The 72,089-nt window shown below is 38.9% G+C and overlaps 3 protein-coding genes across 3 annotated transcripts; 2 read left to right on the top strand and 1 right to left on the bottom strand.

Annotated features, from left to right (window-relative positions):
* Window positions 1-45,266: 45,266 nt before the first annotated feature.
* ptrh1 (peptidyl-tRNA hydrolase 1 homolog) lies at window positions 45,267-52,147 on the bottom strand. Its single transcript, XM_038275497.1, has 5 exons — window positions 51,708-52,147; window positions 48,877-49,096; window positions 48,323-48,422; window positions 45,952-45,997; window positions 45,267-45,781 (listed from the first exon to the last, which is right to left on the bottom strand). Exons 1-5 carry the CDS (start codon window positions 51,894-51,896, stop codon window positions 45,524-45,526), a joined length of 813 nt encoding a protein of 270 aa, XP_038131425.1. The 5' UTR covers window positions 51,897-52,147; the 3' UTR covers window positions 45,267-45,523.
* A 3,541-nt stretch (window positions 52,148-55,688) lies between these two features.
* On the top strand, window positions 55,689-58,024 carry LOC119776863 (natterin-3-like). The gene is made up of 2 exons (XM_038275488.1): window positions 55,689-55,823; window positions 56,838-58,024. The coding sequence occupies exons 1-2, from the start codon at window positions 55,727-55,729 to the stop codon at window positions 57,923-57,925; spliced, it is 1,185 nt and encodes a 394-aa protein (XP_038131416.1). The 5' UTR covers window positions 55,689-55,726; the 3' UTR covers window positions 57,926-58,024.
* Window positions 58,025-61,996: 3,972 nt separating this feature from the next.
* LOC119776872 (natterin-3-like) lies at window positions 61,997-65,508 on the top strand. Its single transcript, XM_038275500.1, has 3 exons — window positions 61,997-62,106; window positions 62,780-62,897; window positions 64,357-65,508. Exons 2-3 carry the CDS (start codon window positions 62,780-62,782, stop codon window positions 65,442-65,444), a joined length of 1,206 nt encoding a protein of 401 aa, XP_038131428.1. The 5' UTR covers window positions 61,997-62,106; the 3' UTR covers window positions 65,445-65,508.
* Window positions 65,509-72,089: the final 6,581 nt, after the last annotated feature.

Here is a 72,089-nt window from a genome sequence, read left to right as displayed (position 1 = left end):
AAGAACCCCTTCCTCCTCAGCCACCGTCCCCATCTTTAGGATGGCTGTGCTGTCTGTACTATCTACAACCTCAAATCCTATGCCCTGCATGTTATCTTGCTTAAATATGTTGATACATATTACACCTTGCCTATTTAGACAGTGTATGCCCAGTCCCAGAATCTTCTAAAACGCTGGCATATGCTGAACTTTCTATGTATCTTTTCAATTTTGGGCGTATTCATAGAGTATTCATAACCTGTCGAGAGCATATGTCCAATGACAGCCTAACTTATGCATAACGCACGGCAGCATAATGCCAATGAAATGATGCACAAGCTAGTGTTCTGAGTGGGGCAGTGATGTGCACAGAGGTGCCCAGCCTGTTTAAAAAGATATCTCTGATCGCGATATTAACCAAGCTACTGTTTACCGCTTGCCAAAAAAAAAAAAACAGAATAATAAAAAAGAAAGAAGGTTTGCAGTTGCAGTAGATTCAGCTTAATGTCTGCTAGAAGGTTTGTTGGTCGTGGGCGTGAACGCAGGGAGGATCCATCACATTCACCTTCTTGCTCACTCTATGATGCAGATGAAGTCTGGAGGAGAAAAGATGTGTCCTCCTGTGAACCCCCTTTCATACCAAAACACTGCCAATATGGTTGCTAACATTGGAAAAACATTGAACACTGAAGGGCTCGGGCCCTGCCTCAGGGGACTGGCCCCATAAAGGGCTCTGGCTTGGGGACAGGCCCGTTGAAGGGCTCTGCCTCGGGGGCTGTCTGACAGGGAGCTGATGGAGGTTGGCAGGAAACGTAAAAGGTCTTTACTTTCCCCATAGAAATATTTAAAAAAATTCAGATCCTTTAAGCTTGGGGGGGGGGGGGGGTCTAAAAGGATGGTTTGAGAATGGCTGGGGCAAATCAAATGTCTAATAGTCCTGAGAGGTGGTGACAGCTGGGAGTCGTGAAGGTGACAGCTAAGAATACGATATAAATAAGGGAACTGACCTGACTTAGCAGAGTAGCAAGGTTAGAATCAGGGTGACTGAGACAGGTAGTGATGGCATTAGACTGACCTGCCAGGCAGGAAGTGGTGGCATCAGGCTGACCCGTCTGCCCACTGCAGAAAACTAAAATCTAAGTAATTTTTTCTTAAACTAACTGCAGTTTTTCCTGAGGTGAGAGAGACCCTTGCCGATGGAACAAGACAATTTACATTTAAAGAAAAAAACAAAACAAAAAAACATTTACATTATCATATTTCACGCATCATCCCATATCATCCCATTGGCAACCCATCTTTTTTACCTACTCAAATCAATTGTTAATACACTTAATTTAAGAAATGCTTACTTATTTCTAGATTGTTTTTGCAGTGGGAGACTGCACCCTTCCTCCAGCAGTGGCACCTCCTCTTGGAGGGGGCAGACAGCGTCCAAGAAACATCAGCAGGAGTAGCAGCAGTAGCAGAAACAGATGGGACTGGGATGACAGGAGGTGTTCCAGAAGGATCGGTTGTGGTCGGAGTTATGGAGCTTTTCTAGAGGAGTTGAGCATAAACATCCTGTATATTACACTAAGCTTTAGCAATACAACTAGTTTAAAGAAAGAAATATAATTCGTAATCTGCTCTGCGGCAGCAGTCCCCACTTCCAATGGGGATTGATGAAGGGTAGATTACCCAGTGTGGATCTAATGAGTTAACCTCTTTCTATGTTGGTGTGCTGCACGGGATCCAATGATTGCTGTATTCTACTGTCACGGTTAGCGGATATTTGTAGTGATGTTAGCTCCAACAAAGAGGCTTTGATGCACACTTCAAATTCGTGCAACTCAGAGCTAACCCTCAGGATGATGTTAATGGTAAAGCAGTGGGTCAGAGCTTTCTTCACATGATGTTACTGAGGATGTTCGACACCTTTACTGCTTCATTCAACATTGGTCAGTGTTGGTCATTCAGACCAACTCAGCTGACTGCAGTGTTGTTTTCGTCATTGAAATTATTTTGTCGCTGTTCCTTTTTGACGATGACGGTGAGCGAACTGACGAGCTAAACATGGATCTTTGATGACGAAAACATGACAAGTTATGGGTGTTGACTGGACGAGACTAAATAAAAACATTAGTGGGTGGTCTGTCAGACTTTTAAGTTGCATCATTGTGCTGTAATCTATTAAGCAGTATCAGCCATGTTGCTGCGCTCTGTTTGGTGTGCAGCTGCACACATTCTGCATGACCACAGATGGGCCATGCCAGCAGGGGTGAAGATAATCCGTAATGGTCTGGTACTTCGTGCTTAACTCTGACAAACTCTGCTCTTCCAGCATGAGGAATGGATAAAGACTCAGATAAAAAGGTACATAGATCTTTGAATAATAAACTCTCATAGTTCTTGTTTCTATTTATTTAAAATTTTCAAGATTTTAGTTAGCATACTCTTGAAATTTAGGTCTGGATTGCCATGGCATTATAAGGTAATTATGTATATTCTCTGTGTATTTTTTTTATATCAAGCCCTATTGAATGTAAATCTATTTTGACCCCTGAGCAGCGGTAAGCAAGGGGAAAATTCTTAGAAATAAAGCCAAAATTGGCAAATTACAAAGAAGATGAATTTTGTTACTTGCTTTCTTGTAGTAATGAAGATTGACTGATCTGTACGGTGGCCCTGAAGTGCAAACTACAACTACAAATCTAAAAGCGCAACTACATTAAGGAAATCGCAACTACATAAAGCAAAGCACAACTACATTAAGAAAAACAAAACTACATAAAGCAAAGCGCAACTACATTAAGAAAAACAAAACTACATAAAGCAAAGCACAACTACATAAAGCAAAGCGCAACTACGTTAAGAAAAACAAAACTACATAAAGCAAAGCGCAACTACATTAAGAAAAACAAAACTACATAAAGCAAAGCACAACTACATAAAGCAAAGCGCAACTACATTAAGAAAAACAAAACTACATAAAGCAAAGCGCAACTACATTAAGAAAAATGGCGCCGTCATCCAATCAGCGATGTCTCATGTTTCCCACTGTTACCTACCTTTTCCAGCAGGTTAATGTAATTGTGTTTTCCTTAATGTAGTTGCGCATTGCTTTATGTAGTTTTGTTTTCTTTAATGTAGTTGCGCTTTGCTTTATGTAGTTTTGTTTTCCTTAATGTAGTTGCGCTTTGCTTTATGTAGTTTTGTTTTTCTTAATGTAGTTGCGCTTTGCTTTATGTAGTTTTGTTTTTCTTGATGTAGTTGCGCTTTGCTTTATGTAGTTTTGTTTTTCTTAATGTAGTTGCGCTTTGTTTTATGTAGTTTTGTTTTTCTTAATGTAGTTTTGTTTTTCTTAATGTAGCTGCGCTTTGCTTTATGTAGTTTTGTTTTTCTTAATGTAGTTGCACTTTGCTTTATGTAGTTGCGATTTCCTTAATGTAGTTGCGCTCTGCTTTATGTAGTTTTGTTTTTCTTAATGTAGTTGCGCTTTGTTTTATGTAGTTTTGTTTTTCTTAATGTAGTTTTGTTTTTCTTAATGTAGTTGCGCTTTGCTTTATGTAGTTTTGTTTTTCTTAATGTAGTTGCGCTTTGCTTTATGTAGTTGCGATTTCCTTAATGTAGTTGCGCTTTGCTTTATGTAGTTGCGATTTCCTTAATGTAGTTGCGCTTTTAGATTTGTACTTGCAGTTTGCACTTCAGGGCCACCGTAGTACGGTGGCCTGTGTGCAATGCATAATTCATAGTAAGTCAAGAAGTTTTTGCTTTTGCATGAAAACCTTGTATGTCTAAAACCATTCCTTTAATGTAAATTTTATTTGCTTGTATGTGTGCTATTAACCAATTATGACCAAATTGACGTCAATTCGGCTTTTAAAGCTACAGTGTGTAATAATTACAGGCATATAAAGTCAGAAATTGAATATATTATACATAACTATGTTATTTATCATCACCTATGAGCTCAGCCTTTTAACCATAATATTTGCGTTGCCTTAGAATTCGTTATTTATAATTACATAGGAGCGGGTCTCGCAGCCATGGAGGCAGACATCTTTGCGCTACGGCAGCGCAGAGGCAACAAACTAGCGATTGCGAGATCTCCCATTACGCTCGAAAGTAACTACGGCAAGTTGAGAGAGATTAACTGAGACGGTACTGAACAGTAGATGGCAGTATTATGCCTGAGAAGCGTTTAGTCTGCCTGAAACCAAAGAAGAAGAAGAAGCAGGTATACTGCGCCTCAGTAACAAGAAAGGTGAACAAGGCGGCAGGCGTGAGTGACTTTGCAAACTGTTTGGCACTGTGTGGCCAAACATCAGACGAATGGAGGATCATGCCTACTCTGTATCACAACGAAAAGCGGCAGGACACCGAACCCCCGTCATCTAAGAAGCGGAAACACGACGAGAATAAACGCAAGCGTGACAAGAAACCACAAAAAACACGGATCAACATTGGCACGGCATTTACACGATGGAAGTCACTGATGGAGGAAAAAGGTTTTCAAAGTGACGCTCAAGTTGCCAGTTTTCTCTTGGACAGGTAATTAATCCTACACACACAATTGTCTAATATCACTGCAGTTTTTGGAGTACAGGATGCTCAGACCTGTCTAAAACAATAACATGCTGCGTGATGATGCTGTTACTCTCCAGTATATTTATTCAGCAACGTCCCTGACGTTTCACAGGTAATGATTCAGTAATTTTCTGTAAAATAATTTTCTGGATATATACCTCGGTTACTTCTCTCCGGCTCCTTTGGAGATCTTCAAGCCTTTCCTCCTCTGCTCTAGTCACCCCGCTGGCACCCCTCCCTCGCCTGGCCCTAGCTGCATGGCCTCCCTGCCCTCGCCCTTCTTCCTCGCCTTGTAACCCCCGTGCCACAAACATGACTTGGACTCTGTAAACGGGGAATATATATTCTTCCAGCGAACACAATCTCGCCGTTAAACTAATGACTACAATTACTTCGTCTGTTTATATCACCATGCAAAGCAGCTCACCAAAACGTCACAACGACGTAGAAAAAATAACGGGTATATTTATTATCTTAAGTCTACATGAAATCTATACCCTACACAGACTAATGAAATACTATCTGTAAAATTATCTATGTAAACAAACCTCATCACTTGAGAAGGAAGGTGATTCCGACGTCGTGGAAGACATTTTGTCCCGTAACGCTCGCCGTACTGTTGGGGGGGAGAAGCGTTGGGGGGGAGACGTTCATGTTGCTGCAGTCTGCAGTCTGACCGCTAGATGTCGCTGAAAATTACACACTGTAGCTTTACTAGGCTTGCATTAGGGCTCAGAGAACAGCAAATGTGCCATTTTCAGCCCAACCAATGTTACACACCCTATTCAGAGACCTTAAGGACCAGCACCAAATACCCTATGTAATCATTCTATGACCCCTTTAATTCACAAAAAAAGTTTATTTGAATTCTATAAATCAAAATTTTCTGCCCAACAGCAATGATGAACTGCACAGCAGCATTGTATATCCAACAATTGTTGTATCTAGACAAGAGCTGTGAGTCTGGTAAATAATCTTGTTGATAATCAAAATTATAAAGGTTAGCTGTTTGTTGAAGTGGAACATACAAGACTAAAACTAGACTAAAACATTTTTTTAGTTTTCTTCAACTAAAACTGGACTAAAACTATCACATATAGTAATGACTATATCAAAAACAACACTGGCTAACTGAGGTGAGAGGTGGAGCTTTGAACATTTGGCGCCGGTTAAGAAGAGCTTTTGTTTTTTGATATTCAGAGTATATGGATCATCATTTCATGGAACAAAGAGAACATTACCTTAAGTGGCTTAAAATGTTACTTAAAACATAAGTAACATTAAAAGTGTTTGTTAGAAAGTGTATCCAGTAGTATAACATTCATAGTACCATCTTATGCAAGTGATTCAGTTCTTACTAATACCAAATACATAACAGGTAAGATGACCTATCTAATAATAGGCTGTCATCTTGGTTTAACAGGTCTTAGAGGTTCTATAGTGGAGGTGCAGCACAAAACTCTATCCTACAGTACCTTATCACAGCAGCCCCCTCTGTCCCCAGTGAAAGAGTATTTTTCAAAGTTGGGGAAATAGTGTAAAAAAAAAAGTTTGAGCCCTTCTACTGTGCAAAAACACTTTATTGAAAAAAAATACCTGAAGTAACCCAAGCACTCTCTTTTTCATACCAAGCACAATGTCCGAAATTGTCCACAAAACATAAATGACAAACCAAACTTGTTCATGTTTTTATGAATTATTTCATGGGTAAGTTACCCAAAATCTTTAATTTGGTACTAAAAACATATACAACACTTACGTAAGAGTTATTATATGCAGAAGAGATGCCACCCAAGGGAACTGAATCAAGCTTTGGGTAGTGATCCACTTCATGACACAATGGTTAAAATTATTTAATGCTTTAAACAGAAAATAAAAATTAAAAAAAATCCCTTTACTGTCCCACAATGGGGAAATTAAGGTGCTACAACAGCAGCAAATGGTTATAGCAGAGGTGATCACACAATGTGGAGGACCTTAGTATAAAACCTTAGTATAACCTTAGTTGAAAAGTAACAGACTAAGTGGTAACAGGGTTAAGAAAACAAAAAAATAAAATACTGTACAGCAGAGGTCACGGGTTAGTGGGCCACAGTTCGCATCCACCTGCTGGCTAATCTGGACCCAACTTGATTTAAAACATTTATAAATTACTTCATGCTGTCTGACGACTTCACTTGTGCTGCTTTTCCTGTTACTATGGTAAAGCCTTTGGAGCGTCCAGCACAAGGCTACACGTGATACAAATTAGCCATTGAGCTGTCAGTCTGGGTTGCTGCTACTTTTAGACACAGCAGGCAAACCTGTGGCTGACTGAAGGAGCTTTCCAATACAGCAACAGCTTCATGCATGGGGTGGGAGACATCCAAGAGAGATCATGATAAACTCTAGTGGATTGAATGAAGTCCTTACCATGCAGCATAGATGGCGTCCAACCATTATAGGGTCTTCATCATGTGTGAAATCAGCGCTACCAGCCTGTAGCTGCTGAGTTCCTTCTGATGTTTTGTCTTTGGCCACACAAAAGGTCTACTGCTGTGGAACTTTTGCCAGCCTCCGCCTTAACTTGAACATGTAGCACAAGACGTCACACAGATCATCAAAAATCCTTGTTTTGCCATCATTAGATATTTGTTAGGACCCAAATGAAGACACGGAAGGCAAAGTTTTACTGGCGAGGTAGATGGTAACAGAAACATAAATGCAGAAATAATGGGCAGGGAACTGGGGAACCAAAGCTAGGAGATGCTCGTGAGAAACATACAATAAGAAGTTAAGAGAATCCAGCAATGAGGAACTAAAAAGGAGGAGTATATATGGGAGACAGAAGAATGAGTAGAGTAACCGGCAAATTGGGAGTAGGTGTGGAGAGAAGCAAGGAGAGGGGCGAAAAAGAGTAAGTAGGGCTTAACTAAAAACAGAAAATAATTTAAATGAAGGAAAATAAGGCCAATGAATAGAAAATAAAAAAAATTACCAAAAGGAAAACTAGAGGGTAGGGGAATGGTTTGAAAACCAAAGTGTAAACTAAACGGCAGATTATAACGGGACAGTTTTTCACACTCCTTTTAAACTTTTTTTTTAATTTTTGTAATGCCATTGACTCTTTTTTATATATATATACACACATATACATATATATATTTATATTTCAAACCATCTTTACCTGTTTCTCCTCCGGCATATGCTGCTTGCCAAGTCCTCTGCTTTGTAGGCCTCTGAGCCATGTGCTCGAAGCAGTCCAAAGCTACTTAAACGATTGAGAGTAGTTGTATTTATGAGACATAACAGAAATATGACAAACCAGAAATACGAGAAACCAGAAATTACACTTGATGACCGTAGCTCCAGCATTTCCTAGCAGTCATAAACTAACCTACTGGATCGATGCATAGGTCGTAGTGTGCTAGGCGGCATATTTGGTATAAAATGCTCATAGGCTGTCATGGCTGTCACCAGCCACTGCCATCACGGCACCACCATCTTGAACTAATCTTTCCATCAAAGAGATACATACTAACAGCTCAACATTTGCAGATGCTGACATATTAAATTAAATTAAGTTTATTTATATTGGCCAATTCACAACACATGTCATCTCAAGGCACTTTACAGTTCACCTGATCATACATATATTCTAAGGAAAACCAGTTGATTGCATCGACTCATTGACTCAAAGGAAATTCCTCACCAAGCATATATATAGCGACAGTGGAGAGGAAAACTCCACCCAAGCAAAACCAGACTCAGTGTGAGTGGCCATCTGCTGAGGCCGACTGGTGTTCAAGGCAACTTTCAACCAGCTCCGCAAGCGGCCCCATCCACGAAACACACAGCCAGGCAGAAGAGAGAAAGAGCACATACAGTTTATCACAGTCAGAGAACTACAGTGAAAAACAGGCCAAGCTCCGGAAACTAGTCAGGATTAGGAAATCAGAAACACAACTGGGTACGCTACAGAACTTTCACCCACGGCTCAAGTAATCTGGCACTGATAACTGAAAAAAACAGCTTAAATAGAAACTGGAACAGGTGAATCAGATAAGAGAAAATGAAAAACTGCAGGTGGAATAATTAACCAATAATCCAGTCATCAGTGCCAAGATCTAGAGATATAGACATAGAGATTGAACTAACAGAGAAATAGTGAAACAGGAGAGATAGGTCTACACTTTAAAACTGACCAAGCTCCAAAATCTATAAACACAGGTGTTGATGGCAGCAGAACAGCTGATATTTTTCTCCAGGATGGTGTCAGAGTGGAACAGGAACAGACCAGATAAAGCTACTATGGGAAAAAGCAGAAAGAGCATAAAGTTAGAGGTTGAAGTAACAGATACTGCAGAGTGGGAGAATAGCGATAGAATTAATGATTAAATAGGGGTCCCTATGTCCTCCAGCAGTCTAAGCCTATAGCAGCATATCTATAGAGATAGCTCAGGATAACCTGAGCCACTCTAACTATAAGCTTTATCAAATAGGAAAGTTTTAAGCGTAGTTTTAAAAGTAGACAGGGTGTCTGCCTCACGGACTAAAACTGGTAGTTGGTTCCACAGGAGAGGAGCCTGATAACTGAAAGATCTGCCTCCCATTCTACTTTTAGAAATTCTAGGAACCACTAGTAAACCTGCAGATTGAGAGCAAAGTGCTCTGTTAGAAACATAAGGAACAATCATATCTCTGATGTAAGATGTAGCTTGGCCATTTAAGGCTTTTTATGTGAGAAGGAGGATTTTAATTTATATTCTGGATTTAACAGGAAGCCAACGAAGAGAAGCTAGAATACGAAAGATATTATCTCTCTTTCAATTTTCGTCAGAACTCTGGCTGCAGCATTTTGGATCAACTGAAGGCTTTTTACTACAGTTTGTGGACTTCCTGATAGTAAAGAATTACAATAGTCCAGCCTTGAAGTAACAAATGCATGGACTAGTTTCTCAGCATCACCCCTGGATAGGATATTTCTAATTTTTGCAATATTCCGCAGATCAAAGAAGACAATTCTAGAGACCACTTTGATATGGGATTTAAATGACAGCTCCTGATCAAAAACAACACCAAGATTTTTTACTTTATTATCTGAAATCAGTTTAATCCCATCCAAATGAAGTGACTGACTAATCAGCTTCTTTTTCAAAGACTCTGGTCCAAAGACTATAACTTCTGTTTTGTCTGCATTCAGAAGGAGAAAGTTAAGAGTCATCCAGGTTTTTTTATGTCTTCAAGACATGCCTGTAATCTATGCAATGGGTTATTTTCATCTGGATTTATAGACAGAGTATCATCAGCATAAGAGTGGAAATAAATCCCATGCTGTCTAATAATTCTAGCGATTTGGAGCATATATATATATACTAAAGAGACTTGGTCCTAGTACTGATCCATGTGGTACTCAATAGGTAACCTTGCAGCATGAGGAAGATTTTTCATCAACATGAACAAACTGAAATCGTCATATATATATGATTTAAACCAGTCTAGCGCTGTTCTTTTTATTCCTAAAAAATATTCAAGTCTCTCTAAAAAAAAAAAAACACGATGAACTGTATCAAATGCAGCACTGAGATCTAACAGGACAAGTAGAGATACAAGTCCATTATCTATGGCCATAAGAATATCATTAGTGACTTTCACCAGAGCTGTTTCAGTGCTATAATGAGCTCTAAAGCCAGACTGAAAGTTCATTGTGGTCTAAGTGGTCGCACACTTGCTTGGCAACTACTTTCTCAAGAATTTTAGATAAGAAAGGCAGATTGGATATAGGTCTATATTTGACCAAGTCATTTGGGTCAAGAGACAGTATCTTAAGTAAAGGTTTAATTACAGCCACCTTAAAAGCCTTCGGTACATATTCCTGTAACAGAGATAGATTAATCACATCTAAAATAGATGCAATGCTGGGAAAAAAGTACTTTCCCTCTTCTAAGTTAATATTTTTTGCCATGTTGGTCACATTTATGTGGTTAAGGGCATCAAACAAATGTAAACATTCTTCAATGAGAAAAGTAACCCCCCCTAAAAAAATACTTAAACGTTTTCATTCCTTAGGTGAAAAAGAAAATTCTAAACCCACATGTGTAAAATACTGTGAGAATCTAGCTTGCAGGCAAACTTAAGCTTCATATCCTTCTTCAGTGAACACAAATGTTCATATTGTACTTGTGTCTTATTCCCCCTGGCTCTGATATACTTTGCACTTGATCTTTCTTCTGTCATTCCACACTTCCAGTAGGGAAATTACTTCCTTATTTGCTTAAGCTGCTCATGTGGAATATAATACCTCCAGCCTTGTGGCCTCGTCATGGTAAATACTGAAAACACCCAAGCTTAATAAAAAATGGAACAAAAAATAGTGAAAAATACAAAGATAAAATATTATCTAAAAGGGTGCCATAATTTAACCAGAACGCCATTCTATGTATCAAGAGTAAGTTACTGGTGTAGAAAACTGTAAAGTTAATAATGGAACTAGGCTGAAAATTAAGTACACCAAAAGGTCAATGAAGGCAAGACATCATGCTAAGAAATAAAAAAGAAAATTCAGGAAGAAATGAGAAAGGATGTAGTTGAGATTGATAATTTTTGAAAGCGTTACAAAGCTTTATGACTCTGTGAGAGCCATTATCTTCAAACAGTTAAAGTATGGAACAGTGATGAAACTTCTCAGAAGAGACGGTCAACCAAACTTACTCCAAAAGCAGAACCCCTAATCCAAGAGGTCACAAAAGACCCTGCAACATCCAAACAACTGCAGACCTCACTTGCCTCAGTTAATGTCATAGTTCATGGTTCCACCCAGTGGCGGCTGGTGAAAAATATTTTTGGTGGGGCTGATATAGCCTAGTGTATGTCTCAACTAATCCGGAAAAAGAATTCAAATAAACAATTGGACAATACATACAATTTAACAGTAATTATTTAATTTACTATATAATAACAGTAACAGTGATGATTTGGGTCACTGTGACGGGGTTCTTTGGCCTCCAAGAATCCAGGCTCAGTCGGGTTACCGGTGTTGGTGATTTATTGTGCTCAAAAGCTCAAAACAGGGTGCAAAAGAAACTAAACATGTACAAGATACTCTGGGCCTCAGCCTCCCTCCAGTTACCAGCAATGTAACAAAGAAATAGAAAACAGAAATGGCCGCTTTTCTTCCCACAGCCCTCATTAAATAGTTTAAGCCCCTACAGGCTCTCTTATTTCTGATTTCTTCTCATTAATCAGTTTTGTCCATATATTACCTCCACAAACAATTGATGTACAAAAACAAATAATTTTTACAACTTAATTATTTTACACAGATTCATTGACTTATTCAATTACACCAAACTGGGTTTGAACTCAGCAAAGACGCAGCCAGACTGAAGATGACAAGTCCCCATAGCATAAACACGTACACACCCACACCCCCCACACACCCACACACACACACACACACACACACACACACACACACACACACACGGCTAACCCCACTGAAATATTAAGTGTGCACCCTCAATACGCCAGCAGGTAACCAGGAACAGCTTGTGTGTTTTAAGTTAATGGAGCTACTGGGCTCAGCGCGAGTGTATTGGTCCTCACAAACACAGTATAACAGGAATGTGTGTGTGGCACGCAAAGTTAGAGGATGTGGATTCGTCACAATAACCATGACATGAAATGTTCCTACCCTACAACAGGGATGTTCTTCTGGCAAACGGGTAGATAAATAAGGATCTCACCGAATTTGGTGGAAGCTGCATCTCGTTTGTTACATTCGCCATCATCCCTCTAATTGTCTGCACCTGCACATGGGTGCAGAAGCCTGTTAAAGCGCAGTATTTTCAGCGCCCCAAGACCATTAAGTTCTGAGACGCTGATTGGCCATTAAATTCACCTAGCAATAGTACATGATTGACAGATTCTCTGCAAATGTGGGGCTGTCTGATCACAGCCCACAGAACAGAGACGGTAGGAGTCTGTCTGTGGAAATCCACAAATGAATGACAGTAGATAGGGAAATGTAGTTTATATAATTTGTTTTGCTTATAGGTACACACTCTAGAGAGTAAAACTGACATTTATGAGTTAATTTCTAAAAATATATTTTACGTTTCTCTCTTCCTTTCAGGGAGGGCGGTGCCCCAGCGCCCCCTATGGGCCGGCCGCCACTGGTTCCTCCGTAAGAAAGAGACTAGACTGAAACAGCCTGCATGTTAGAGATACAAGATGAAAACCACTAGCAAATAAAAATCACTATGGCTTGTATTCATTTTTCTAGAGTACATATTGATGATCCCAAAGACTTCTGGAATGATATCTGTAAATGCTATTGTTTTGCTTGTACAATAATTCTGAAATCCAGTAGGTGGCACTGTTGCACCTCATATAAGTTTGTACTTATCGGCACTGTTGCACCTCATAAGTTTGTACTTATCGGTGCTGTTGCACCTTATATAAGTTTGTATTTATTTTTTACTCTATATGGTTCTATATTTGTGTAATATACCTTATAATCATCGTTTGTTTTGAATGTTAGTGACAGTATTTTATTTTATTAAGATTAAGATGGATGCACGTATTTTGAAAAATGACATTTCTGTTTCCTGTCAACATTGTAAGCTATCGGCACCACACTTTTTCTTCGGCGTGGACTGTACGAGCTCACAAAGACTAAGAACTGCATTTGCTAGTTAAAACAGAAGAATAAACCCAGCCTTAGTCACAAGCAGGCCAAAGTGGTATGTTTGTTTGCTACATTTACTGTATGTTAAGTTATGCTGTGAGGCTAATTATTTCTGTTGTATTTTTCTGCTTATTTTGTCAGTTCTATGGTGTTTAAGAGCATTAAACATCAGTAAAAGGAACTCTTGTCTTCGCGTTGTAACTGAGGCCGGCATAGTAGAACACTGCACTGCCCCGGTGAAGACGAAGGGACCGAAGCTGCTAACGAGGTGACGTGTGAATGTTTGGAGAAGGACTGCATCGTGTGGATCGACGTGACGCATTGAACAAGTACCGAAGCAAGTTGGCAAGTGAACTCTAAGCAAGCAAGCACTCAAGCTGGTGTCTGAGAAGTAGTATAAGCACTTGTCAACTGTTTCTAAAGCCTCAATAGCGTTTATGACCTCAACACAATAAAGCAGTAACCGGACATCACAGCACATTTAACTATAGGAAGTTAAGACTGCAAGCAAATACCAGCAAATGTATAGTTATCAAAGGCACACCAAGTATTAAAGTTAAGTACTTTAATTTAATTTGTTATTATTGCAAAAATATTTGGAGTATTGCAATTTTCTAAAAGTATTACTCTTAAGTTTATTTGTTATAAGTGAACCCCTTTTTGTATATTTTGGTTCTTTTTACAAGTATTGGGCAATATTTCCTTCTAATACTTGCACACAAAAAAAGGGGTTCAGTATTTATACACGACTATAAGCTAAATTGATAATACAGGCATCACATATTTAATATATCAGACAAAGCTCAAATAACAAAACAGTCCACAAAAGAAGTCAGCTGTGCACAAGAAGACAGTAATGAAGAACAAGTCATACAAGAGCAGGGCACAGAAGAGGATGTCCAACAACTCCAAGCAGCAAGAGATGATAGTTCACATAAAGATGTTCGCAGAAGTCAACGCACACGTACTCTAACTGAAAAGGGAAAATCATTACAAGATGCAAAGCTAAAGGATCACAAAAAAGACTTTGAGTGAACATATAGGAAATGGAAATATCACATAAACTGCTTTAAAAATTTTATGAAAAGTAAAGACACTGAGTTGATTGCTGAAGCTGTGACTGTCATTGATGTTCTTCAAAAGGATATAAACTATTTTTTTGAAGAAATAAGAGACGTTGAAGCCCCTGAACCTGAGTTACGGAGAAAATGTGATGTATGTTGGGCTATCACTAAAACAGCCAAGGAAAAGGCTCAGTGTCTTCTTGAAGGAAATGGTGATCCAAGTGATATTCCCTGGCCCGACTCAGAGTCAGTATTTCAGGATACATTGTCCAATACCTCATCTAGATCCTCACGCAAGTCAAAGACTAATTCTAGACTCTCTAAAAGATCATATCCTGATTCAATACAACAAAGGCAGCAAGCAGTAGCTGAGATGGCAGCAACAGAAGAGGTGATTAAAATACTGAAAACACAACATCAATGCGAAGAGGAAATCAGAGAGCTGGAAGTAATGGATGCGAGGAAAAGAGCACAGTTTCTAACTGAAAGCACTACAATAAAGACAAAGTTAGAAGAAAAGAGAAAGGAAGTAGAACTATTAAAAGAGCTACAAAAGCATAACATAGCACAAGCAAGGCTAAAGGTTTATGCTGAAAGTACTCACAGTGAAAATGACAATAAGCCTCATGTCTCTTTAACTACACCAAAGCAAGATAGTTCTCCCAGACAACCAGATCTTCCTGTTCACCTTGCTCAGCCATTCATTCCCTCTCAAGTTAAAGCTCCAACCCCCCCATCCTTGCACTCTCTTCCAATCCCAAGACCCCAAGCTCCTCTGCCTTGGTCAGCTCCCATTGCATCTCAAATACCCTCAGTAACATCTCAGGCAGCCTCCATTGACCTTGTGCAAACACTTGCTGAAGCTATAGCTGCAAATAGAATTCCAATACCAGAACCAGCAGTCTTCCTGGGAGATCCCCTGCAGTATAATGATTGGAAGCTGTCTTTTCAAACATTAGTAGACCGCAAAAACCTCCCAATACAAGAGAAGCTCTTCTATTTGAGAAAGTACATTGGTGGTTCAGCCAGAAGAGCTATTGAAGGTCACTTCTTAGTCGGGACAGACACGGCTTACTATACTGCCTGGGAAACACTTGAGAATAGATTTGGAGATCCCTTTGTCATAGGCAAGGCATATCGAGACAAGATTCAATCATGGCCTAAGATCATCAAAGACAGTCGAGATCTACAAGAATTTGCAGATTTTCTGAGTAGTGTCGAATCAGCCATCCCCTATGTGCAAGGATTACAAGTTTTGAACGTCTGTGTTGAAAACCAAAGGATAGCTGCTAAGCTACCAGATTGGCTAAGTTCCCGCTGGAATAGGACAGTAACTGAGTACCAAGACGAGCACAGAATGTTCCCAAGTTTCAGCCATTTTGTTAAGTTCCTCAACAAAGAAGCCAGAATTGCCTGTAATCCCATCACATCCCTCCAAGCAATAAAGCCAACTGAAACAGATAACAGGCAAGCTATGAAAGACAAGTCAAGAAGAAATTACACCTTACATGCTAAAGCACTCATCACAAATTCCAAAGACAAACTTCACATGCATCTTCTGTAAGAAATCTGGCCACTCACTCCACAAATGTAGAAGGATGATGGAAAAGCCAGTTGAAGAAAGAGTAAAGTTTGTGCAAGCTCAGAATTTGTGTTTCGGCTGCCTTAAGACTGGACATAACTCTAAAAGCTGTACTTCAAGAAGCATATGTGACAAGTGTCAAAAGTCTCACCCTACATGTTTGCATCAAGATAGAGACAAAAACCAAAGACCTAAAGAAAATCAAGAAAAGTTAAAAGTGAATCAAGAAACAGAGAGAAAGCAAGATCCACAAGATATCGAGTCTAAGCAGGTAACGTCCAATAGAGTTGTACAGCATAAGTCTAAAGGTTGTACTTCTTCTGTCGTTCCAGTTTATTTATCAACTGTGGATGAACCAGACCAAGAGAAACTGGTGTATGCTTTGCTTGACACCCAAAGTGACACTACTTTTATTCTGAAAGACACAGCCGAGATGCTGAATGTAAAGAAAGAGTCAGTTAAACTCAAGATTTCTACAATAACATCCCAAACAAAGACTGTATCCAGCCAAAAGTTAAGCAATCTACAAGTAAGAGGCATTAATTCTGAAACGAGAATCAAATTGCCACCAGTCTACACCAGAGACTACATACCTGCCAACAGATCCCATATTCCCACAAGCAAGACGGCAGAGGACTGGTCTCACCTGAAACATCTAGCGAAAGAGATGGCGCCTGAACTTGACTGTGAAGTTGCATTACTAATTGGCTATAATTGCCCACAGGCTTTACTGCCCATTGAAGTGGTTAGCGGAGAAAGAGACCAGCCTTTTGGACAGAAATCTGCTCTAGGATGGAGCATTATTGGCTATAACCACTCTGAAGGCGAGTTTGAAGAGGAAATTGGTGTCAGTCATCACATAATCGTAAAACAAGTCTTGCCAGCTGTTGAAGAGTTTCACCAACTAAAGGATGAAGTCCACTTTGTAAGCAGAAACAAAGTTTCAGAAGTAATCTCTCCAGCTGAAATTATCAAAGTGCTTGAAATGGACTTTATTGAAAAGACCACTGAGGAAGATTCCTTGTCACAAGAAGACTTAAAGTTTTTGGAAAAGGTCAAGGAAGGCATAAAGCAAAAGGAAAATGGACATTTTGAAATGCCATTACCCTTTAAGGAAGAAAGGCCTAACCTACCAAACAATAGACTTTGGGCAGAATATAGGTTTGTTGGGATCTGGAGCTGTACCACCTTTCTCCAGCAGAGTGCGCCGTGGATCCTCTGAGCTGAGCCCTCAACACACCTGTGGCGCATCTCGTCATCAGAGGATCCTCCAGCATATAACCTGCCTTCAGACCTTGCCTCAATGCCGCAGTGTTGATCCAGTTTGGTTAGCACCTGAGCCTAGCATCTCCTGGGAATCTTTGTGATCTCAGATTACATTGGATTCTAATACCTCCTTGTCTCTGCTTTTAGGAATCCTGTTTTCCCTTGTAAGCTCTGGATGAGCTTAACCTGCCGAGCCTGCCCTCTGAGCCAAACCTGAAGACTCTTCTCTGGATTCCCATGCAGCTCTTGGCTTAGAGCTGGAAACCAAAACCCAAGGTCTGCCCTCAAGTCAGAAGTAAGACGCTGAAGCGGTTATTGAACTCTGCTGAACTAAACAGTCTCTGGACCCAACAGTTCCTCTCTCAAAGCAAAACCCGGATTAATCAAGGTATTCATCTGAAACTCTCAAACTCTAGATCCTCAGTCCTTAAACTAACTGAACTGTCATCCTCACAGACTCCAGTGAACCTGCCCCCTGGCCAGAACCCGTTCCTGTGTTTATTCCATGTGCTTACAACCAATAAACATTGTTAAACTTTAAATCTGTCTCCGTGGTGTTCTGCATACTGGGCTTTTCTGAAACCCATCATGACAAGGTTAAAGTGTCTGGAGTAGCGTTTGAGAAAGGATGACAGCTACTTCAAAGACTATGTGGCATTCATGCAGGACATAATAAAGAGGGGTGATGCAGAAAGGGTGCCAGAGATGGAGATAAACAAAGAACCAGCCTGGTATATTCCTCATCATGGCATTTACCATCCTCAAAAACCAGGAAGGATCCGTGTAGTCTTTGATTGCTCAGCGAAATTCCAGAATACATCTCTTAACGAACATCTTCTGAGCGGACCTGACCTCACAAATACTCTTGTTGGAGTTCTGTGTCGCTTCAGAAAAGGACAAGTGGCTTTTAAGTGCGACGTGGAATGTATGTTCCACCAATTTCAAGTTGTCGCCGAAGATCGGGATTACCTCAGATTCCTATGGTGGGAGGAAGGTAATATGGACAAGCCACCATCGGTGTTTCGTATGACAGTCCACCTATTCGGAGCTGCGTCTCTGTGTAACCCTGGAAAGCTACACCTGCACAAATTCATCAGCAACAGCACGGAAGTGCTTGCCTCTATTCCTGAAGTAGAATGTGCAGAAGGAGCTACTGATTTGGACCTGGCTTTGGGAGAGCCAAAAATCCAAAGGGCTTTAGGAGTCCAGTGGTGTGTGACATCTGACACATTTCACTTCAGAATCATGGTGAAAGAAAATCCATGCACTAGAAGAGGAGTACTATCTACAGTACCCTCAATTTTCGATCCTCTGGGATTTCTCGCTCCTTACATTCTCGTTGGGAAGAGAATCCTTCAAAGGATGTGTCAAGACAAGTTGGACTGGGACGAACCGCTTCCAGATGACCTCAAGCCGCATTGGGAGGCCTGGCTACGAGACCTCCTCAACCTGTCTTCAATCAAGATATCATGTTGTTATGTGCCAAAATCGTTTATGGACATTCAGCAATATGAGCTACACAGTTTTTCTGATGCCAGCATTTCCGGTTACGGAGTATGCTCATACCTTAGAGCTGTAACTAAGTCTGGAGAAGTGCACTGTACCCTGGTAATGGGCAAATCAAGAGTCGCTCCAACCAAGGTGACAACTATTCCAAGACTCGAGCTTTCTGCTGCGGTTGTAGCTACAAGAACTGCTTGCTTCCTAAAGAGAGAGTTAGAGATTGAAGGTCTTCAAGAATACTTTAGGACTGACTCCAAGGTTGTTCTTGGTTACATCTACAACGATGCAAGACGATTTCATGTATTCGTGGCAAATCGCATTCAGCGAATCAGATCAAGCACTGAACCAAGTCAATGGCGTTATGTTTCTTCTGAACAAAATCCTGCCAACCATGCATCTCGCGGAGTTATGACAAAAGAACTGGTCAAATCAAACTGGTTCTCTGGACCAAGTTTCTTATGGCAGAAGGAACTTCCTAAGGAGGAGGACAAAGTCATAGAGATCGACAATAAAGATCCGGAACTAAAAAGTTTACACAATCAAAACAAAGGAAGTGAAATCTCTTTCAAGTCGAATGCAAAATTTCTCAGATTGGAAGAGATTGATAAAGGCTATAGCAAGACTAAAACGCTTGGCAAAGCATATAAAGAACAAAACAAAAGTGTCCAATGAAAAACTACTCTAGAAGAGAGAAAGAATGCCGAAGAATTCATAATTCAAACTGTTCAAATTGAAGCTTTCAGTGAAGAAATCCAATCCCTAAAACACAAAGGAGAAGTTAAAACAACAAAATCAAAGCTTCATAAGTTAAGTCCTTTCATCGATAACTGCAATGTCCTGAGAGTAGGAGGGCGACTGACTGGAGCATCACTACATCCAAATGTCAAACACCCAGCTATCCTGCCAAAAAATCATCATGTGTCAAACTTACTCATCAAACATTTTCACGAAAAGATCCATCACCAAGGTCGTGGGATGACGGTCAACGAAATACGTGCTAATGGAGTGTGGATCATTGGCTGCAGCAGTAGTGTGTCATCATTAATTTACAAATGCGTCAAATGCAGAAAATTTAGGAGATGCAATCAGGAACAAAAGATGGGCAACCTACGACCGGAAAGGATGGAAGCTACCGCTCCATTTACGTACAGCGGTATGGATTGCTTCGGACCATTCTATGTACGAGAAAGAAGGAAAGAAATAAAGAGAAATGGACTCTTATTCACTTGCATGTGCTCAAGAGCTATCCATATAGAAGTCCTGGATGACCTCAGTACCGATTGTTTCATCAATGCTCTCCGTTGCTTTATAGCAATTCGTGGCAACGTAAGTCAACTGCATTGCGACCAAGGCACTAATTTCATGGGTGCAAGGAATGAGTTTCAAAAGCTGATTGAGTCAAGTCAAGAAAAGCTGAAAGATCTAGGCTGCAAATTTGTTCTCAACCAACCTGCTTCCAGTCACATGGGCGGCGTTTGGGAGAGGCAAATTAGGACCATAAGAAATGTTTTGAAATCCATATTGGACCAATGTGCTCAAAGGCTTGACACTTCATCTCTAAGAACCTTTCTGTATGAAGCCATGGCCGTTGTGAATAGCCGACCACTAAGTGCAGAGTGTATCAACGATCCTGTAGGACCTGAACCATTGACACCGAACCACATATTGACAATGAAATCTACGGTCATTACGACACCCCCTGGAGAATTCGTTCGAGAAGACCTCTATCTGCAGAAAAGATGGAAAAGAGTTCAATACTTGGCGAACATATTCTGGACCAGGTGGAGGAAGGAATATCTGTTGAATCTGCAGCAGAGAAGAAAATGGCACAAGACTCGAAGAGACACTAAAATAAATGACATTGTATTACTACAAGATGAAGGTCTACCAAGAAACCAATGGAAACTTGCTAAAGTGGTAAATGTTTTCCCAGGAGCTGACAACAGAGTCAGAAAAGTTAAACTTCTCATCAGTGACACAACAATAGACAAAAAAGGAACACACACGACTAAAACATTTTTAGAAAGACCAATACATAAGACAATACTTTTACTTGAAGCTGAATAACAAAAGAAACACGTAGTTGGTTATCTTGTATCCTTAACCAGTTTGTTATTCATCATCTGTTCTGTACAATCACACATAGTGTGATGGTGAGAGTGTAAATGCTATTGTTTTGCTTGTACAATAATTCTGAAATCCAGTAGGTGGCACTGTTGCACCTCATATAAGTTTGTACTTATCGGCACTGTTGCACCTCATAAGTTTGTACTTATCGGTGCTGTTGCACCTTATATAAGTTTGTATTTATTTTTTACTCTATGTGGTTCTATATTTGTGTAATATACCTTATAATCATCGTTTGTTTTGAATGTTAGTGACAGTATTTTATTAAGATTAAGATGGATGCACGTATTTTGAAAAATGACATTTCTGTTTCCTGTCAACATTGTAAGCTATCGGCACCACACTTTTTCTTCGGCGTGGACTGTACGAGCTCACAAAGACTAAGAACTGCATTTGCTAGTTAAAACAGAAGAATAAACCCAGCCTTAGTCACAAGCAGGCCAAAGTGGTATGTTTGTTTGCTACATTTATTGTATGTTAAGTTATGTTGTGAGGCTAATTATTTCTGTTGTATTTTTCTGCTTATTTAGTCAGTTCTACGGTGTTTAAGAGCATTAAACATCAGTAAAAGGAACTCTTGTCTTCGCGTTGTAACTGAGGCCAGCATAATATCTTTAGGACTAATTAGGCAGAAGTGAAACATTTTGAAGAAGTGTGTCTCATTTCATCAGGTTTAAAAGTAATACTGCATTCTCTAACGTTCTGCTCTCTCTGCTTTTTCTCATAGTAGCTTCGACTCGTCTGTTCCTGTTTGGCTGTGACTGCATCCTGGAGAGAAATATCAGCTTAGCTGCTGCCATCAACACATTTGTTTATAGATGTTCGAGATCTGCCTGTTTTTCAGTGTAGCCCTGTTTCTCTGACTGCGACTGGCTGGATGTGTTCTCTTCATCCTTTGACATGTGAGCTGGCTTAGAGCTCGTCTGCCTGGCTTTGTGTTTCCTGGATGGGGCCGCCTTTTACAGTTGCCTTTTGTATCTCTGCTTCTTTCTGTATCTCTGCTTCTATCTCCTTGAACCTCAGTCGGCCTCGGCTCACACTGACCCTGGTTCTGCTGGAGGTTTCTTCCTGTTAAAAGGGAGTTTTTCTTCTCCACTGTCACTACAGGCATGCTTAGTGTGAGGGATTATGTTCGAGTCAATGCAGTCTTTTAAAGTGCCTTGAGATGACATGTGTTGTGAATTGGTGTTATAAAAATAACCTGAATTGAATTGAATTTCATGAACAGAACATGTACAGTTTATTATGGTGGTGGTGGCGTGATGGTTTTGGACAGTGATAAATGGAACTACAAATTCTTCTGTCTATCAAGAAATACTGAAGGAAGGAGGACTTTGGATTGGATTGAGCTGAATACTGTGTATTCAGCTGTGTAATAATAACCGTAAACCTTTATTTAAAAGTTGCATTTTCTTTATTTTTGTCTGGCTGAGATTTGATCCCAGAGCATTCTTTCTGCAAAGCAGCAGTGCTATCAGCTGCACAAACTAAACCATGGCTATAGCATCCAAATGCTAAATATTGAACAAAGGAAGTCAGAAAAAAAAAATGACTTAAAGGGTTTTGTGAAGATAAATAGCTTAAAGAAGTCATTTAAAATCAGTCCTATGTTGTTTTTTATGTGTTGACATGACAACAAGTTCAATTTGAAATTTACGAGAAATGTGACTGAAAGTGGCATAAAGATCAGCCAAAGTCCAGAGGCCCACATACAGTATATATAGGCCCATATATCTATATATATAGATATATAGATATATCTATATATCTAGTCTAAAGACTATCCTCCATGGTGTTATGATCATGCTAAAGTTTTATTGTCTTATCTGTTATTTTAGCCTCACTGCTGACCTTGTTACACATAATCACACAGCAGAAGGGTGGTGGCAGGAACAGTCAGGTCTCCAGGACAACAGGTGAACAATGGAGACTCATGCTGAGGGGTGCAAAGAGCTTGACCTTGGCCTCAGAGCAATGGTCAGATGTGGTTCGAAAGCCACCGGCCGTGAAGATAGAGGAAAAGAATGAAGCGTGGAGGGATAAAGGCTGTGACGCCTCTCGCTCTCTTCAAATCTGCTTGATTAATGGCAAAATCCTCTCAATCCTCACACACACACACACGCACACACACACACAGGGAAGGCTGACCCCAGCGAGGCCGCTGCTCAAACATCGCGACTCGGCTCTTTGACGTGGTCATTTTCCCAACCCTTCTGATTTATGAGCGATTCCTTTCCCACCGCAACTTATGGTAATAATGCTGAACGAGGAGAGAAGCTGTGAGCCTGCAGCTGCTCCCTGATCGCAAAGTAAAGAGTTTACTCTTCACAGCAGATGGGACTTTGTTCCCACTTCTTAGATTCCTCTAAAGGACTCAACTCGTGTAAAGATATTTGGTACAAGATAAAATAAAACATCTCTAACTAAATGTATGAAAAGCTGTTAAACCTTTATTTTTACTGTGGAATTCACATTTGACAAACTGGAACAATAAGGAAAATACAAGCCTAAAAAAGAAAACAATCGAAACAAAAAGTCCAATCTAAATAAGAAATCAAGATCAAGAGGTAATTAAGAAAATAGGTGTAAGAGATAAATCAGCATAAGAAGAAATTACAAAAAAAGCTTTGTAGTTTGGGTCGTCTGATGCTATAGGGTTGTTTTATAGTATGTGATTATATCTGGATATGGAGTTGTTTCATGTTGGAACTGTGTCATGGGTTGAGACTGTGTCATGTTTTAAGGTTTAATCATAGTATGGGTTGTATCATGGTGTGAGCCTTTATCATTGTATGGGTTTATCATGGTATGGGGTTGTTTCATAGTATGGGCTGTATCATATATAGGTTTATCATGGTATAAAGGTTGTATCATGGAGAATTTTTCTTGGTATGGAGTATTTTCATGCTTTGACATTGTATCAAGTAACTAGGATTTTTTTATATGGTACTGTTTTTTATTATGGTGTGATTTTTTATCATGATATCAAGTTTTATGGAGTTGTTTCATGCATAGCACTATGTCATGGTTTATTGTTTCAATAATGCATGTAGCTGTTGGGTTGTATTATGGTATTAGGCTATTTCATGGTATGGGGTTGTATAATGGTTGGTTGTTTATATTATGGAATGTGGTTTTATAATACTATAAGGTTATATGATATGATTGTTTAAGTCACTTGCCTGCAGTTATGGCTCTTAACCAGTAAGGAATTCAGCAATGACCCTGCACTGCTGGAAGAATCTATTCTTAGAAGAAGGAATGGGAATTATATTGGGCTAAAACAGTGTTTTTGCCATTCAAAACCATAAAAATTACTTTGGGTGTTTTCTATTTTTTCCCGTCCTGAAAAGAGTATCTTTGGTTCTTTGACTGTTCATACCCGTTTCATAATGGAAATGATTTGAGGTAATAAATGGCCAGAAGAGATGTTACTACTTTGTTTGACGGAGAGAATGCAGCATGATTATGTTAGTGAGCTTCATTTATGGTTCTGAGAGAAAATGACCCGACTGACAGCCGAGCTTTGAACCAAGCAGGAAAACCCTAAAAAGGATTTATTTTCATTTCATTAACAGCTTGCCAGTAAAAATCCCAACATGTCTTCCTGCAATCATCCAACAGATGTTGCCTAAAATAAAAGCAGCATAGGATTGGCTGTGAGGACGCAATGATGTCAGGGCGCCTTTGCAACTGTGCGTCCACAGCTGGGGTGGGGGGGACAGTGGCGCAGTTTGTTTCTCTGTGGGGGTGGTCGGGGGCCGGTGGTGATGGCGGCGGTTTGGTCTTATACGGTTGAAAAGCACAAAAGCAACTCCAGCAAAAATGGAGGAGCTAGAATAAGAACATATCCAAATTTATGTGCATGTAAAACTTGAACTATAACAGAGTTATATGTGTGTTAGCAAGACGGAAGTGAGTGGCAAACAGTTTGGGCCCCAATATGATGGCGGTGTTTCATACCAACCTTCTCTGAGTGATGTGTCGCAGAAGTTGATGGATCGCTGATGTTGATGGTGATGATGTCAGTGCTGGCATGTTCAGGAATGTGTGTGTTGGTGTGTGTGGGGGGGTGGCGGTCAAAATGATGGTGCTTATGGGGTCCCCTCACACCCCCAAAATGCAAATATATCAACCTCTCAGGTTCTCTGCGGTGACTTTCTTTGAAAATGACCATGGAGATGGTGATACGTCACACACACTCACACACACTGTGAGCTGATGTTTGTGTGTATATAAATGTGTGTGTGTGTGTTATGGGAAGGACCAAGGCAGAGAGGGATGCTGGGAAGGAGGTCGTGATGTGACGTCACCCTGTGATGTTCCTCCGCCCACATCCGCTCCCCTCCCCTCATCTCCATCGCTTCTACTCTACAGCTTGATGTCTGCGTGTGTGTGCACGTTCACTGATGACACAACCGAGGTCACGTGACTGTGGAGGTGGTGCTGATGTTGGGGAAAAAGAGGAGGAGAAAGTGACCCGGAGCAGAAATCACCTGCTAAACGACATCCAACATGGAGGCCCAAACCCGGAAGCAAGAATATTTTTCAAACAATTCTAAAAGCAACATCAATGTTGACCGAGATTTTAATCCCCGGTTACATACCACCCAACATATATGCAGCACCTGATGACTTCACTCAGAAACTCATAAGAAATGTTTTTCTTTCACTCTTTCTGAAGTGATATTTCCCACCTAAATATGACATCTTTAGTTTAAACTGCTGGCATCAGAGGGCTGAATTGCACCACTAATAAGTCTATAGCTCATTAGCAGATGACAGAGAGGTTAAATAGCTCCAGTGATTTCTCTCTCTGGTCTACTAATTGTTTCTTCAGGATATCTTTCCCATCAATAAAGCCATCGATTGGGATCAATTCCTCATTTCAGGTGATGTAACACTCACAGGCGGAACAAGCAAAGTTCCAACAACACTTCCGAGGGTTCTTAGAATGGGAAATTTGTTTCATAAAAGATAAGAGCTAAATCCTGCCTGATCATTCAGGATGAGACACGGAGCTAACCCTTCTCTCATGGATCAAACCTTTCATGTAAACTATCAGGCAGATTATGCTGTGGATCTGAGCCAAGAGAACTCTGCAGCTAGTTTTTAAGGTTTTACAGAGAATAAATAAATAAGAGAATAAACTAGAAGGTATCCTTTAAATTGCCTATTTTCAAGGCTGATCATTAAAGTCTGCAAAGGAAAGCCAGGATGCAATATTTTTAAGCTTCTAGGAGCCCAGTAGCTACTTGAAAGGGATTTTTTACAGATTAATAAAGTAAAGTTCCTCAGTTGTACCTATAGATTCAATCACTGGGACATTTAGAACATTTTTGTTGTTGTTGGAAGTTTTTTGCTAAAGTGATTAGATTAACTTCAGCAGCTTAGATTTGTATTTATTAGCTTATGTATTTTTTCTCATTGTTTTTCCTTTTCTTCTGCAGCTGCAGAAACAATATCCGAACTTTAAACCTATTCCCCTTTTTTTCAAACTTCTGTTTGGGTGGTGCAACAATCTCTTCCCTGAGGTTTTTAATCCGAGCAATTCAGCTCCTTGGAGAGGATTACAGCAGTACATTAGTCTGAGCAGACAGGATCCAAACCAGCTGAGCAGACAGAGGAGGAAAAGTGAAACAGACCCTCATCAAAACACTATATCAGACCAAAACTAAAAGGAAATGTTGGTTTATTCCAATGATGAAGACTTCTGCTCTATAGCAGCTTTTTAAATTTTTTTTATTTGCATTCAAAACTAAAAACATTGTAAGAATTTTTGAACATGTTTACTGCAATTTACAAATGATTTCTGTATATTATTTAGCACATTTTTTGGAACTTTCTTTTTCAACATAATTCAGTTTCCATTAAAATATACATTGATTACAAAAATGGAAAAAATTGTTTTTTTATTCCTACATTTGTCAACTGGATACACATCATTTGCTTCAGTTTCTTTATAAATTGAATTACAATCATAATTTCAAATCTTTTTTAAAAATCAGAGATACTGGAGAAAAAAAAGGCTTTGTCTGATTTATTTTTTGTTTTACACATGTTTGATTTATTTTCCGGTTTTATCCAATCTTTACCTTCAAATATTTGAATTCACAAGATGCAACGAAAAAAGTATATTAAAAAATTACAGAAACAAAAGAATAAAACCTGCAAAAAAAATCATTTGGTTGATAAATCTTTATTATTCATTAAGAGCAGAATGTGGACAAACGAGTTCCGTCTTTATTGGCTTGTAATGGCGCCTTTTATCAAAAAGGACAAAAGGCTTAGATAAAAAAGGTCACGGTTTGTTAAAGAAAATTAAAATGATACATTCCTGCAGAATTATGCTAATTATAATCCCCAAAACGGCAACAAAAGGCGGCAACAAAAGGTTCACCAGCGGAGCGACAATAAACCTTTTCCATGAGCTGGGCCCGGCCTGCATGCTTCACAAATCCCACTTTCACTCCAGCAAGTTGGAAAAAAAATCTCCCACTTTCTTACATACTTCATTACTGCTCTTCAAACTGATTAGTCTGGCTTCCTTCTGATCCTCCTGCAGGGAAATCTCACACAAATATTAAAAATAACGCAGAAAAAGGGAAACAATTATTGAGATTACAGAAATTAAAATCTGTTCCCCCAAAGGCCCTGAAACAGAAAGTTCTTTAAATGCGCAATTCAGATTCAAACGAAATTCGAGGAAAAAACTTTATTTATTTCCTCTCGTGCATGAGGAAAAAAAACAAACAAACAAATAAACCAATAATAATCGTAAGGATCGAATGAGCAGCATGCAGAAAACAGGAGCTGATGATCCCACTGGGAACAAACACCAGGAGAGCAGGAGCTTCCAGCAACAGATGTCCAGGCACAATTCTCGGCTTGGATTTGGGAAATTTACAAGAATTGCGTTTGGACAATCAGCAGCTAGAGCTCAAAAAAACATATAAATACATAAAAGGCGAAATTCCTCAGAGAAATAAAAGGGGTTAAAAGTTAGAGCATGATCTCTAGTTGAAAGTGAGACCTTGAACAGCAGCAGCAACGGCTCATCCACTTCCATCCGCCAATTAAAGGCGCTTTCTGGTTGATCAGGAATAATCCTGGAAAGCTGTAGAAACGGGACCAGACCAACCGTCTGAACACCCCCCACCCCCCCGTAGAGTGGAGACAAACTCCTCACCGCCATATCTGCACCTGTTACGACGCATTTCTCTCATCCATCCATCCATCCACCCATCCATCCATCCCCTCCTCTCTCTGAAAGAAAACCTCCAAAAAAGATGCGTCCGCCGCGCAGCTGCGCTTCTTTTTCCAACTGCGCCTTTCCTCACCGCCTCCCCTCCCTCACCAAAAAAAAAAAAAAAAAAACCGCTAAAAGAACTACTGCCCCGCTCCTCTGCGCCCTGCTCCTCCTCGTTCCAGCAGAGGAGCAGTGGGAGCGGTGAGCTCCTGTAGCGGTGAGGAGGAGCCGGAGAGGCGGGCAGAGAGGCATGGTGCTCCCCGCTTTGCGCGCACGGAGGACGGGGTGCGAGCGGAAGGCTCGCCGCTCTTGTCCCTCCTCCTACCCCTGCTGCTCCTCCTCCCCTGCAGCCCGATGTGATGGCCCTTTTCTGGGGGCTCCTCTGACAATAAGCGCCGGTGCGTCCGTGTCACCAAGAGAGAAAGCTCCAGAGTGGGGCCGCTCCGCTCTTGGTACTAAGATTTGAATAAACACATACACACGCACCGCAGGGGTGATGATAAATGCCCATTGTACCCGGAGGAGGAGGAGGAGGAGGAGGAGGAGAACTGATGAATCTGCACTGAGGGAGAGAGGAGCGGGGCTCTTAAAGGAACAAGACGCACAGTTTCTTCTTTTCTTCATTTCTGATCACAACTGAAGCGCTGTTAACCCGCTGCTCACACGCTCCACACCACTACTGTATACTGTAACACACGCACAGCTGGGAGGATGACGTGGTTCTTACTCAGCTGGAGCTCCTCGAGACTTCCCTCACCTCACTGATGATGGGATGCAAAAAAACAAAAAACAATAACAGCAACAATAAACAACTCGCTCCATAGCTGGGCTCCACTGTAAGAGAAAAGCTACTCTTTAATGTTTCATGTTTTTTTTTTTTTTTTTTTTTTGGCGTTTTTATTCAGATTTTAAAAATGTACTTTTTAAAAATAATAAGATTAATTACCTTTTTTTAATTGAAATCTGTAAAGGTAGATATGGCAAATAAATATTTATTAAAAGACCAAACAAGCAGGAATTTTTCGTTTGTAATAATTTAGTAAAAGCATGCATAAATTAGAAAAATAGTTAAGACAGTTTATTTATTTTTATTAGTAATACTTTAATTTGAAAATGTCCCTTAGAAATGTGATAAGGGGATTTATGAAAGGTTTAATGAAAGAAAAATACATCCAAATCAGTTCAAATTAATTAAGGAGATAATCTAAATCAAATTACTTAAATATGGTTTAATTCGTTCGTTCTAAGTGTAATTAAATCCAATATTGTATAATTTTAATTGATAAAAATGTCCTCTTTTTTCATCCAAATTTCAGAGAGTTCCCATTTAAATGCATATAAAATTCTAGTCTGCTTTCACCCAGTTCAATTCAGTACTGGGAAAGTCCATTTTTAATTCAACACAATGCAGTCAATTTTTATTTCTGATTATTATAATTCTGATTCAGATCAATTACATATAGCTACATTCAGTACAGATCTATGCATTTGGTTTGTTTACATTCAGAGCAACAAAGCACATAAAAAAACTGTCCCTTTTGTTCTGTTCGTTACAGTAATATGCAACAGAAAACGTTTTTTTTATAAAGTGGATTTGAATTGAACTGGACTATACCTTGTAGTTCAAAGTTAAATCTATATTGTAATTCATTCGGTTATGATCATTTTAACATCATAAGTACAGACTTTCGTCTTATCTTGTCCTGTTAGATCTTAGTGCATAATTCTATACAATCGATCATTATCGATATATTTAAAAAAAAAAAAAGGCTTGACTGTTTTGTAACAATCAAGGGTTCTGAACTAGGCTGATTTAAAACTGTTTTTCTGACAATTGCAGTTTTTTCATGTTAATAATAATCACTTTTTCAAACTCCAGGGTTACATGTAAAGTACCGCAGGGATGAGGGACAATTCTAGTTTCAACTATATGCTGATGATACTCGGCTATATTTATGTACACCTTCTGATTAAACTAACTACATAAACAGGAATGTACTAAATACTTAGGTGACTTTGGATTTTCTGCTTTTGAATTCAGAAAGGACGGAAGACAAAATGTCATATTCAGGAGGAAAATATATTGTTTAGTTCAATAGAGGGCTTCAAATCGGCTTGTGATGATAATGTAAAACCTTGCTGTTATTTAGTTTTTTCAGATTCCCTTTTAAATCTCATTTAAAAAATTGACTTATAGAATTTCCATATTTCATCTCTGGAATATTTCAAAAATGAGAAATATCCTGTGCAAGAGTGATGCCGAGAAACTTTCAACATCCTGGCTGTTGTCATCAACAACTAATACTATATATGATAGAGCAGGGCCTGTTTTTCAGTGCTTAGTCCTGTTTCTCTCCTGGACATTGATATGGACTCAGCTTTTTCTTGGAATAACTATTTCATCTTTTTAAAAATTTAAAGAGGAGAGCTCAACACTGTGGCTATGTACTCACCCAGATCCTACAAAGTCAATGAATCAATGCAAACGGCTGGGTTTCCTTTGATAGAAAACTTAAATCGGTCTGTTTGTATGATTTGATTGAATTGTAAAATATTTCAAAATTACATATATTGGAAATTTACATTTTATAAATAAACTTAATCAGATTAAATAAAGTAACACTTTAAGGTAAGGTTTATATATTCAACAAATATATAAATCTTAAAGTTACTTTAGTAACCACATACCGCATCAGCATGAGGCTTTTTATGGTCATTTTTTGAGCATTTTCTGTTTTTTTTACCCTCAAAACTGACTCTTCTCCTGGGTAAAGTTGGATAGTTCATCGACAAGCCGGATGAGATTTGAATAAATTGTTCTCACATAAGACAGCTGTGTGGTGATCAACACCAAAGGTTGGCTGGATAGCAACATATCTGCATGTCAGATAACCTAACAGTAATGGTTTTAGACTGTGGGAGGAAGCCAGCATACCAGCAGAGAACCCACGCATGCATGGTAAGAGCATGCAAACTCCATGCAGAAAGACCTTTGACTAGAAATTGAACCCAGGACCTTATTACTGTAACAAAGCAGTGCTACGAACTGCACCACTGTGCAGCTCCAAAATATAAAATTTTCTTTTGAATTGATTTGAATTTCAGTTACAGAGAGGAGGTCCTCAATCTGACACGGTGCAGCTCCAGGAAAAAACCTTATTCTGGACAAGAGCAAGGAGGTCATTGTGAACTAGAGGAGGTCCAGGAAGACTGAACATCCTCGTCTTTTGCATCTATAAGGAGGGGATGGAGGGTGTGGACAGTATACAGTTCCTGAGTATTCATCTCCTCTGACCTCTCCTGGACTAAAAACTCATCTCACTGATGTCCTTAGAAAAGGCCCATCAGCAGCTCTTCTTTCTTAGGAAGTTAAAATGGACTGGTCTCTCTACTTCGATCTTTACATTCCTTTATAGGATTAAAACCATCCTGTGTCTTAGCGTAACAGTGTGGAACCGTATGTCATAGGAGAGAAAGAACTTAGTAGTGGTGGTAAAGGAAGAACAGGGGATTCTGGGATGCCAATCTAACACAGGGTTTCTTAACCCTGCTCTTCAGGGTCCATTATGTTTTAGGTGTTTTCCTGCCTGCACACACCTGACCTAAATAAAAAGGGATCAACAGGCTTTTGCAGCATTTGATGGCTACCAAGTATGTAATGTGATCATTTGAATCAAGTGTGCTTGAATAAAGATTCTTCTAAAACATAAAGGACACTGAGGACCAGAGTTAAGAAACCCTATTAATACAGATCTGGACATGGTTTCTGGTCCACAAGTCCAGAAAGTTTCAAGACATATATTTACAGATCTCACTGAATGAGATGATGCACTGTCTGTCCTGGTTCCATCAGAAAAATGACACAGAAAGATAAAATCCAATATAAAACAATGGAAAAAATTGAAACCTAGATCAATCATTTTTTCTTAAAATAAGTGCATTTGTTCTTGGATTTAAGAAGATAAAAGAAACATTTTGCCAACGGAACAAGACAATTTACAGTTAAAAAAAAAAAAACCACAATTACATTGTGTTATTTTAACTGCATATTATCTAATAAACATACTCATTAAATTGGCAAAGAATCTCATTTACCTACTCAAATTAAGGATAAATACACATAATTTAAAAAATTTGTACTTAGTTTTAGATTGTTTTTCCAGTGTAGACTTAAAAACAGTAACAGTACAAAAAAAAATTTATTTCTACAATCTAATCAAAAAAACTGAATCACAATTCAAGTTCAAAAGTAAATCCATTCCACCCTAATCAGTTAAGATACAACCTGTTTGGCTTCCTTGCATTTAATACTGGATTCCAGCAGCCATGTTTTAGCTGCATGGCTCCTTGTCCTTTAACTCAATATGATGCCTGGTAATGTGAACTCATGCATTTGTGTGCAATTGTCTGAGATTAAGTGCTTAATCTCACATAATCGTGAAGTTCATGTCTAACGTATTGTTCGTGCATTTGGTGAAAACACAAAATTATTCCAAAACTTTACCACCAGCTAAGACTGGCATTAAAAAAAATAAATAAATAAAAAAAAAAAAAAAAAAAAAAAGTTTGTTCCAGAAACATTTGCAAGGTAACATTAGGACATCAATATGAAGAACAATCGCCACCAAAATAACTTGATTTTGTAAAATTGAGTGTGGAACCTTTATATATCAATTCTGAATAAAACCTTATTTTTTTTGCCAAACTTCTGACATTTACAAACATTCAGATTCACTGCACAATTCCCATTTTTTTGCATCTGCCTTTGTATTCTGGCTTTAATTAGTTTAGCTATTGCTGATGAGTATGACCTGTTGCTGAATCTGTTTGCCCTTGCCTAAAATTATCTCTAATAGCAGTCATTTAGGGTGTTATTTTGCAAGTACCAAGTTGGATCCCCACAGCCTCCACTCTGGGTTCCTGACCAAAACCCTTATCCCCTAATTGCTCCCCGGGCGCCACACAATGGCAGCCCACTGCTCTCCAGGGGAATGGATAAAAATGCAGAGAACGAATTCCCCCACTGTGTTACAATAAAGGGATTTCCATTTACACTGTGTTTATCATCAAATCTTCATTTATGCAGGTAGCCTGAGTGAGGAACAGTTCTCATTCACAATGGAGAACAGCTATAAAATATGTAAAAACTTGCGTGCTTTCTGTAGACAGCAAGAATGGTGTTTTTGAAGTGTGGGAAAAGGGCAGCCAAAGATCTTGTGGTCCATAATGATGGATGACCCTCTTGAGCCCTTTCCTCTCAGCCACTGTACAGCTGCTGCCTCACAGATGAAGTAGCTCAGTGTGCTTTTAACAAACGCTGAGATGGAAAATAATAATTTGGATTACTTAAAATTTTCGTTCTTTAAATGCAATAAAATCTCTATAATGTCTGCAGTTATCTCCAGTTTGCAGTAAGAATTTCACCCTGATTCCCCAACTGAGATTACTATTCTTTATACTACAGGTAAGGTAGTGATTCTTCAGAGCTACTCCACACAACTCCCTTCACTGAAGCAGGGTATTCCTTCAAACATAAGAATATAACAGGTAAAATCTTTGAAGAATTTATATCTAATCCCTTTTAAAATTTTAACCTAACTATGATTAGCTCTGACGTTCATACGCTTGCAGCCAAGTGTAAAAACCGTTGGAGAAGTTGGTGGATAAATCCCCCAATGGGCTCCTTCTGAAGACACCAATATCTCACCCAGCTCCCCTTTTGTACAGTGAGATAACATTTCCGTTGCTGGGGACGTTTCTATGTGCGTTGGACGCTCATTTGTCTCCTACAGGGTCCTGCTGCTGTCTTTTCATGTCCCTGTAAGAATAATTTAGTGCTTGAGGCCTGAGATCACCGGAGATTACTGCTTTGAAAGGGAAGAAAACGAGTCATTAATGCTTTCTAGCTGGAAAGAAGAATGAAAGACGCCTCCTTAAGGGGACCAGATTCACTGGAACTGACCACAGTACCATGAGAAACTAGAACCACTCCTGTTCATTCACAGATGCCCATGTGTCAACTAAAAATTGGGAATAAAAGAAAAAGGATATTTCTAAATGAAAAATATGCTTTTTATCTGTAAACGGTTCACCAGAGCGTCTTAGCTCCACAACCAGACTTTGTTAGCTATTGTATGACCGTAATGGAGGCTGGGAAAAAGCTGGGAACATTCAATAATGCATAGAACATATCTGATCTGGCCTTTTGCATAATTTTATCTTAAAAAAAGACTTTTAATCAATATTACTTAGAATATCCCATCCATTTTTTTCTGACAAACTTTATCCCAAGCAGGGATGTGAGGGGTGCTGGTGCCGATCTCCAGCTGTCTACAGGCAAGAGGCAGGGTACATCCTGGACAGGTTGCCAGTCCACCGCAGGGCAACACAGAGAAAGACAACCATTCACAGCTAAGGAGAATTTAGAGAAGCCTATTAAGCTAACAATAAATTAACTGGACTGTGGGAGGAAGCCAGAGTACCCAGGGTGAGTGCTCAGGGAGAACAGGCAAACCCCATGCTCCGGGAATCAAACCAGCAACCTTCTTGCTGCAAGGCAGCACTGCTATTCACTGCTCCACTGAAAAGCCCATTTTTCCTGTTGAACAAATTCTGTCTGAAGTCAGTATTCTTGTTCTAGAACCTTTTAAACCTTACTAAGCAAACACTTATTAGCTTTTTTTAGGTACTGAATAACTAATTAAACTCAGAATGTAAGCTGTCCCATTATTACTTAAGTTTAAATACAGCTCCCGTCATAAGGCTGCTTAATCTGTTTCTTTAAACTTTCCTTGAGATAAAGAATTTATCCTATTGGCTACATGAGACAACATGGCTTTATATTACTCAAAGTCGACCTCTGACTGGCTGATTAGGGTCTTTGGATTAACTTTTTATTGCTGGTTCCCAATGTATAGTAGATGAGCTCTGAAAAAGAAGAAAGCTGAACCACCAGGAAGACTTGTTCAGTGGACCTGATTAATGTTATTTATTTTAATTTTATGTGTCTTGATTTTATGCTTTATCTGCATAAAATCAAGACACATAAAAACATTGTTGCTGTGATTATTACTTTCCCATTTTAAGCACCTTCAGGTATAGTAGTTCTTTATATCAGAGGGTATTTGAAATCTACTCTTTGGAACTGATACTTTTCAACAGAAAACATTTTCTAAAATAAAAGTGGTCATTTTGATATTGTAGCGCTCTTCCAAGATTTATTGTTTTTTTCCACCTTAAACAGGGCTCACATCACCCAGTTCCCGATGCAAAGTAAGAGGTCCCCAAACTGAACTCCAACCATAAGTGAGGCTTGGTTAGCAGGATGTCTGATATCTGAAATACATTTCTTCATAGTAGAAATAATACAAATGCTGACCAGTAACAATAGGAATATGGAAATCTGTAATTAATTTCTAGAAATCTACAATGTTTATTATAAATGGGAAGAATGATATTTAGTTTGAAATAATTATTTTTTTTTTACTGTGAAAAAGTGTATATAAGATATCATAAATACATATCAAGCTGATATATGTCAAACGGCCACTTAAAATGTGTAAACATTTCTAGGTATATAACAATTAATTCTTACTGGTACAACTTTGATATTTTGCTTTCTAAAAATTCAGTTTCTGCTGCAAAAATGTAATTTGGAAAATCTATTATCACAGCTCAATCAAGGAGTGTGATTTTGACCAGGAAAAATCTTACTTTAGTGATCTACAAATAAAAAAAAAATGAGAGGAGTGTGTTTTTAATAAATGTAAATTGGCCTGCCATAGCTCACTTCATATAAATGTAGTCATCTTCTCCTTCGCCATCTTCCTCTCCGTTGTACCTGTAGTGCAGTTTCTCTATCTTTTAAACAGATTATATATTTATTTTAGTTCTTCATTAAAATCTCTAGTTCCAGTGGGGTGACATAGTTACTTCCTGTTGCCTGTGGTGACTCGTTGAATTGGGGCTCCACTGATAGTGGCTTTTCATACTCGTTACACACGTGCTAAACTCTGAGTGGACCTACTTAGAGTTGATTACACTAATTCAAAGCAGCCGTTTGAAACTGAAAATACAGAGTTCCTGACCTTAGTCTGGATCAATTTAGAGTTGCAGATTTGAATCTGAGTTTTTTTTAAATCTGCTTCTTGAAACGGACTGCAGGACTACCTTAAAATATTAATGTAAATTTATACAGGAAAAACAAAGCTTAACAGACGACAGGCCACACTGCAACTGATGGTATCTGAAGGTTGCCTGCAGATGTCTTTAATAATACTCTTAAAATAGATTTGAAAAAACAGTAATAGGCAAAACATATTAGACCACCCTTGATTTCTTCAAATTATTGTTCTTATGGAATATTACCTGAAGAAAACAATGAGCACAAAAAAACAACATACATAAAAACAAAAAATGTGGACTAATTTATACCTGACTGAATGTGTGTTTATCATCAGTTGAGCTTTCAGTGTTTAGTCCTGTTTCTCTCCTACATAGAGCTATTGGCGCAGCTTTTATTACAAATAACTGAATATACTCTCTTAAGTCCTTTTGACTTAAAAAGCTGCTCAGAGTTCATCTGATTAGCTGTTTATTTCCACCCCATCTTACAATAGACGAGGAACTATAAAAAGTTAAAAGCCAATGTTAAACTTTAAACTGCCTTCAGAAAATTTGGAAACCGATTGATGAAGACTAGTAGAAAATACAGAGAAAAGAGAGATACCTTAACACTTTAGCTCAGTAGTGTAAACAAAGGTCAGTGCAGATGCTGCAGGAATCAGAGAGGGGGTAGTTTTGTCACTCTGCAGAGACCCCCCAACAGGCAGCCACTCTTGGCTGTAGAGCAGAGGGGCAGGTTACCCATCTCTGAATACATTTAGGGACTTCTCCAAAGGCCCTGGTGTCCAGCCTGCTGCTGACCTCTGACCCCTGTAGAAGAAAAGTTATTGAGGCCTCCTGAAGCGGAGGAGAGGCTGGGAAAGTGGCCTGATGGAGGCAAAGGGTGGCTCATTGGGGTCATTGCAGAGAAAGATGGGAGTTTTTCGAAGGGTGAGGGGTGTTCAGAGTGCATATATGTGTGTGCTGCCCCGCCACCCTCCGATCCATGAGTGTGTCCCTGCAGCTATTGTGACTCTGAGCTACAGCAGGACAGAAGGCCTCACACAAACAATGTTTTCTCCCTTTTGTTTCTCACCAGCCTTTCTTCTTTAGCCCTCCATCGCAATCTACTGGCTTCCTTTGTATCGATTCCCCTCATTCAGCAGCTCGTCAGCCTCTTTCCGCTGGTTTATATGCTCTTTTTCCGTGAAACACCTCCCCCGCTGCAGCACCGGTCCCTCTGCTGGCATCCACCACAGTGTGAGAACGCAGAGCACCTCTTGGAGTGATGCTGCTCGTTAAAGACAGCTAATTGATTGAGAATGTAATTAGTGCGACAATCGGAAAGGGGAAATCAATATGTTCGAAGTCAGAGGAACCACATCAGGCAGGACAAAACAGAGAGGAGCAGAGAGACAGTTGGTGGACATACTGTCACCTACAAAAGAAAAGAAACCAAGCTTTGAGCCACTAGCTTTTTTGTTGTGAGTCAGATGTTAGTTCATTAACACTTTGATGATAAACTAAATTAAGTGGCTTAAGAGGTCAAAGATCTTTGTCTGAAAATGTAAACGTTGCTGACTGGAAAAAAATGAAAATGCAACAGAAACATCAAACTAAAAAGCTTCAATATTACAGAGTAGCCTGAGTTTTGAAAAAAACAGTGCTTTGTTTTTACGTCCTCCAGTTAAACAGTTTGAATGGCCTAACAACAAACATAACATGACATCTAGTCTACTCCCTCATGGACACCCTGGTTGGATCTTAATATGGAGGCACATTAATCTGGCTTCAGCTAAAAAAATATCTCAAATAAACAGTTTGCCTTTAAGTTCAAAAGATACAAAATATGATCTGCCTTGGGATTTAGTATTTCTGCCCTTCACTTGAAATAAGACAGCAGAGCTGAGTTTTTTCTTATTTTAAACATGAGTCTTATTATTACACAGGCAAATGGTCTGACTAAGCTGATCAAACCAAGACCTAATTAATTCATAATTCTGGTTATTTTAATTCAATTCAGTTCAGTTTATTCATATATTGCCATCTCTCTGCACATCATCTCAAAATGCGTTACAGAGACAGTTTAATCAAATATAATCAGATTAGTAAAAGGGTTTTCCAGCAAAACCAGCTGGTTGCATTGAGTAATTAACTTTGAAGCATACACCAAACCTGGAAAGCATGTGGTGAAAGTAGATAAACAATCCCCAGAAAGGGCATGGGTCTTTGGGATGTTTGTATCAGAGGTGAAGATTGTGCTGAACAACGTTTTATTAAAAATAATCCTCCCCGAGGTCAGCGGTTGAACAAGAATAGTCGACTGGTCTTATTTTTTAAGAGAATCTGCCATTACACTTGTATTACATTGTTGCTCCTACAGCAAGACCTCACTTAAAATATGCATGCAGGGATAGGGGAGAGAAAAAAACTTGCTTTTAACAGGATGAAACCTCCAGCAGAACCAGGCTCAGTGTGAGTGCCCTTCTGCCGAGACAGACTGGGGATTGAAGAAGATGGAAGCAGACATTCAAAAGGACGACAAGAAGCAATGATCAATGAAGGCTTTCTACTGTATGTTAGAAAAGATAGCGGTAAACTAGCTCCATTGGTGACTGTCTAGGAAAGAAACAGTTAAGCAGATGAGCGCTGAGCCAGTTTTCATGTCAACAAGGATACAAGAGAGCACATCCAGTTAATTCTAGTAAAAGCTAAGGCCATAGCAATATCTAGGAAAGAAAGAATACTTAGCACTAAAACAAGGCACAACTTCATGACCTGTAAAGGTAAATGGCCTGTACTTATACAGCACTTTTTCAAATCATAAGACTTCACCTAGACACTTGACACTTCATTCAGTCTTTCACAAAGACTCGCACACTGATGGTGGGAAGCTACATTGTAGCCACAGCTGCCCTGGAGCCCACTGCCAGAAGCGAAACCACCATACACAGGTGCCACCGGACCCTCTGACCATCAGTAGGAAATGCAAGTGAAGTGGAGATGGGATGGTGTCACAGCCAAACAGGGACAGAATAGACCAGGTTAAGGTACTATAATGAGAAAAAGAGAGAACATAAAGTTCAAAGTTGAACTAACAAATACTACAGAATGGGGGAGAATAGAGATAGAAGCCCAAGGACACGACACCATTGAAAGCCAGAGCCAGGGCTTGAACTGACAAACCTGCGGTGGCTGGAATGACTCCTGCATCCAACACCACTGTCCCCCCCTAGTAATGGAAGTTGTTGAATGCAGCAGCCAAGCTTATGTCTCCCTCCAGGATGATGTCATGGCCATACAGAACCAGACCAGGAAAGACAAAGGTGTTGATGGCAGCAGCACAGCTGATATTTCTCTATAGGATTTTGTTACAGCCAAACAGGGACTGACCAGACCAGGTTACGGTACTATAATGAGAACATAAAGTTCAAAGTTGTACTAACAAATACTACAGATTTGGGGAGAATAGAGATAGAATGAAGCAGGATCATGAAAAAGCGGTCCCTATGTCCTTCAGCAGGCTAAGCCTATAGCAGCATAACTATAGACTCCACTACTCCAAATATAAACTTTAACATAAAGGAAAGTTTTAAGTTTTATACATAGACCTAAAAATAGATAGGGTCACATCCTCACGGACTAAAACTGGTAGTTGGTTCCATAGGAGAGGAAAGTTTTCCTCCAAATCTACTTTTGGAAGAAATTTTAGGAACCACAAGTAAATCAGCAGACTGACAGTGAAGAGCTCTATTAGGAACATCTATCAGGAACAATCAAGCCTCCAATATGAGATGTAGCTTGGTTTTGTTTAAGGATTTATAAGTGAGAAGGAGGATTTTAAATTCTATTTCGGATAGGAGACCAATGCAGGGAAGCAAAAAAGGAAGGAAGGAGAAATATGATCTCTCCTTTCAATTTTCATCAGAACTCTGGATGCAGCATTTTGGATCAGCTGAAGCTTTTAACTATGATTTGTGAATTTCAGGTTAGTAAGAAAATTTCAATAGTCCAGCCTTGAAGTAACAAATGCATGGAATAGTTTCTCAGCATCACCCCTTGAAAAGATATTTCTCATTTGTGCAAAATTTCGGGAATGAAAGAAGGAAATTCTAGAAACCTCTTTGATATAGGTTTCAAATGACAGGTCCTGATTAAAAATAGCACCAAGATTATTAACTTTATTATCTTTATTATCTCTATTTAATCCCATCCAAATGTAATGATTGACATGTCAGCTTATTTTTAAAAGACTCTGGTCTGGTAATCATTTTAGATTTCTGTGCAAATATAGCAGAGTATCATCAGCATAACAATGGAAATTAATCCCATGCTGTTTGATAAATCCACCAATTGGGAGAAAGAAAAAAACAACACACACAAAAAAAAAAAGAAAAAAAAACAAACAAAAGAAAAAAAAAAAAATATATATATATATAAAAAAAAAAAAAAACTGTTTTCTCACCCCTCGTGGGGTGGTATGTGTCATCCTCAAGCTCGGGTCCTCTACCAGAGGCCTGGGAGTTTGAGGGTTCTGCGCAGTATCTTAGCTGTTCCTAGGACTGCGCTCTTCTGGACAGAGACCTCGGATGTTTTACCTGGAATCTGCTGTAGCCACTCTCCCAGTTTGGGGGTCACAGCCCCCAGTGCTCCAATTACCACTGGCACCACTGCTGCTCTTACTTTCCACATCTTTTCTAGCTCCTCCTTCAGTCCTTGGTATTTCTCAAGCTTCTCGTTTTCTTTCTTCTTGATGTTGCTGTCGCTTGGGATTGCCACATCTATCACTACTGCCTTCTTCTGCTGTTTGTCGATCAACACGATGTCTGGTTGGTTAGCCATATATATATATATATATATATATATATATATATATATATATATATATATATATATATATATATATATATATATATATATATATATATATATAAAGTGCTCCAATTACCACTGGCACCACTGCTGCTCTTACTTTCCTCATCTTTTCTAGCTCCTCTTTCAGCCCTTGGTATTTCTCAAGCTTCTCTTCTTGATGTTGTTGTCTCTTGGGATTGCCACATGTATCACTACTGCCTTCTTCTGCTGTTTGTCGATCAACACGATGTCTGGTTGGTTAGCCATCACCTGTTTGTCAGTCTGGATCTTGAAGTCCCATGGGTCGCATGGTCTCAAAGAGAGGGAAGATGATCAGAACCGAGGGGGTTGAACTACCAGAAGGCCACATTACAGATGTTCAGGACAGCTACGGAAACCACGAGGAGATGGCAAGAAAGACTGCCACAGCTAAATACCTACAAAGAGTAAGGCAGGTCCTGAAAAGTCAGCTGAATGGGAAAAACAAGATCCAAGCCATCAACACATATGCCCTACCAGTCATCAGATACCCCGCTGGTATAATAAACTGGCCAAAGGAGGAGATAGAGGCCACTGACATCAAGACAAGAAAGCTCCTCACAATGCATGGAGGGTTCCACCCCAAATCCAGCACTCTGAGACTGTACACCAAGCGTAGCGAGGGAGGCCGAGGGCTAGTGAGTGTCAAGACCACTGTCCAGGATAAAACAACTAAGATCCAGGAGTAAATCAGAAAGATGGCCCCAAAGACAAATGGCTTGGCGAATACCTCAGGCAGGAGAAAACCGAAAGTGAGGACAAGAAAGAGGAAGGAGAACCATCATGGAGGGACAAGCCACTGCACGGCATATACCACAGACAAATAGAAGAAGTGGCTGATATCAAAAAATCCTACCAGTGGCTGGAAAAGGCTGGACAGAAGGACAGCACAGAGGCACTAATCATGGCAGCACAAGAACAGGCACTCAGTACAAGAGGCCAGGGTCTACCACACCAGGCAGGACCCCCGATGCAGACTGTGCAAAGATGCCTCTGAAACAATACAGCACATAACAGCAGGGTGTAAAATGCAGGCAGGAAGTGCTTACATGGAACGCCACAACCAGGTAGCTGTCATAGTGTACAGGAACATTTGCCATCAGTATGGGCTGGAAGTCCAAGGTCAAAATGGAAGACACCTCCTAAGGTAGTTGAGAATGACCGAGCTAAGATCCTATGGGACTTCAAGATCCAGACTGACAAACAGGTGATGGCTAACCAACCAGACATCGTGTTGATCGACAAACAGCAGAAGAAGGCAGTAGTGATAGATGTGGCAATCCCAAGCGACAGCAACATCAAGAAGAAAGAACACGAGAAGCTTGAGAAATACCAAGGGCTGAAGGAGGAGCTAGAAAAGATGTGGAAAGTAAGAGCAGCAGTGGTGCCAGTGGTAATTGGAGCACTGGGGGCTGTGACCCCCAAACTGGGAGAGTGGCTACAGCAGATTCCAGGTAAAACATCAGAGGTCTCTGTCCAGAAGAGCGCAGTCCTAGGAACAGCTAAGATACTGCGCAGAACCCTCAAACTCCAAGGCCTCTGGTAGAGGAACCGAGCTTGAGGATGACACATACCACCCCACGAGGGGTGAGAAAACAGTTTTATATATATATATATATATATATATATATATATATATATATATATATATATATATATATATATATATACAGTGGGGCAAAAAAGTATTTAGTCAGCCACCAATAGTGCAAGTTCTCCCACTTAAAAAGATGAGAGAGGCCGGTAATTTTCATCATAGATATACCTCAACTATGAGAGACAAAATCAGAAAAAAAAAATCCAGAAAATCACATTGTCTGATTTTTAAAGAATTTATTTGCAAAATATGGTGGAAAATAAGTATTTGGTCAATAACAAAAGTTCATCTCAATACTTTGTTAGATACCCTTTGTTGGCAATGACAGAGATCAAACGTTTTCTGTAAGTCTTCACAAGGTTTTCACGCACTGTTGCTAGTATTTTGGCCCATTCCTCCATGCAGATCTCCTCTAGAGCAGTGATGTTCTGGGGCTGTCGCTGGGCAACACGGACTTTCAACTCCCTCCAAAGATTTTCTATGGGGTTGAGATCTGGAGACTGGCTAGGCCACTCCAGGACCTTGACATGCTTCTTACGAAGCCACTCCTTCGTTACCCGGGCGGTGTGTTTGGGATCATTGTTATGCTGAAAGACCCAGCCACGTTTCATCTTCAATGCCCTTGCTGATGGAAGGAGGTTTTCACTCAAAATTTGACGATACATGGCCCCATTCATTCTTTCCTTCACACGGATCAGTCGTCCTGGTCCCTTAGCAGAAAAACAGCCCCAAAGCATGATGTTTCCACCCCCATGCTTCACTCTAGGTATGGTGTTCTTTGGATGCAACTCAGCATTCTCTCTCCTCCAAACACGACGAGTAGAGTTTTTACCAAAAAGTTCTATTTTGGTTTCATCTGACCATATGATATTCTCCCAGTCATCGTCTGGATCATCCAAATGCTCTCTAGCAAACTTGAGACGGGCCTTGACACGTCTGGCACTGCAGGATTTGAGTCCCTGGCGGCGTAGTGTGTTACTGATGGTAGCCTTTGTTACTTTGGTCCCAGCTCTCTGCAGGTCATTCACTCGGTCCCCCCGTGTGGTTCTGGGATTTTTACTCACCGTTCTTGTGATCATTTTGACCCCACGGGGTGAGATCTTGCGTGGAGCCCCAGATCGAGGAAGATTATCAGTGGTCTTTTATGTTTTCCATTTTCTAATAATTGATCCCACAGTTGATTTCTTCACACCAAGCTGTTTACCTATAGCAGATTCAGACTTCCCAGCCTGGTGCAGGTCTATAATTTTGTTTCGGGTGTCCTTTGACAGCTCTCTAGTTTTGGCCATGGTGGAGTTTAGAGTGTGACTGTTTGAGGTTGTGGACAGGTGTCTTTTATACTGATAACGGGTTCAAACTGTTGCCATTAATGAAGGTAACGAGTGGAGGACAGAGGAGCCTCTTACAGAAGAAGTTACAGGTCTGTGAGAGCCAGAAATCTTGCTTGTTTGTAACTGACCAAATACTTATTTTCCACCATATTTTGCAAATAAATTCTTTAAAAATCAGACAATGTGATTTTCAGGATTTTTTTTTCTCATTTTGTCTCTCATAGTTGAGGTATATCTATGATGAAAATTACCGGCCTCTCTCATCTTTTTAAGTGGGAGAACTTGCACTATTGGTTGCTGACTAAATACTTTTTTGCCCCACTGTATACATTTTCAATCATCTCGTCGTCCATGCTACTATGCTAATGCCACCGACACCAAGCTGCAATGATTTGCCGCGAATGAATACCGCCGAATCTGTCGATTCATCTTGTAGTGGTGCGTCAAATGCAACGTAGATTCCCATCCAATTAGATTGAATTTGGTATTGATGAAGTGAAAAATAATAACGGTAACTCCATTGAAATGATTCAAAACTAAAGTAACGAGCCAATTTTTTAAAATGTAAGGAGTAGAAAGTACAGATATTTGTGTAAAAATGTAAGGAGTAGAAGTAAAAAGTCGCCATAAAAATAAGTTGTAAAGTAAAGTAAAAATATCAGAAAAATCTACTTGAGTACAGTAACGAAGTATTTGTACTGCGTTACTTCCCATCTCTGACCTTTGACAACATGCTTACAGGACATTGAGCCAAGAGAGAGAGAGGGAAGACTTTCAGATAAGGTACAGCGGTCATGACTTAAACCTGTAGCTTCTGAATGTATGTCTTGTAGATTGAGATTAAACTTTGTTTCCTTTTGAAAGAATTATTTTATATAGGAAATGGGATATATATGAGGCTGGAGGGCCCTCTTGCCATCAACCTAATCTTTATCTCGCTATAGTAGAGGGAGGGAGGAAGGTCTGACCTGCAGCTGATTTAGAGAAATCTGACTGAAGTCAATTTGTTGAGGGATGCTAAGAATTCTTTATAATGCTCTTTATCTTATGGATGGATCCACTGACAACAGCCTGAAAATGCTAAGCTAAGTTCATCATTTTTGTCTGGCTCAAACTGAACTGAAAAATAAAGAGAGACATTTTTTCCCCTTTCCCTCAAAGTGCAGCTTGAAATTAACACAAGAATAAAAACCTCTGCTGCAGCAGAAAGGAGAAGGATTCACAGAAAGAAAATAAGTTTCAATATTTGCATTTTTACAACAGAAATTTTATTTTAAATATTTGCAGAAAAGCCTTGTGGCCAGCAGAGCTATTCATTGATTCAATAACTTCATTAAAACAGCATCAGATGGAAAAAAGTCTTTATGAATCAATCTGAGGTGAGAGCTGATGATCCCAGAAGATGCTCCTCATCTTTCCTCCTCTCAAAAAAACGAACAGATTCAGATCTTGTGGTTCATCCCACTGAGATTCCTCCTGTAAGCAGCTTCCAGATTATCTCCTGCTGCACCTCTTTCCAACTGACTGCAGGTAGTAAATAAAGTGGGAACGGCTCAGGTTCCTGGTTCCAGCAGCTGTCTGTGTCTGCAGCCTTAGATCCGAGCAGCTGGAGAGTCCTCAGGCTGCGCCTCCTTCTGCATCCTCTGCTGTGCGTCTTTTCTGCCCCCTGCTGGTGAGGCGGCAGACTGGGAGTCCTGCTGGGAGAGCTGAGAGATGAGGAGGTCTACACTCTGGAGCAGAACAGATTCCAGAACTTTCTTCTCCTCAGAAGTAAACCGACTCAGGACGTGACGCTCCACTGAGGTTTTCCCTGAAGGCCGGCCGATCCCGACTCTGAGTCTGAGCATCACCTGGAGAAGATATAAAATAAAACCATAAAGTCTTAATTTGCTTCACAGAGGGACAAACATTCTCAAAAGTTTCTAATGTTTTTATTTCTTCTGGTAAAGCAGGATTTAATTCAGTAATAAATGTCATAGAAATGTGTGTTCAGTGTAAAGTCCTGGTGGGAGTTTCTTACATCGGTCTGAAGACAGTCAACACACGAGCGTACTCCATTGTGACCCCTGGTAAGAAGAACAATTTGGTGTTAAAGTTTACGCTGCTTAAAACAAAAACCGTTCCTTTGCTGAAGAACAGTGTAAAAAATCATAAAAGAAGATCCCTCATCATCTTAACCATTCAGAGATTTTGAAGACCTAAAATAAGAACTAAAAAGAACATCGGCTTATATGAAGTGGCTGCTCAGTGGCGCAGTGGGTAGCTAGAAGGTTCTGGGTTAGATTCCTGGCCCTTTCTGCATGGAGTTTGCATGTTCTCCCTGAGCCTGCCATGCGTGGGTTCTCTCCGGGTACTCCGGCTTCCTCCCACAGTCCAAAAACATGACTGTTAGGTTAATTGGCTACTCTAAATTCTCCTTAAGTGTGTGTGAATAGTTGTTTGTCCTGTTTGTCTCCGTGTTGCCCTGCGATGCACTGGTGACCGGTCCACTGTGTCCAGCTTCTCGCCCATTGACAGCTGGAGATAGGCACCAGCACCCCTCACAACCCCACTTAGGATTAAGCGTGTTAGAAGATGGATGGCTTATATGAAGTGAATGGTTACATTATTTCTGCAAGCAGACAATTCATTTTCAAACAGAAATTTAAAAAAATGACCCTTTTTAATCAAAAATGCTTTTGGGAGAGACTAAAAGTGTCACATGCAGTTATGACTAAAATGTGACTAAAGCTAGTTTTCATCCTGAAAACAAAAACTAAAACTAAATCTAAGATGGCCGTCAAAAACAACACTGGTTCACAGTTACGTTTTTTCAAATTTTACATCATTTCCTTTTATTTCTTTTTTGGACCCTTTCCTGGCCTGATCCTGGATCCTTGCTTCACTGAGCAAAGTGGACCTCTGCTCTCCAGCCTGGACCCACAGAGAATGGCTGTATCAAATATGGACCAGGAAGCCCTTTATCACAGCTGCACTAAGGCAATAAACCAAAGAACCATTATATCTCGTAATATAACGGCTTTATTCTCATAATAATACGACTTTATTCTCGTAATAATACGACTTCATTCTCGTAATAATACGACTTTATTCTCGTTATGTTACGAATTTATTCTCGTAATATAACAGCTTTATTCTCGTTATGCTACGACTTCATTCTCTTAATAATACGACTTCATTCTCGTAATATAACGACTTTATTCTCGTAATATAACGGCTTTATTCTCATAATAATACGACTTTATTCTCTTAATAATACGACTTTATTCTCTTAATAATACGACTTCATTCTCGTAATATAACGACTTTATTCTCGTAATATAACGGCTTTATTCTCATAATAATACGACTTTATTCTCGTAATAATACAACTTCATTCTCGTAATATAACGGCTTTATTCTCGTAATATAACGACTTTATTCTCGTAATAATACAACTTCATTCTCGTAATATAACGGCTTTATTCTCGTTATGTTACGAATTTATTCTCGTAATATAACGGCTTTATTCTCGTTATGCTACGACTTTATTCTCTTAATAATACGACTTCATTCTCGTAATATAACGACTTTATTCTCGTAATATAACGGCTTTATTCTCGTAATATAATGGCTTTATTCTCATAATAATACGACTTCATTCTCGTAATATAACGGCTTTATTCTCGTTATGTTACGACTTTATTCTCGTAATATAACGGCTTTATTCTTGTAATGTTACGACTTTATTCTCGTAAAATTACGACTTTATTCTCGTAACGTTACAAGTTTATTCTTGTAATATTACAACTTTATTCTCGTAATATTACAAATTTATTCTCGTAATATTACGACTTTATTCTGGTAATGTTACGACTTTATTCTCGTAATATTAGGACTTCGTTGGCGCAATATTACAACTTTATTCTCAAAATAAAAAAATTTTTTTAAATCTCTAGCCTGGCTCTAATACTCCGTCGTACAAATCTCCGTCCTGGTATGTTGAAGCACCAATAGTTTGAACCAATCAATCATCCTTCTTTTTGGGGAATATATAAAAATTATGCTCTAATTAGTAGTTACTGATCTATCGTTACTCTATTTCACTTTGACAAGCCAGATCTTCTTGGTGTTCTTTTCCTGTTTGATGTGATTGCAATTGCGGATGTTGACCTGGCCAGCTTCTAATGGACCAGAGAAGAGCATAGCTTGGCTCCTAATTTTGACGGTGAAGGATGGATAAGACGTACGTGGACTGTGACGTACGGAAGAGTAGGAGTGGATGTGAAACAGCTCTCATTGATTAATATGACAGCGCAAGTGCTGCACAGGACATACGTGAGCGGGGCGAGACAGGGCGGGGCGGAGGCTGTGGAATCTGGGGGTAAGAAACTACTAGGAAAAAAACCTACCTGGCACTTCCTCCGTGTTTGATGGCGATTTTCCCCAAAGGTTTGTCCATTTCGTCATGCACCAGCAGGACGTCCTCAGGTTTGATGCCATATTTACCAGCTAAATAAAAACCCAAAAACAATTTTAAGTTAATTTCTGGGAATCTGCCTCATTTAGAAAATACTATCTGAAATAATAATAATAAAAACATTTTCTTCTGGTCAAAAAAACATGAAAACTGATGAAAGAAGTGAATTACAAAAGATGAGATGATCTTGTCTCGCACTTAGGAACTGATAAAATGTAATAACAACTTCTGATCACAAATTGAATCCCTTTAAAATCTTGTTTTAAAATCTAAGAGCTTAAAGTCTGCAAACTGTGATGATGTCTACGGAGAATCAGCAGAGATGTTTTTAAAAATTTAAAGGAAAGAAAGAAAATTTAATCTGATTCCACGGCAAGATGCTGAATTTCTGGTGTTTTTCCAGTGTTGAGTTCAACTGTGACCTGAACAGAACAATCAGAAAGGAGCACTAAACGAGCCCATTGACATGGCCGCTGATGACCTCACCCGCTTTGGCCACAGACACCCCGTTGATGTTCATCAGCAGCCTAGGGCGGAGCAGAACCACGCGGGTATGCTGGACCTCCGTCAGGATGACCTCACCGGATACGTGACTGTCGCCGCGCCAACGGTTGGCCATACCCAGCCGAGCGGCGAGCGCTCCGAGGACCGCCATCCCCACGCTGTGTCTGGTACCCTCCATCCCAGGGTTCCCCAGGCCCACCACCTAAAACACAGACTGTTATATCAGTTCTGTCTTTAGTCGCATCTATCATCAGTCTGCAAAAATCACCTAAAAAACAGACTGTGGCTCTAAATAATCACTTTTTTTTACTTTATAAAAAAAACATTTCTCTCTTTACATATCTTATCATTATTTATACAAACATGAAACTTTTTTTCTTTCAGTTAGAACCGTGAAAGCTGGTCTTTTTTTATTTGACCACAAATAATACATTTACCTTAAGACTTTTGAACCATATTTTTACTTAAAAAAAACTTTTTACATAAACTAACAAGTAAAAATAAAATCTGTTATAAACCATAAAAATATAAACATCTAATTTCTTTTGATAACTGCACTGAGTTTGTAGTTTTCCACAGAGCAGAGTCCTGTAAGGTTTATTTAATGTCTAGAAAAATGCTTTTAAATATAACTATCCAGAATAAAACTCCCCAAGATGTCATTTAGCCTCAGAGTCATTTTCATATATATATATTTGGACCATTATTGATCTATGTCCTTTTTTGGGATTTATAGTTAAATCTCTTCAGACAGTAGAAGCATAGCTGTGAGTTGGAAGGAAAACATAACATGGTTTTGATAAAAGGTTTCTACTGAAAGCAGAAAGGCAGAAGCTGCTGAATATTTATAACTACTGAAGCGTATTGCATTCACCAAAGGAAAGAAAAATCTGACAGTTTATCTCATAACTATGAGATAAGTATCTCGTAATTAGGAGATATTATCTTCTAATTAAGAGATCCTGATTTCAATGTGATTAGATCCATTCTCATAATTACAAGATTTTATGTCGAGATAATCTGTAGTATTTAGGAGATCAGGAAGGAGAGTCATTGCCGAGCTACGCTACATGAAACGTAAACAATGAGTGGGTTGTCAGAAGCTTTTATTTCCTTTTAGGTTTGCAACACTGAGTTTCTTCAATGTGTGTGGAATTAGTTTGAGTTTGTCAGTATTTCTTAGTAAGTCCTTAAAATCGTCTAGGCGAAAAAGCCCACACTGACTGTTCGCACTGTTCCTGCAGGAGCAATTAAACCAGCACGAGATGCTTTATGGTTATAAATGAATGCATCTGAAATGCATTCCAGCTGGCTTAGTGGTTTCCCAAATAAATGTAAGCTGGTATCTTTTCAAAATCTTAGATCCTCAAAGAGAACAGCTGAGGCTTCAGAACTGTTGAATGTTCCCAAATTCATGCTCCATGTCGATAAATATGAAAAACTGAAACGAAACGGAATCTGTATTAATGGAGCTGCTGATGGATTTTCGCTTATTGCATATGGCTGCATGCTTACTCCACATGTAGTAATCCCAGGGTTATAGCTGCGTACTTTATTGAGGAAGTGAAAAGCAGGAGCGGCGCTCCAACGTGTATCAGGTCCTCGGTACAGAGAACTGTTCAGTGGAACAGATGCAGATATTTTTTAAAAGTAATCATGAAGATTACTGGAATTATCTGAGATGCTTCATTAGTGGCTCAAGTAATCATAACCAAATATATAGATAAGATCTCGTAATTATGAGATCTTTTCTCATAATTACGAGATCAGTATCTATTATGAGATAAACCGTCTGATTTTTTTTTTCTTTGGTGAATGCAATAAGCCGTTTAAATAGGATGTGGATAACTTTGCAAACATTAAGGTCAGGGCTTGGATAAGGCCAATTCAACATATTTACAGGGCTGCACTTTTTTACATTTAAATGTTACAGAATTATTTCCAAACAAAAATGCAAATTTCCTCATAATTCTATGAATTCCATGATTACAGTATATATTTGTAAAACAATATTGCAGCTTTATCAAAATAGGGAACATATTAACAAAATTTAAGAAATAATTTATAGTTTTTGTTCAATATTTTGTTGCATTACAATCTGAAGTCTTTTTAAATATGTCAGTAGCTTAGCAAGCCTGCCTTTTTTGCAGCTTCATTCATTTCCCCCTACAGTGCATCTCCAATGTTATTTGGTTGGATGGCAGATGTCTGTGCAAAGGCAGAAACAATTATTTTTGGTGTCATATGAGCAAAGCAGCAGCTCCAGTTGTTTTATTCAATACAAATCCAATGGAGTCCCTATTTAAAGCTCTCCTTATATCAGACTCTTCCACCTGAGCTGTGGATCTCTGCAGCTCCCCCAGAGGGAGCTGCTGCTGGTACCCTAAGCTGCTTCTCCGATGAAGGCTCTCCTTGCCCCGCCTGTGGGTTTAAGTAAAGCTCCATATCTTGGTGGTTGTGCAGCTGATCCCTCCTCTCAATGCTCAGACGATGGATTGATCGGGGCTCCAGTGGTTGTTTAAAGGTTCTTAGTGACGATATTATTATAGAACCTAACTCTACTATAAACGTCATTAAATGAAAGAAACCAAGAAAACTAATAATGCCGAATGAATGAATGGAATGTCTTAATTCCAGATTTACCTCAGCTAAACTAAAAGAAGAAATAAAGAACAAAAATACTAAATTGTTTGATTTTTGATCAAAGTTTGGTGAGACCGTTCGACAACCTTCACCGCAACATTTACTAATTTAAAAATAGGTGTTTATTCAAACGGCATCAGACTGAATAAAGGATGAGGGATTCAACTCACCAACTTTCTTCGTCCTTCTGTATGAATCTCTGCTTCAGCTCCTCTCATCGCTGCTGTTATTTGTCCGCTCAGCAGAACTCTGTTTATAATTCTCGTTAAAAGTCTTCTCATTATGAGAAAATTAATCAGCTTCTTTAAAAGTTGAAAGAAAAACTTGCAGAATTTACTCATAAACGAACCACCTCTCATTCGGCTCACATACTGAAACGATCTGCCTAAATGTTCATGTTATTTTAAGAGATAACTCGTTTTGAGACATTCATCTGGAGCTCTGTAGATTAGAGGTTCACTTCATCCGTAAATGAAGCAAAATGTAAATCCTGCCGAAATTCAAATTAATTAATGAATCGCACCCATTTCAATGTATTTGCTAATAAAACACGCTTCCTTCCATCATTCATGACCTTAAGGTACAGTTAGTCAACGAGAATTTACAAGACAGTGCAGTGTGTCTGCTTTTGTCGCTGCGTGGAGCTTCAGCGCCATCTAGCGTGGCGTCTGGAGAAGTGTTTACATTGGTGACTTAAACGTGAAGAGCAGAACGCAGAAGTTCAAAGGTGTTCAAGAGACTTTTAGCTGCAGACTTGGTTTGTAAACAATATTTGAGGAAAATTGTTATATTGTGTGTAAAACTTTTATATCTTTGAGTTAATCTCACCTGATGATATGTATTTTTTTGACCTACACATTCAAAGTTACTAGAATACATCAATTTAAAACGGGATGTTGTTAGACTTTGGAAGAACATGTATTATAAAACCAACATTTGATTTTTTTTCCTAATTAAAAACCAAATAAGTTAAACATTGTACCTTTAATATAAAAGGTGAGACCATTAAAAAATGGGCTATGGCTGTAAATTGTTCAAAAATAATAGAGCACACATTGATGACCAGGCTGGGGTCCGTGTTTTTTTTTTTTTTTTTTTTTAAAGAAAAACAACCACAAAAAAGAGGAACAGTTCATTATTTGATATATCATTATGTATTACATGTGAGCTAAAGCGCCATTTACAGCTCTGGGCAGCCTGATCTAGCATAAATTTTGTGACCCTATCCCAGTACAGCTTAGGCTAAACTTTCAACAACTTTATTTCTAAATCAACATTAAAGAAAACCTGCGAACTAAAAAAGCATATCCTTATATGATTTGGTGTCATGTCTTCACTAGAGCGGCCATAACAGTAGCCAGGACCATTTCAACTGAGGCACTGACCCCTGGTGGCCACTGTCTAGAATCACCCATAAGTCTGAAGCTCTTTAATATCTGTGACTATATAGAGGTTATTTAGAAGTACTTTTAATATTAGACCTGTTCTGCAATAACTGTGTTTTAATGCTGATAAAGATCGGTGTTTATAGGTCAGCATAACCTGATAAACAGCTTGATTAATCTATTTTCTGACAGGTTAATGATACAAAAGAGTCTTTCCTTCTTTATCTTATCTACTAAAGTTTATGATAAGTCCTGTGATCAAGGTTATTAATGCCAGTGTTATATATATATATATATATATATATATATATATATATATGTGTGTGTGTGTGTGTGTGTGTGTGTGTGTGTGTGTGTGTGTGTGTGTGTGTGTGTGTGTGTGTGTGTGTGTGTGTGTGCGTGTGTGTTGACTTTTATTTGAAAATTATTCATATAAATTAATGATCAGATACAAAAATTGAATCAGCAACAGATTCATTCAGGCACTTTGACAGTTTTGCATTATCAAGATTCACTGTTAAATACAGTTAAGATCAATGTGATTCTTCTGAGTTGAACGTACTAAAACTATTGCAGACAATAGATGGTAATAAAATATTTACTTTTACAGAATAAAATGCAAAAAAAATAAAAAATCTCAACCATCACATAAAATGCTTAACCTAAATGTATACAGCTTTGGATAAAGTATTCAGGACTGATATTTTCCACTGAACATTATTTTAGGAATTGCTCATTCTGTTGAGCTCTTACTGTGTCATTGAACTAAAATTAATTCATTGTTACAGAATTGATTTAAAGAGGTTGGCATTCTTTTAATTTGACCTGAAATTAATATTTATTAAATTTTTTTATTTGACTAAAATAAGGTGAATTGAAATATTGTGGCATTTTACTGTTTTTCATTAAAAACCCTGCTGTAGGTCAAATATTTGCAGGTTACAATCTTATGAGACAACCCCCCTGGAAACTCACTGAGTGAAAAGTAGGACTTCTGCCTGCAAAGGACTCCGTGTCTTAAGGGGGATAATCAGGGAAATTGTTGATATTACAAGAATTATGGGTGGAACCACAGTCTCTATGGAGGTCCTGTTTCCTCTGTTAAGTAGCTATAATTAATAAAAGTTACAGAAATTCTATTAACCCGTAGAACCCTACGGACCCACCGGTGGGTCCAGCTGCTACGTGACCTCGTAATTTTAACAAACCCCCAGTATTGATGTAAAAAACACATTTGGCACAGTTTGGTGACATTTTTGGATAAATGTGCCAAAATGGCCTCTCCGCCTAAGAAATTTCTCACTGATACCATTCTAAAATAAATATGATTCATCTGATTGAGTCCAAATTTGGTATATTTTTACACAACATTTAGATTTAAAAGTCTGTACTACTTTTTTGTGCTATAAATAATATTTTGGTAGTGTTTTGCATGTTTATTTCAAAGAAAATTTTGGCGAGGTTCAAAAAATGCAAAATATTTTGTATTTTGTCCCTAATATTTCAGGGAGGGTCAAAGCTACAATGGTGCTGACACCAGAAAACCATTCTATGACATCTTACCTTTACAGACGTACCAAAAGTTTCTTCTTAAATCTAATAGCTGTGATGCTATAAGTGATTTACTTTTGTGTGTTTTTGTCAGGCAGAAATTTATTTATACCCCCTGAGGGTGTAGGAGGTTAAAATGCTTGAGTCTTTGCTGAATAAGCAAAAATTACATTTTCTTAACATAAATGTTGAAATAGATCCCAGACTATCAGTTGATTTTTTTTCTCCATTTTATCAGTCCAAGTCCCACACAGGGAGAGTATTCGGGCTGTTTTATGGTTGAGCCATAAATCAGATATATAAACCAAACTCAGAGCAGAGTCAGATTCACAGAGGAGAACAGGAGTCCAGAGGTGAGTTCAGTTCAGCTTGTTTGACCTTCTGTTCCAGCAAGGTGGAAATATTCAACAGAACCTCTCAAACTACAGCCGTTAAAAAAACCAATGATAACTTTTTGATGATGACCAAAAATAACCAATGATAACTGTATTTTTTTCTTAACACATCTGCTATTTCTAACTATATTTTCAGATTCTATAACAACAAACTGTTTGCAGGAAAACTCAATAAACATACTTAAAACAAATTAATAGGCAATATATGATGGTAATGTTATATTCAAGACATTTCATTACTGCAAGCATTTATTTCAAAGAATACATTTTGAGAGTAAATTCAGTCTAAAGTTAAATAAAAATATTTATTTTGCAATAAACTCGCTGAAAAATTTGTCCAATCTAATATAAACTTGTGCTTGGAAGTTTACATACCCTTCCATTAAAGACAGAAAAAATCAGCTGCAAGCAAAATAAACTAAAATTGAGAGGAGTAATAAAATAGAAATTATAAAAAACGGAAAACTTGACATGATGGTTCACTGTTCATGAGCAAGGCATTTAATTTGCATGGGACAGTTTGTTTTTGTTTTTTTTAAATAAAAAATTCCAGAATCAATATTTTATTTGACTAAATTATCATTTAATACATTTTTATTTATTATTACTTTTTTAGTATTTTATTATTTGAATTACTATAGTGAAATTATAAATAGCTTTAATGGGAGAATACGTAATCTTTGAAGCACAACTGTATCTAATAAATATTTAGGTTTTGAAATAGAAAAGGGTTATGAATAATTTCAAGATCTCAGATCAAGCTCAGAGCAAACTTAAATTTTATTTTCCTCCATGTTGAAGGTTAAAGCCTGTTTAATGAGGAACTGAAATGAGCTTCAGTTTGTGTTTGTTCTCCAGATGAAGCTGTTGGTGCTCATCCTTCTGTCGGCCCTGCAGGCCATCTCCTCGGCCAGCCTGCAGGACGTTGTGAAGAAGAGCATCCAGCACAGAAAAGGTGGACATGCTTTGCATTACTTCTTTGAAAATTATTTCTGTTTGTGTTGATAAAATGGACAAACTTTACGTTATGAGGGAAGCACAGGCTATCTAACACTTAAGCACAGGTTGCTCGTTATCAGAGTCGGTGTTTGTTCAATGCATCGAAAAGCTGGTGTCTAACAATATGATTTAACTGTTTAACACATTTTCCATACTCTGTTTAAAAAAAAAAAAAGCAGTTCCAGGACTTATATAAAGAGAGCAAAGTTTTTCACAGGTGCTAATAAAGTGGATAAATTGAAACAAAATAAAGTTCATCAAAAATTGATGACTTTAATTTCTTTCTAGTTAAATAAAAAATTTTATTCCATTAAAATATTTCTTCTAAAATATCAATTCATTAGCATAGAAGACTATTTAAGAAAACAGCAACTTCATTGCAGAACTAACTATGAGGCCAATATACACCATGAATCATTTACCTTTGATCTCATGCTGGTGCACTATTCAACACAGCAGCACATCAGTGCCGTTTCTTCTAAGGCATGACTCAATTTGCCACACAATCTGCTTTATTTCGTTACATTCAGAGCTGTGCAATGTATGTTTTCCAATCAGCCAAAATACTTGGTAAGATGGGGGAAAAAAATGATACATCTGCCACAGAAACTGGAACTAGAGGAGCAGAAAGGTTGAAACTCCTGAAGCACAAAAAGCATAAAAGTCTTACCCAACAGTGAATGTGACTAAAATCTTAAATAATTTAATTCAATTCAGTTTATTTATATTGCGGCAATTCAAAACATGTCATCACAAGGCACTTTAAAGAGAAAATACAGTCATAGTTATTAAATATTTCTGTCAAGGAAAACCAGTTGATTTGCATAATCATTAACTTGCATCCTCCTGGATGAGCTCATACAAATGTAAGCTGGGTAGGATCCACAAATGAAATCAGAGAATAAAAATCAGACATCAACCTTAAGGTAAACATTCCCCAATAAGCTTATTGTTGTTTTCTTTTATACAGTGTCCTTGTTGAATCCAGAACTGAAGGACCAGGTTCCTGAAATCATCAGTAGCAAAGTTGTTTCTGGTCCCTTAACTCCAGTCGACTTGGAACAGCAGCAGGACCTACCTTCATCATTTCTCTTCGGTGATAACGTGAACCTGAAGTGGCTCACCTGGAATGGCTTTCTGCCAAATGGTGCTGTTTCCATCTATAATGGCTACACCAAGAGAACCGATTACGTCTGCAAGTACCAGTGTGAGGCCGGCTTCTACAACCCTAGCCTCGGCCCGTACTGCCGATACCCTTATGGAGATCGCGAGTACTATGCCGCTAAGTTTGAGATACTAACCAACAAAGATAACTTTGAGTTTCTAGAGTGGAAAGAAGGTTCCTATGGCTCTGTGCCAAATCATTCAGTGAAAACCTGTGCAGGTGGTGGTATCTTTGTTGGAAAGAACAAGTATGGTCTTGGAAAGGTTGTCCCTCAGTTTGAGGCCTTCTTCCTGCCTTGGGAAGGTGATGAATACTGGTACAAGAACTATCAGGTTCTTACCATCAACAGGGACGCGTACACTCAGCACATCACTGATGTCAAGTATGGCATTGACGAGGTCGCCATCTTTCAGTATCCTCCTGAAACGATGCGTATCTCCGGAGTCACCAACAATGAGTGCCAGGCCGTTGTGAAAACAGTCACCATCTCCAAGACCTCAGAAGTGGAGACGACCTGGAACATTGGCAGAACGACTATGATGGGCATCACCAGCAGCATCACAGCCAATATCCCTCTCATCGGATCCGCTGGCATTGAGATGAGCGTAGAAAAAACGCTGCAGTTCTCCAGAGGTACCACTGTGGTGGAATCGCTTAGCCACTCAGTGTCAGTTGAGCTCACAGTACAACCAAACCACTCCTGCAGCGTACGAATGGAGGGGAGGAAGATTAAAGCGGATATCCCCTTCACTGCTCGTCTGAGCAGAACATACCGGAACGGGGAGACGCAGTGGACGTCCATCTCAGGGACGTACGACGGAGTTCAGATCGGAGAAGTCCGGGCCGTAGTGGATCGTTGTGAACCTGTGGCTGATGCCAAGCCCTGCCCCTGATAAAAACACCTGTACATGTTTATGATCAATTAAATGATGACTCACAAAGAAAAACATGATGTGCATGTGTTTTTTGACTGAATAAAGAAGTGATTCTTTATAGGTTGATGTCTGAAAACAAGTTTTACTATAAAAAATACAGTTAACCTCTAAGCTTGTATGTTTTCTCCTACATTGCCTTCCATTTACCATTTCCACATCATAAATATCTTAATTCATCACATCCGTGCTCCACAGAGAATTAGAAACACATTATGAACATAATGCTTGTTTGTTATGTGTTATTATTACCTAAAGGAGTAGGACACAGAATTCAGGCGAGACAGACTGTGGGAAAGTTAAATGAGAGTGTCCCCATTGCAGTAGCCCCAGTGAACAGGCAGGAGTCAAAGCCAGGTCAAGCAAACAGCTCAGAACAGGACGGTTCTGAGATCTAGAGTCCGCAACACGGCCAGGGGTTCCGATCTGAACCGGAACAGACAGATCCAAGTCTACAGGAATCCACAAAGCACTCAGGCAGTTTCAGGGCTCCATTAGACCAAAAGAGATCTCAGGGACACAGGCTCAGATGGAGGCAGGAAGGGTCAGCAGTTGAGAGGCAGAACAAGAACCAACACCAGGAAAACTGCAGAACTTTAAACTAGCTCCGTCCACTGAGCCACAACAGGAACAGGACGCCCAGCGGACAGGCGCCAGGAAACGACAGGAAAACACAAACAATCCCCTCTAAATACTGGCCTCCCAGAACAGAAACATGAAATATGGAAAAAAACTCAAACAAACGAACAAACATAACAAATGATATGGCCTTGATAGCTAAAAAGCAACTAAAAAAGAAAATACATGAAAAAGTACCTCCTGAATTTAGAAAAGCAATTTAATAATTAATGAATCCTTATTTTATTAATTTACAAAGGCATAAAAATTAACTATGATTAAAAGAAGTGGCATACAAAGTTGAGCTCAATGTCCCAAACCAAACCCTGTTATGATTAATACCTGACCTGCAGAGATAAAAAATGATTTACAAAGAAACCCCCTCTGGCTAAAAATCTCAGAAAATAATTTGTCTAAAAAGTAAAAGACACCAATGAACCGAAATATGAAACAACTATCCACAATTTGGGAAAACATGCAGTAGTGGGGAACCTGCTTCTGTCTCCTTGAACCCCAGTCGGCCTCTGCAGATGGCCGCTCACACTGATCCTGGTTCTGCTGGAGGTTTCTTCCTGTTAAAGGGGAATTTTTCCTCTCGATGCAATCAGCTGGTTTTCCTTAGATAGAAAACTTAAACTTATATCTATTTTTATATTTTTCTTTTTTTTTTATTACTGAAATAGAACTATAATCTACACATTAACGCTGGAAAAATATTTGAAATAAATCTACATTTTATATTTTCAATAAGAATACCGAATATGAATCTAAACAAAGAATGTATCTCTTGGGCTTTTGACTTAAAATGTCACTTTATTTCCACAACAATTAAATGTAATGATTACAACAAAATAAAAAAACGGACCCTTTACCATATTAAGAAATTAAGCAATTAAACGTTGTGTTTAATTGCCACTTATTTAGATGATCCACCCAGAAATAAAATATCGTCCTCTATACCTTTCAACACTGCTGGCCTGTTAGCAACCTTCATCTGCCTTCATCAGCAGAATAATGAAATAACAATAGCGATGATTAGTCATGGTCACTCTCAGATTATCTGTGCATGGGGAACAACGTCAGTCTCAAGCAGCCTCATCATCTTGCAGCGTTTTATAGCACGTCTGCTTTAATCAATGACCTGCCTCTACTGAAGCTCTAATCTATTTGTCCTGCTCAGTATCTTTGTCTTGTCATCAGTAATCTTTGGACATCTTCTAATCTCCTGTTCCCCTTTTACCTAATGTGAAATCCAGGCAGATGTGTCAATGAGGAAGGTTTTCTAAGAAAACAGCAGTAAAATGAAATCTGTTATCAGCAGCAGCAAGAAAGGGTGCAGGTGGAGGTTCAAGGCCAGGAGCATCAAAAGGTTGAACAGAGTTTTACAGGAAAAGTTTTCTGATTTTAATAGATTTCTCATATTTCAGAGGTTTCCAGATCTAGATCTGCACAATTTCTATGCTACAGCTTTTAGACACAGCTCATCTCTAACAAACACATTTATAATATTCATAGCCATGTAATGTTAAAAATTGCACATTTCTTGAACTAGAACTTCTATTTTTTTTTTTTTTTTTGCAGTTGTACCAATTTCTTTTTTTTTACTTGAAGTTTAAAATATTCACCTCGAACTACTTCAACGTTACAATCTTTAGGTAATATAGATAATAAAACAACTTCATTTTTGTTAACCATACAATATTTTTTATGTCACAAATTTGACCTTACTCTCTCTTATGCTTATGTTTTAATTTCTCTGTAGCTGCATAAATCCATTTGTATTTTACTTTGCAGCTAAAACACGTGATCTTTCAATAAGGGATATTTCTATTCTATTTTCTTCTGAATGTTTTGGTTAAACTGGATAATATTAATAATCTTGCCACATTGTTATGGTCCTATTGTAGTGAAATGCATATTTGATCATAATATCACAATGTTTTATTATAAGGTTTGGTCTTTCTAAGCTCAGAGAGGAGTCAAAGCCAGCTGGATTGAGCTTCTGTACATGACATCTTTTAAGTGATTCTGAGTTTAACTTCTGATCAAATGTCATTTTAAAAAAGGACATTTAAGATCATGGCCGCAAGAAGTGGGCATGCTGGGGGTGCTGCAGCCCCTAGTGGCAAGAGGGAGATTAAAAAATAAATTAAAAATACTTTGCACAATTTATACATTTCTTATGAGTATTTTGGTAAAGGAATTTGACTCTTTTTATTTAATAATATTGAGGCCTAATTAACAGAAGTTCACGGTAAATTTATATGGTCTACTGACAGAAATGAGGAGAAAATTTCTCAGGGTTTGGTAGTGGTTGAGGACCCAAATGCAGAGGCAGGGAGGCAGAGGTGAGTTTTTTGTGGATTTAATGAAGCGTTAACAGACACTGAGGCAGGAATCCAAAAATCCAAAAAATCAAACATGAAAAAACTCAAACAAACCAGAAACCATGGAGACATCAGGGGGATACAATCACGACAAGAAAGATACAGTAAGACGGAGTTGGAAGAAGTTAGAAGAGAAACCAGCACTGAGGAACTGCACAAAGAGTGTATTTATTGGAGACTGAACAAAGAGAGGACTAACGAGCAGATTGGGAGCAGGTGTGAACAGAGCAGACAGGAAAGGAGCTAGGGAAAAAGGAGAGGGCAACAGAGGGCAACAAATAAAAACTGAAAAATAACCAGAAAACACAACAAAATAAGAATTCAACCACTAAAACTAGAAAACATGGAGCAAAGTAAAACTTAATACTCAAAAGAAAACATAACAGAACCAAGACTGTGACAAAAACATGGCACAGAAATGCGTTTTTAAATTTGTCCGTTAATGACAGAATTTATCTCAGCAACCTCTTAGCCTCATCATTTGGACGACTGTAACCAGGCAGGGCATCCTGCCTGTAGCTCAAAGGAACAGCATGGTGCCGCCACACACTTTTTATATCCATTCGTGCAGTTTAACATAGTATTAAAGAGTGTTGCTTTGATCTTGTGTTATTTGTGTAATGGAAAACTATTCAGTAACATCTGAATAGTATAATAATCTAATAATTTCTTTTTGGTTTGCATACAAGGATTTTGGAGCTAATAGTCGCGTGTTTCATAAACACACTGACTTAGGTTCATGGCAGCTGACCAAATCTACACTGTCACAGTGTTATTGAGAAATTTAATTAATAGTGCATATATTTACTGAGAACTGATAATCTCTATGTGTTATAGACCCTGATTGCATGCACTGAAGTGTATATGACAATAAATCTCAATCTATTTACTTATTTCTTTTTATTGTATTTTAAACAGGCCTATAGGCTCACAGGTCTTTTGTCCAAAAAAGCAATACAAAAAATGTTTACAGCACACACTGTTCAAAAGTGCTTCCAGCGGTCCTGTTTAAGATTGCTGACATGAACTGTGCAAAGAGCTTTTGCTTCAGGTTTATTAGGGGCAATAAGTCATCGAGAAGGTTTTAAAACTCACTACAATGAGCAGGAAGAGTCACTGCAGCTGGAAAGATTCAAGGTAAAAATAAAACTTTTTCACATCTGAATAATAAGCTCTGATTTTATTCCAGTGACTCATTATATATTTAGTTAAGATTTGGTTTATTCTATTTTTTTATGTTAACCATTACTTTCTTAGAGATTCTTAATAATATCTGATTTATATAGAACGGTATGAAATTATTTGTTAGATATCTTTAGTACTGGTTTGCCTTTAATCAGTGTAAAAGCAGTCATCTTTCTCGTCCGACCACCTTTTGTCTATGTCACTTTATAAGTTTGGATATGTTTTATTTTTGAAACTATATGTATAAGTGTTTTTTCCCTCAATGTATTTGGTCCTGCATTTTAAGTCTTTGGTGCATTGTTAATATCCATAGATTTGTATTATTTTAAGGTAACTGTCATAAAATAAACAAAAGTTTATCACATATAATCCCAAAATAAAGAGAGTTATTTTTCAGCTATAAATTTTCCCGTTATGATATATTTGCAGCACAACAAGATATGTACAAAGAGTGATTTCAGCCCCATAATTTGTGAATTTACTAACATGTTCAGGGTTGATAGTAAGAAATTCAATATTTTCCTCCTTCTGTCTACCTGTGCAGGCCAGTTATCTTTTTTTGAAGAAGCTATTTACTACACCAGAGAAAACATTGCTTCATGTTTTTGTGTGTGTATGTGTCCAGATGAGGTGCTGTGTCATTGCTGTTGTTCTGGCAGTCCTGCAGCTCTGCAGTCCAGCGCTGCAGTCTGACCTGTTTCCCAAAACCTCTCTGCTGCAGAGGGACAAAGAAAACCCAAGCAGTGAGTTGATGTTGTCATTTATCTGAAACTACAACCCCCCCAATGACTACTTCCTGTCTGTTTTTAATGTCTATGCATAGCTGAACAGACACAAAATAGTCATTACATGATATGCTAGTGAAGATTCACAGTCATCCAGGTAATAGTCATTCCAAAAAAGTAAAAAAAAAAAAACGACTCCCCATTAGTAAGGGGTGGACATGTTATTCTAGTTCAATTTGCATGTTTTCTAAGCCAAAACAAGGCTTTGAGGGGCTACTCTATAAAGCTTGGAACTCAATGCTAATCCAGAAATTTTGAATTAAAAAGCTTCCTGGATGGGAAGCGAAACCTCTTCAAACTTGGAAAACAAGTGTTTTTTTTGTTTTTTTTTACTTTTTTGCAATAGTCATTGTGTGCTTTAAACAGCAGCTACTGTGATGCTCTAACCATTAGGGAGTGGTGGCCTAATTGTTAAAGTATTGTGCTTGGGTGCCGGAGGTTCTGAGTTCAAGCCCCACTTCCATAGACTGCCACTCTGGCTCTGAGCAAGACTCTTAACCCGACCCTGCTCCCCAGGCGCTGCACAGTGGCAGCCCTCTGCTCCACAAGGTCAAATGCAGAGGGGAATTTTTCCACTCTGATATTAATAAAGTTCTATTATTATTAGTTGGGAGTATTAGAAATTATTATGGAGTCAAATTAATAGCTGCACATTGCAGGTCCGTTAACATAAAAAGGTTTTTAAATCATCCTATTTCAGCCAAATGTTCCCTTCAAATGTACTTTGTCCACAGTCCAAACTTAATCAGAATAACATTATTTTTTTAATTTCTTTTTTTTTTTTTTTTTTTGAAATGTTTAAAGTAACACTTTTACCATCTACATACTCTACACAACCCTGTCCTAAAGTTAGGTTTCTGTTTACAAATATAATAACTTTGTATTGGCATTCAAACACATTTAAAGCCGATGGATTTTGTATAACTGATCAAATCCAACTTTCTATATCAAACATATTTTTAGAACAATCTATTTGTCTTCTTTTTGCTTTTGTTGGTACATAAATCAGACTGAGCCACAGTTCTTGTATAAAACTCCTGATCCAAGAGGCTCCAGAAGTAAAAGAAATAGAAAGCTGACTCTTTTGTGACCAAATCTAAACAATGACAGAAGAAGATATAGAAAAAAACTGGGACAGTGCTTTTTTGTGCACCCAGTTATATTTTCACATACTTACCCAATAATGGAAATGATTTAAAAAAAAAAAAAAAAAAAAAAAAAAAATCTTTTCAAGTCTGTGAAGGAGCTCTGTGGTTCTTTTCAAGTGTTCAAATCCTTGGAAATCAACTTAAACTATAATCTTTCCAAAATGTCCAACCAATGGTTAGATATTTAAGTCTAAGGCAAAACCCATCAAGTTTTATAAGAACAATGGCCAATTATGATGAGTTTCAACACTCCACTTTTTTTCCCTCAGAATCATCGCTTAACCCTTCCCTTGAAAATGTGGTCCCATCTCGTAGAGTCAGCAACCCTCCAAAGATCAGAGAGGCACCTGATAGCCAGAAGACCTCTCACTCCCTACCCATGTTTAGTGAACATGTCAACCTCAAGTGGATCACATGGACGGGATCGCTCCCAAATGGTGCAGTTGCCATCTTTAATGGTTACACTGAGCGGACAGACTACATATGCAAAGTCAACTGTGAAGCTGGTTTCTATACTCCCAGTAAAGGAGGCTTCTGCCAGTACGCCTACGCCGAGAAAGAGTACGCATCCTCTAAGTTCGAAGTTCTTGTAAACGTAGATCACTTTGAGTTCCTGATGTGGGTTGAAGATTCCTATGGTTCGGTTCCTCCGAGTGCCATTAAAACCTGCCCAAATTCAGACATCTATGTTGGTAAGAACAAGTACGGACTTGGCAAAGTTGTGACTCAACATGAGGCATTCTTCCTTCCCTGGGAGGGTGACGAGTACTGGTACAAGAATTACCAAGTACTTGCTATCAATAGGGACACCTACACACAGCACATATCCCATGTAGAGTATGCCATTGACCAGATAGAGCTTTTCCACCATCCTCCAGAGGCCCTGAAGCTCACCAAGGTCACCAACCTGGAGTGCAGAAACGTGGACAAGACTGTGACACTGGAGAAGACCACCATAGTGGAGAAGACTTGGAACATTGGGAGGGAGACCCGGAATAGTTCCTTGTCCACCATGACAGCAAAAGTACCGATCCTTGGCCCTGAGAATGTGGACTTTACCAAGGAGCAGACAGTGACCTTCTCAAAGGGGACGTCCATGACAGAGACCATCAGTCACACAGTGTCAGTGGAGCTGACAGTCCCACCAAACCACTCATGTTCTGTGAGGATGGATGGCAGGAAGATGACAGCAGACATCCCATTCACAGGCAGGCTTAGCAGGACGAACAACAACGGAGACACCCACTGGACTTCCATCACTGGCACCTATGATGATGTGAGTGTTGGGGAGATCAACGCAGTAGTAGAAAGGTGTCAGCCAGTGATGGATGCTGCTCCCTGCTCCCCATCCCAGTGATCATCCTAATAAATTTAGAGATTTAAACTTGTATGGAAAATAAAAGGCAACCTAAAAACAGAAATAACTTTGCCTGTCATTTTTTGTGTAACAGTACATTTTAGTTTTGTGGCACCTTGTTTATTAGTACAAAATAAGTAAAAACAGGATGTGGGGTGAAGAGAGATGCAAGACATGAAAAAAAAAGATCACCAAAAATGGTTCCATTGAGGAACACTTCTTTCTGAGTAACAGGACTTTTAGGTGCCTTGACAAGGCTGGACAACTCCTGAAAAGAAAATAACATCCCTGCTGAGAGCCTGCCATGCCAAGCTGCTCATACTGGATACGGGTGAACCCCAGCTTTCACAAAGGATTAGAGGGTTAGAGGTTTGGCACATTTAGGGACAGATTTTCCAGCTAAACAATTTATATTTCTGATAATTTTATGTGTTTACTGTTGGCACGAACATAATTAAATAGTTTGTTTTGGTCCCCTGCACTTTTTACTGTCCAAACACATCGTTACGCTAGAGTACACTGAAATAGTCGCGTACTAGGATCAAGCAGAAAACTGCAGATCAAGCTGAAGCCCACTTCCCTGATTTTAGACTGCCCACATGCTACTGATTAGACTTCCGTCTTTTCTTGTGTGATTGGCTGTCATCGCTGTCCCTCCTGAGAAGCTCATTTTAAGCGCCACTGAAGCGGGTCTGTAATTGGAAGGTCACAATGCTGCTCAAGTCCTACGTGCTACCATAATTATAACTGTAGAGTCGCAAGTCTTTTTCTCTGCTTTCTCACATGTTTTCGATTTTTAAGATATATTAAATGGTCCATGAGTTACAGTCTTGGAGAAGAGCATGGGTCCGCAGAAGAGAGCAGTAGTGAGGGAATCGCATTGGGCGAGATTTATTCAATTGCACAAGTCTTTGAATTGGTCACGTGTGTGTGTTTGTGTGTGTTTTCTTGTTATTAGACTCGTACCAAGGGTGTCTTAAAAAAAGAAAGAGACATGTGAGACTTCTTTAAAAGTCAAAGTGTGAGTTACATTTAAAGAACTGTGTAACACCCCTCTTAAAACACCTTCAATTGCTCGATAAAGAAGAATATCCACTTCAAGATTCTCCACCAGATTATAAAGCTCTCAATAATCTTGTAAAGTATATTTGTTTTATTTAAAGTGCTGATAAATAAAATATATTATTATATATATATATATACAGTATATCAGGAAGGTTTAGGGAGGCCAGCTCTGTGATTGGATGCCCTCTGGTATCAGTGCAGGAGGTGCGACACAAAAGGATCCCAAGTAAATTAACATCTCTGTTGGATAATATCTCCCATCACATGTATGAAGCTGTTGCAGAGCTACAGAGCTCCTTCAGTGACAGACTGCTGCACCCTAAATGCACCAGGGAGCATTATCACAGATCCTTCCTTCCAGCAGCTGTAAGACTTTATAACCACAACTGTTCCCAACAACTTTACATTCATGCTGATTTTTGCACACTTTTTTTCTTTGTCCGTTAAATAACGTGCTGCTGTCATTTTGCACATCTCCTATGTTGCTATTTTCAAATATCCATTAGTGTAAAAGTGTCCACAGCTGTATATTGGTTATTTATTCTCCAAGTGCACTGTTTTTATATTGTTAAAACACTGTATAGTATTTTTCAACTCTTCACTATTGTGTTATGTTTATACACTCTTCTAAAGTGAACATTTGTGCGACATTTTTTTCTATAACCTTTTTGCTGCTGTAACAGCAGAATTTCCCCATTGTGGGACTTTCTATTCTATTCTATTCTATTCTATTCTATTCTATTCTATTCTATTCTATTCTATTCTATTCTATTCTATTCTATTCCATTCTGTATATTATTATTATCATCGAAAAAGGAAAAAAAAAAAAACGCAATCTGTAAATGAAGGTTTATGTATCCAAGCTGAAAATAATTGTAAAACTATGAGTTTTTAATCTAGATCCGGGGTCTTCAACGTTTTCCAGGCCAAGGACCCCCAAACTGACGGCGAGATGGAGCGGGGACCCCATAATTATATATATATTGTATGAAATTGTGTTATATCAAACTAGTCCTATAGTCACTATTACAGATGGAGTAATGTAACAAAAATAATTTTGCCCTGGGATTATTAAAGTATTTCTGATTCTGATACCTGGTTGATGGGACAGGTGTTGTGAATGTGTTGTGAGTGTCCAGCTTAAAAGAGCTCCTGTGTGTCTCTGAATGTGTGCATTGATGACTAAAAGACATCTTCTGCCTCCAGTGATCTGTTTACTACAGTGTGTTGAATTCATGTTAATGTGGATTTAAAGAATTTCAATAAGTGGAAAAAAATGCAGGGGGGAATATAAAAAAAAAGTCTAATAAACCAAAACTTTCTTGACCCCCATGCAGTACCTCCATGGACCCCCTAGGGGTCGCAGCCCCCTGTTGAAGACCTCCACTCTAGATTAATTGTTGCACCCCAAATTGTCCAATTGTTCATATCATGCATACATATATTTTGTCAGGAGAGGGATAGCAGAGATGCTAGATATGTGGTGGAAACATAGAGAAAGTGGAGGAAACAAACACAGAGGATCTACTAGAAAACACTCTGAACATATATATAAGAGTTATATTAAAAAATGCTTGTATCCCCCCACTTCTGAAATCAAAACTTTGTCAATGACTGTTGGGTAAAGACACACTAATAGGTTTTTGACAAGTTGGGTGGGAACTCCATTTGTCTCTGTTTATACATTTCAGTTAATTTTCCTGTTTGCTTTGTTTAAGCTCCTCATACAATCTGTCTATGACGTCCTCCCAAGTCTGGCCAACCTTCACACCTGGGGCCAGGCAGACAGTCCTGGGTGTAAACTGTTCAGAGAAGGAGCACCATGGGGCATATTCTAAGATGCTGCCCAAAGGCCTCAGGAGAGGGGCGCTATTGCTGGTGCCACGACCAAGTTCTAAAATCCTGAGTGGATTTAATCAGCACAGCGATACAGTCAATCATCTTTGTTAGAGCGGGGCAGAAGGCAAACCACCAGCCCAATTCCTTAGAAGGGCTCCTCGCTACCCCTCGTGAATGGCAGCTTCAAGTTGATCTAGAACAGCAACTCAAGTTCGCAGTTAACATAGCTACCACTTCACTCCACCCAGATATGATGTTAACATCGGAGAGCACCAAGCAAGTGGTCCTACTGGAACTAACTGTCCCATGGGAGGTACGGATTGAGGAGGCTAAGCCAAATACTCTGAGGTCACCGCAGAGTGCCGGAGTAATGGCTGGAAGACCCACGCAGACCTGTCGAAATCGGGTGCAGAGGTTTTGCTAAACATTCACTCCAGAGAATTTTCAAACTTCTTTGTGTTAAGCCGGGAGTACACTGTGATTTTCGGGGTGATTTTCCAGTCGTGCGAGAATCTTTCGATCGGGCCAACTTTCAGCCTGATCGTGCGTCGTGAGTCGTGTAGTGTACAGGGGGTTACGAGGGGCAATCAGCCTCCCACGACCACCTCCCAATCAGGAATCGTGAGGTCAGAATCGTGAGGTCAGCCCGACAGTCGTGGGCAAATCGCTCAGTGCACAAACAAGGATTCTTCTGTAAACACAGCAGCTTGGCAGGGATGCAATGAGTGAAATGTAGTTCTGTCTGTAAAATTGATGGACCGTAGTAGCTACGTTTGCTCAATACTTTGTCGCCTTTTCTTTTTAGGGCTTTTAGCACAAAATTGCACAAATTGCCAAGTGAGCGAGTTTTACTATAATGGGCTTAATACCCCCTTTTATTTTTTTGGCTTCCAGAGAGACGAGTCCGAGCAGCTCCATCTCAGTGCGGAGCTGAGTCCGACTTGGTTTTTAGTCGTACAGTGTGAGCAGTAGCTGCGTGCAACGACTGAAAAAAATCGCAGTGTATGCCCGGCTTTAGAGGACTGCAGGTGAGGAAGCGCACCAAGAATATTCTTGAGGCCGCAGAAAAGGCCTCCCGGTGGCTGTTGATCCGTAGGGGGGAATCCGCCGTGCGCTACTTGGACACAAGCCGGGGAGTGATCGCCCCCGGCTGGGTCACCCTGGTGAGGGTGTCTTATTATTAAAGACCCAAAACACCCTGTAACCCTGGGTTAATCATTGATGATGTGTCCAAGTATCAACGTAAGGTTTACAATAGTTCTAACCATCTCTTATTTATTCTGTAGTTTGTATTGATGTTTTGCATTTTTAGAAATTATTTAGTCAGGTCATAACTCTTCTAGGTTTTTGCTCGATTATCAAACTTCTGTGTTTTATTTTGGTGAACTTACCTTGCCTGTGTAGGGCTGAGGTCAGAGGAATGTATGAGAGGAAGAGGGGGAATGGAAAACCGTTTACATCTTGCTGTAATCAAATTTAGGCTTTACATATGTTAATTTTATGTGGATTTAATTGGATGGTTATACGGCTATAGTTTAGAAGGTGTTGCCTTTAGTTATTAGAATGTAACTTATGCAAGTTGATGGGTAAACTGTTTGGTTGTATCTGTTTATGGAATACTCTATTGGAGGCCATATTGTCTTTCAGATATTAAAGTATTTAAGCAGTGAGAATAGTGATGTTGAAGAAGGGAGAAGAACCAGATCCGTGTAGCTGGATGCACTTGACATTGATTATGGTCAATTTAAGTTCAATTAATGTTCTGTTGAGCCATGTTAAACCCAAGAGTTAATTTTGTGGAAATTCTTTAGCAAAGAAATCTTTACACTAGTCATCTGCTGACTGTCTTCTTCAGAAGGTTGTGCAGCATGGTATGCCATGCTGAAATGTTTGAGCTGTTGTTTATAAAAGCTGAAACAAGCTTTATTCCACTAAGGGTTTAAAAACTAATATAACGTTAACGTTCATGTGTTTTCTCATATGTTCATTACTTATTGACAACTAAATTATGAGCAAACAAGTTACTTCATGGGAGGCCTAGCTACTAGCTGGGGAGTGGGGGCCTAATGGTTAGCACATTGTGCTTGTGTTCCAGAGGTTCTGAGTTCAAGACGTACTCCCAAGGACTGCCACTTTGGGTCCCTGAGACAGACCCTTAACACCCACACTAATCCATAATTGTCTCACACTAGTCTGTGGACCAGTGTTGATGATTTCGTAATCCTTCCTCCCTGAGATCAAATAGTATATGACAATGAGCAAATACTACTGATGATTTTTTTACATTTAAAAAAAGGGCAAAAATTTAGAGTATACCCACCTTTCCAGGGACAGATACACTACTGGGTGCAGTCCTTTTTGTCCACAAAAATGGACCACAATTCTCAGGGGGACGGCTGCGTCAAAACACAGCCGTAATCTGATGCCTTCAGTGAAGATGTGGTTTTTCTTTGTGAACATAGTAGCTTATTTTAATTGATTTCCACCAGTTTGGTCAAGAGTTTTTAACTGAAATATGTTTGAGTTGAAGCTGAATGTGATTTGTTAAACTCTTATATTTTAAATGGAAGTTGTGGTGAATTTATTAAATATATATGCAGTTATCTTTTTGACTATGATTTGAGCTCAATTCACACTTTTATTTGGTGTTCTAACAAACAGCTAGTTGGGCATGAATTCACAGAACAATGTATGACAGTCCCAATATTATTTGATTGAATGACATATTTATTTATCTATTTATTTATTATTTACCACAAGGGAAGGGAAGGGTTAATTGGCACCCCTTGAGGTTAAAACATTAATTGCAGAGGAAGTTCAATGTAATTTCAAAACACATCTGTATAGTCCACTAAATATAAAGGCTTTTTTGGGTTTTTCTTTTTTTTTTTTGTGGTTGAACTTTAGTGCAGTTCTCTTTCAGTGGGAGATCATGGGTAGTACAGTGAACCAAATAGAGGAACCCATGTGTCTTGGCTTTTTATGCAGTGTGAGAATGAGCCATAGTTGACAAATGAAGGTGTTTCATCATCTGTTGCCAAATGTGAAGCTGGTGTTAAACTCAATGACTTGTCTCTTAGTGTTTTATATAGGCTGTTAAAAATCAAGCATTTTTGGAGCTGGCAGTTTAGCTCCAGTGCTGATTAACGACTAACCATTTCAGAGACTAAGAATAAAAACTAATAGGGCAAAAATTAAGCAACATTCCATATATTGTAAAGGTCTTTGTTTCTTGTCTACAGAGCTCCAAGTTTCGTGTTCTAGTGATATTCTGTAATAATTTGAAAAAATGTCACCGTTCTTAAAAAATTGCAAAAAACACACAGTCTCTGAGTCCCCGCTGTTTATGTTACAAGCTACAACATGAACAGTTGGAGAAATCCCCCAAGAGACAAACGGGCTGAGCCCCGTCACTATGTGGAGGTCTGCACAGCTCCGACAGCGAAATAATATTTTAAGGGAGGATCGCAATCTTGATGAACTGACTGCACAGACAATTTTAAGTGGACTTCTACATTAAAACCAGTGGCGGCTGGCCAATAGAGGGCGCTAGAGGGTCGCCCCACCCACCCAATGACCTTGATTGAGACAAAAAAGAACAAATTACAATTAAATTATAAAATTAGAATATTTCAAAATATAATATAGATTTTATAGATATACATTATAAATATTTATCTTTAATGACGAGTAAAGCTGTTTAATTTTTTCGTCAAATTAGTAACGTATTTTCGCTATAGG

The sequence above is a fragment of the Cyprinodon tularosa genome, unplaced genomic scaffold (assembly GCF_016077235.1).
Source record: "Cyprinodon tularosa strain WSP-4 unplaced genomic scaffold, ASM1607723v1 ctg961, whole genome shotgun sequence".
Lineage (NCBI taxonomy): Eukaryota > Metazoa > Chordata > Actinopteri > Cyprinodontiformes > Cyprinodontidae > Cyprinodon > Cyprinodon tularosa.
Note: the sequence above shows the minus strand (reverse complement) of the source record. Positions and strands in the feature narration are given on the sequence as shown.

Excerpts from the sequence above, each read along its gene's own strand:
- LOC119776872 (XM_038275500.1), top strand. The coding sequence starts at position 62,780 with ATGAGGTGCTGTGTCATTGCTGTTGTTCTGGCAGTCCTGCAGCTCTGC. Across the intron at positions 62,898-64,356 it reads GGACAAAGAAAACCCAAGCA|AATCATCGCTTAACCCTTCC; the intron begins GTGAGTTGATGT and ends TTTTTCCCTCAG.
- LOC119776863 (XM_038275488.1), top strand. The coding sequence starts at position 55,727 with ATGAAGCTGTTGGTGCTCATCCTTCTGTCGGCCCTGCAGGCCATCTCC. Across the intron at positions 55,824-56,837 it reads GAGCATCCAGCACAGAAAAG|TGTCCTTGTTGAATCCAGAA; the intron begins GTGGACATGCTT and ends TCTTTTATACAG.
- ptrh1 (XM_038275497.1), bottom strand. The coding sequence starts at position 51,896 with ATGAGAGGTGGTTCGTTTATGAGTAAATTCTGCAAGTTTTTCTTTCAA. Across the intron at positions 49,097-51,707 it reads CAGAAGGACGAAGAAAGTTG|GTGGTGGGCCTGGGGAACCC; the intron begins GTGAGTTGAATC and ends TCTGTGTTTTAG. Across the intron at positions 45,998-48,322 it reads AAACACGGAGGAAGTGCCAG|GGGTCACAATGGAGTACGCT; the intron begins GTAGGTTTTTTT and ends TCTTCTTACCAG.